This window comes from Arctopsyche grandis, chromosome 5, assembly GCF_051622035.1.
Source record: "Arctopsyche grandis isolate Sample6627 chromosome 5, ASM5162203v2, whole genome shotgun sequence".
Classification (NCBI taxonomy): domain Eukaryota; kingdom Metazoa; phylum Arthropoda; class Insecta; order Trichoptera; family Hydropsychidae; genus Arctopsyche; species Arctopsyche grandis.
The window spans coordinates 17249478-17321566 of NC_135359.1; the positions used below are offsets into that span (position 1 = coordinate 17249478).

Sequence of the window (72089 nt, forward strand, 5' to 3'; positions counted from 1 at the left end):
CTTTTTTCAAATCTGTTTAACATTTTCTCGCAATTCTTATTTAAATATATTAAGATTTTTTTTCTTTCAAAAATGGAAGAAAAAAATAATTCAATAAAATATTTACAAAATTTGCACATTTCGCGACTAGAACTTACCGAAAAAGTCGCTATAAAAGCATTAGGCTGCCTCACGCCCAATTTAATTATTTCACAGCCTGCAACTAGTAGATCTTTTAGTGACTCGCGAAAATTTAATCCAGACATTTATAAAAAATACAATTGGTTAACGGGAAGTACAGAAAAAAACGCGTTATTTTGTTATCCGTGTCTTTTGTTTGGAGGCGAGTCGCCAGGCGAAGCATCTTGGGCGAAAACAGGAGTTATCGACTTAAAACATTTAAACGATAAAATTAAAAAACCCGAGGGAAGTGTTGAACACTTAAAAAATGTATGTAATCTCACGATTTTGGGATCGGCTAACATAAAAACCCATTTAAGCGAAGCTTGTCGGCGGGAAATAGTTCGGGAAAAAAATCGGGATGTTTTATTTAAAATTATTGATTGCGTTAAATTTTGCGGTAAATTTGAAATGCCAATGAGGGGACACGATGAAACAGATAATTCAAAAATTTCATGAGTTTTTCGGGGGCTTCTAGAATATTCACAAAATTTCGACGATTCTTTAAAAAAACATTTTCAAACTTCTTCGGTTTTTAAAGGATCTCTCCGATCTTAAGTCGAAAGATAAAAAAGGGTCTCTCCCCCCGTCGTACATTCCCACTTAATTTGCGCGAGCAAAATACAACAGGAACAAGAGGAACAGGCTTTTTGACGTGGGTAATCCGCTGTGTTGGAGTACCACCCTGAATGGTCGGTACATTCGAGGGCGGTGACGTCGCGAGCAGGACGGTGGGTCGTCCGGTGGTCGTGGCGATGTGATGCTACGCCGGCGCCACTCGTCCGAGCCTCGTTCGGTTGTCGGTTGGTGGAGCGGCGGGGGCGGCAGGGGCATCGATATGGTTGATGATACTCCGAGCTGGATCGTGAGACGTTGTGGATGGTGGAGGTGTTGTGGCAACTGCTGCCCGTCCCAGCGTGACGACGGACGGGGCCTTAAGAGGGCTGTACACCCGAAATTAATTTTGTTACCGTTCCTTTCTTCGATATATATATTGAGTGTACGTATATATCGAGTGAATGCGACAATATATATCAATATATATTGATTGAATGCGACAGGTGCGCTTCGACCAGATAAAACGTATTTTAAATTGACAAAATCGAGGTTTCGTATTCTCCTATTTTCTCCTCCAAAACTGGACCAATTTTTAAAAAAATTTCATCATCGGTATGAGAGTGATACTTTCTGTGCATCTATTGGCGTATATTTTTTTAAATCGACCGTTAAATAAGCACGCTGGACTCGTTTCGTGGGTGTAAAAAAGAGGCGATTTTATAGATGTTTGGTGGCTCCTAGCTCTTATAGAAAATAATTAATCAAAAAAATAAAACGATAGATGCACCCCAATGGTGGATATCCATAGCATATTAAAAATAATTTCTCTAGTGCCATAATTGAAGAAGGGAGAAGTATAGTACGTTTGTATGGACAAGGCGCTGCTGCCCAGCCCTCTTAATGATGATGATGGTGCTGAGGTGATGTGTGTCGTGTGATGAATGTTGTGGTGCTGGATGGCCGTTCTATGTGTACTGGATTGTGCATGGAGACCGACTCGAATCATATGATTCGGGTGCCAATTAAGAAGGGTTCGGTGAATGCGCATATGAAACTGGTGGGGGTCAGTACCTCCAACAACGTTAAGAACCACTGCTCTACTAGGTATTGGAGAATTAAAAAAAATGGATATTCATGGATCGACCCGAGTCGGAAACGCTGCGACAATGACAGTAGGCATAGAAATTGCAGAGCTTGCTTACGAGGCGACGGGTGAGTAATATCAGTGATCGCGAAGCGGGTGTTGTGTTGGTGTTCTGCGTTCAATGCGACAATTCCGAGTACGAGTGCGATTGCGATTGCGATTGCGATTGCTCTGCTGCTGTCTGCTGAAGTGCTAAAGTGCTGAAGTGCTGAAGTGGTGCTCTGTCTATTTAGCACAGCTTAGATTCTTCAGGCTTCGGCACCCTTCCACCATGGATTTCAACGTGAAGAAGCTGGTGAAGGAGGCCGGCACTGCCCTTTCGCGAGTCGTCCAGGTCCATAATCGATTTCCACCTCGACTATCGGTTCAGTGTCAAAGGGCACACCCCATTACACATCGCTCCGTAAACCGGGGTCTGCACCCATCGCTCACACATTACCCCCACTCCTCTCCCTTACACTAGCCCTCTGACAGATTTCGCAATTTTTCAATGTTGCTCATATTTTCATCCGTTTCTATTTCCCGAAAGCTATAGCAAATGTTATGATTTTCGTCATCGCTTTTTGAACGTTTGCACTATGTACCTTATGCTTTAATTTACCCTTATCAGTTCTGTATAAATGCAATTGAATTATTATTTGCTTTGTACCTGCGAGGTGATAAGTATTTTTTTTATCGATGATAAATTTATGTATGTATATTGATATGTATATTTGCACCTTTTGACTAGTTTGATTTAATAATGTTTAGTGAATGAATGTTTGATATATGCACAAAGCAAAACTCTTCTATAAGAAATAATTCTTATTTTTCCCACCGAATATGTATTGTAGAACTTCTATTGTTGTAGCTCGAGGATGAAAAAGACAAAGCATCACTTTTCCACAACGATTTAACTATCCATATGTTCGATTTGGTGACTTAAATTAATTCGTAGTATCTGTTATAATCATTTGTTTTATGTTCAGTGAAATCTCGCAGTATGGGTAAAATTTTGGCTTGAATTCGAGTAATTGAATGAATTTTCTCACTGCCGGATTGTAAGTCAACGTCTGACAAGTGTTTTGGATTACTAGCACGTCTCTAGAACGAATTATGCTCATAAATTGAGGTTCCACTGGAATTCCAATAATTGAAGTTCTATCATATTCAGGATCCAATGAAAGGCTAAAGTCGCTTCACAGCATTTATTGACTGATTCAGAAGGTCCACGCGCAGGTAGCGCTCCTTCCAGAATGGTCTGATATGGCCTAAGTACCTCCTTATAAAGGGCAAGTCGCTCACTACAGTTTCCCCGCTCCGTTTGTTTCTCCATTGTCTAGGCATGTACAGTTTTAAGTGAGTCTCACGCTCTCAGAGTTCTAGGAAATCTACTGACCACTTCAGAGTCCCGCTAGGCCAATTCGGGGGTCTCCATTTTTAGCTCCCGAATGCACTTTAGGCGGTGGCTAATCCCCATAATGTCACTACGTTATCATATTATACTTTGATATTTAAACTACATGTATAAATAGATATATTCTTTATTTTTTTATTTCTATTTCAGTTGACGGAAGAAAAATTAGGTACGTCTGAAAAAACAGAGCTCGACGCTCAGTTTGAAAGCTTAGCGGAAAGATCAGACCTGACGAAGCAATGGACGGAGAGGCTAGTCAAAAACACAGAGTCGGTACTCACGCCTAATCCTGGCAACCGTGTGGAAGATTTCATCTTTGAAAAAATCGAAAAAAAGAAACCGAACCGACTCAGTAATCTCGAATATTTAGGATTGGATATGATAGAGGTGATTATTTCATTTTTTTAGAATTTTTTTCTAGAGCAATGAACGTATTCATGTCTGTTATCGTGTTGCAGGCAGGAAACGAGTTCGGACAAAGTACGCCGTACGGAAGTGCCCTGATAAAAGTCGGAGGTACCCAACAGAAACTTGGACAGTTTGAGCGCGACATGATTGGCTCGGCAGGACTCTGTTATATACAACCACTTCGCAAATTCTTGGACGGGGAAATGAAAACAGTGCTGAAAGAGAGAGGCATCCTTGAGAGTAAACGGTACAACAGACAAACGAACTGTGATTAATTGACTATTTTGCTTATTCATTACGTAACAAGTATTTCAACATTTCAGATTAGATCTCGATGCATGCAAGAATAGAGTGCGAAAGGCTCGTAGCATGATAGGACAACAATCCGTAAGTATTATTGCTATTTAATTTTAGTATGAATGTAGTTTTTGAAATAAAATTTAAATATTGATGCTTATACAATGCGGCCCAGAAGGAAGGGATCACACCAGAGTTGATGTTGGAGCAGGTAAAAATTCTCGTAGTATAATTGTTTTGTTGGTTTTTTTTTTATATATATATATTTTATGTTATCAGATTTGTATGTTTCATTTTGCATATGATTTTTATTTAAAATTTTCCATTTTCTTTTTTTTAGGCTGAACGAGATCTTCGAATAGCTCAGTCAGAATTCGACCGTCAGGCTGAAATAACAAAATTATTGTTGGAAGGAGTCGCCAGCTCCGGAGCCGCACATCTCAGACATCTTCAAGAGCTGGTGGCCACGCAAGTGCGACACTATGCGCAGTGCCATCGCGTGATGCAGGATTTGCAAAAGGAGCTCGTGGCGTAAGTGAGCACTGTTGAAAATAGTATATTATTCTTGCATACAACCTGTTATACTGAACGTTTTACAGTGAGGTTGACGCACCTCGACTCCGACTGAACAGTGAAGATTTTGATTTAGAGGGGTCCTCCCAAACTGTATTTAGTATTGATTAAATAGTGCCTTTTGAGTTGTGACACGGAGTCATTGCGTCACTTTTCAATAAAAATACATTTAGAATTGTCACCCCCTGCTCTCTCTCTCTCTCTCTCTCTATTCGATCCAATTTAAATATAATATTTTTAATACTATTCTTAGGATATTATGATTATTCTGAATTAAACGCAAATTTATTCCTTAAAATCCTTCGATTTATCTAATATGCATCTTTATATTTATAAAAATCTTTTTAACCTTTATTCATATGTATTTACAATTTACTCTACACATTTATTCACCTTTTTGAATGGTCTTTCATACGAAGCTTTTGGCAATTGTCTTTTTTTCCGATATTATTTCTCTCTTCGATTTAATCCAAACAACATAAAGATTATGCTTTTACACATTAATGCAATTATTAATCGCTGAAATTTGTTGGGGTGGTGGATCAGGTTGGGAGGCCCCTCACCGTATACGCCTGTCAATACTAACGAGGCCATGGACAGTCCACCTAGTTCACCGCAATCCCAGAAGGCTCGCATACTCTTCGATTACGATGCGAAGGATTCTACGGAGCTCAGTCTTATCGCCGATGAGGTATGTACATCATCACTCGTTTAATATATCGATTTGAATTATTTAAATGTCTTTTTGTATATATATACATATATATTTTTAGATTGTATCCGTGTGGGAGTGTATGATACCGGATGTAGATTATATGATAGGAGAAAGAGGTTTACAAAGAGGCAGAGTTCCAAAGGCATATCTTGAGATACTTCAATCATAAGCGCCCTAGTTTGTGATGGATATATATTGTATATATTTGTTGCGATAGTTTTATTCGTTTTGAATTCTCGCAGAGAATGTAATACTCATTTTAACTCGTATATAATAATGTTCGTCCATTGTTTTGGATTGCTGATTGAACAAAACTTAAAACTCTCAAATGTTTGATGTATGATTTGTGAGGTCTTGCTGTCGTCTGCAATTAACGGAATACCATTTGGAAAATTAAGTGAATGTGTGTGTATTTTTTACACAAAACCAAATACATAGGTTTCGCAATATATATATAGCAAATTGTACGACTGAAAATACGTGTATGTATTTATTTTTGTGTATGATTTAGTTTTGCCTGTTTGGTATAATTTAGTTTAATGTTAAATCTTTAAATGAACTTTATTTTTAAAAAATATCTTTTAATTTTTGTTTTATTATTATAATTTTCTAATGAACTGTATGATAAATATATCTTTACACTATTATATACATATATTGCTAATGTTGGCAAATATTAATTCCAAATGAATAAAATCATAGACTCGTTTGTTATGAAGCCACTTAGTGGAAGAATTGCATTTATATTTAGCGACACGCGTAAATGTAATCAGTCGTAAATTAAATACGATATATCCGTAGAATAGTTATGCGCTCTTCTATTTGCATTTACCATATAAAGAAATATATAAATTAGTTCCTTTTCGTACAGAAATCTAACGAAAGATTTGTTGAATTACTTTATAATTTTATTAATGTTATGCGGATCAACCCTCTGATCGTTCTCTTATGATTTTTCGTCAAAGAATTAATTAATTAATTTACATTCCCAGTCTGTGCAGCCGTTTCGAGATTATGCATGCTTTATATGTATCATTGCACTATTGATAAACTTGTTCTTCCTAACCTATCCTATTCATGTTATTAAAACTATTTTAATGAAATTGTATCGTAATTGTAAATTGTTTTTTTTTTTAATGCATATGTCCATTATCGATGCATCAGACAGCCGTCAATTATGCATATGGCAAAAAAACAATTACTAAATAAAATAGGCATATAATTAAGCTGTTAGTTAACGCTAGTGGTTTTTGAGAGAAGTTGACATAGTTTGTAGGTGTTGCACCAGAATGCCAGCCTGTTGAAATAGTCGTCGAATGTGTAACTGACTTTGAACGAAACATGTGATTATTAATTACCATTAATTGAATGATGTGATTTATCCATATATATATGAGAAAAACTGACAATAAACTGTTAGAATCATATTTGATTATTATTTACTATACTCCTTTTGTATTTATTATTGATCCTTTCACATTTTAGACTGCAATAATAAGTGCAACTCCTTTAGAAATGAACTCTGGACTGATTCTACGATCAATGTTTATAAACTACTAGTGGTTCCATCTGGCTTTGCTCACTGTTTGAAAAATAAACCGCTTAAACATGGCTAATCTAATAGCAAACATTCATTTGCTTTATTATTAAATTTAATTGCATTGAAAAAATATATATAAAGTATTTAACAACAGCCAATCAGAAATGAATTACACTCACGACAGGTCTTTGTTTTATATACATACAACATGTATGTAATATCTGTAATATACGAGACGTATTGTGATTATTTATAGATTCATAAGCTATTAACATACCTTTAAAATATTTAAAAACTAATTCTTACTATATTTTTTTTCATAGTTAATGTTTACTTCGTAAAATAAGTAAATTCGGTATGCGAATACTACTGGCTACTAACTTAGATGACTTGCAAGCAACACTATACGCAATTGTTGAAGAGCGGGGCTAACATTGAATATCAATAAAACAAAGTGGATGATATTTAGTAAGTCAACTCATAATACCAATAACTCTCTAAAAATTGACAACAATGTGGTGGAAAGAGTCAATCATTTCAGATATCTTGGGTGCTATCTGAGCGAAACGTGTTAAAGTAAGCAGGAAATTCGCGTTAGAGTGGAGAAAACAAGAGCTGCATTCTTAAAAATGAAAAATTTCCTAACCACACGTGATCTTAGCATAGCACTCCGACTTAGACTTCTACAATGATGCGTTTTCAGCATCTTTCTGTATGGGCAGAAGCATGGGCCTTGACAGATGCCATGTGTAAAAAGCTACAGGCCTTATGAGATGTGGACATACATAAGGATGTTGAGAATCTCATGGATAGTGGGTCGAATCAATGCCGAGGTGCTGGCCCTGTTGGGAAAACTTGTCGAAGTATTCAACAATGTGAAAAGGTGCAAATTGGAGTATCTTGAACATGTGATGCGGAACCAGAAATATGATATCCTGCGCTTAGTAATCATGAGAAAAATCGTAGGACAACACAGTTGGGGCAGGCGGAAAGCATTTTGGTTAAAGAATCTTTGGCAGTGGTACGGCCGTAGCACCCGAGCACTATTCTGAGCAGCCGTAGACAGAGTATGGATGGAAAGTCTAGTTGCCAACATTCTCGAAGGACAGGGCACATGAAGATGATGTATAACATATTGTATTGGTACAAACTCGACGACGAGATACACTAAAAAAGTTGAGAGATTTCAAGTCGGTGTAATGGAGTAAATTCAAGATTTAGTAGTAAAAGCTTCAATGTAACAGGCTACTTCAATGTAATAGCTTTTAGTAACCTGATTGCTAGCTTTTGATCATTTCAGCTCAAATTAACAAAAATGTACTAAATCAAAATTAATTTTTAAACATCACAATATACACATGTATTGCAGAGATTTGTATTATGTATTGAGTATATATAATTTGTATTATGTACATATATACTACATATGTATTGAGAACATTTATTAGTCAAGTCAATTATTAAGAGTTGCAACCCCTACGTTTTTGGCCGTCTCCAGATTTCAGCGAGTCGAATGCGGACTACGGGTTTGTGTTATTTCTCCAGGTGTGTAGTAAATACCCCATAAAAAATAAATAAAATTGTATATTAGAAATTCATAACTTGTATGCAGACCGTATAAAGGACTAAAGAGATCTGTGACGCATATTTCGTGTACAAAATGTCTGGCGATATCAAAAGCGAAGAATGGATACTATTTATTGATTTCTTTTTAAAACAGCCCATTCAAACATTTTTTAGATGCTGCAATATACGTAAATATAGAATTTGATGCTGATAAATTGTGTATCTACCTTATTAAAAACATTATTCCTAATATCAAATCATTCGATTTGCCTGCCAATAAGAACATTTTCACTGAATTACGAAAACTTGTGTGTGGCATTCTATTGATACCCATGAGTAATGCATATGTGGAAAAGATTGTTTCCATCACAGGAAACACATGGTCAAACCACAATTGGATGCGGATTGAGTTGGTGAAATCAGAGGTATGCACCAAACTCAATTTCGGTAAGTTGTCGAGAATTTCATGCATTTCTAAAAAAATTAGAAAATGCCGATTTAGTAAAGGCTGTGAAGTCAAACAAGAAATATAGTATATGGAAAAGTCTACATAAATAAACATGTTAATTGATGTTGGATTTTTTTTTCTTGTTTACCTTTTATTATTTTATATTACTTCGAAATGTATTTTTTTGTTTACAAGAATAATTTCTGGGTGAGACCGTGGTCTGAGGTGGCAACCCTACGATTATCTCGAATTTTTTTGGGAATCATAATTTAGTTGTATTGAAATGTTTTTTCTGGAGATTTGGTGTAATGTTTTTTTTTTAATTTCTTCATTCTGGATTAAAAGTAATTGCTCCGTGTTCTGAGTCAAAAATTGGTATAGGGATGATACATGTGCGAATGATCAAAAATTAAAATTATATAGAAAGTTTAATGGTCGACAGCAAATAATCCTCTTATCGCTTAAAATTGATTTCAGTGCAGAAAATAAGCATTCATATTTTCAAACCCTTATCGTAATCTTCCAGAACTTATCGTTCAAACTATGTACTATACATACAAATGTAGTTATAGAAGGTCACTAACATTTTTCCTGTCTATCGAACTCTTTATTGAAATCATCTGAGAAATTCTTCCTCCGACGACTGAAAACTTGCTATTAGTAATGGCTGCATTGATTCGATTGTGGATTCTTGAGCATAAAACGTTGAAACATCCCGTTTCTTATATTGTTAGGCAATATTGAAGAGTCCTTGATATTTCATAATCATTAAACAATGAGAATTAGCATTCAAACAGATAGATTTCAATAACGATGGAGCACTGCAAATTTTTTATGCTTCAGTGTCTGGTAAAATTACATTGCCCCATTAATCTGCGTTCTTTTTTTTTACTTTAAAATTCTGTTAAATTAGTGGTAAGCAGCAAACAAATATTTTTAAATGATAACAATTGTTTCATATTCAGTAATGAGGAATCGATGCTTGTCTTTAGGTGTTCATAATAGACAATGTATGCATGTTGTTTTCGAAGCTCGCTACACATGAGCGATATATCACTACAGTTTTTCAGCCAATCTGACTTCTTTGATTTGTGACGACGATTTGTCTATACATGAGCGATATTTGGTCGAATAGGCTTGAAATAGCAGTGACTTATCGTCCTTGTGTAAGGGGCTTAACTAATTCTAATCGTTTTAAAATATGTAAGTCGTTCAAGTGTGTAGAAGGAATACTGGGGGAGCGGAATAAAACAAACAAACTTGTTTTGGTCTTAATGTATTAAAAACGTATTACAATAAGCGATTACTTCTTCTTGGACACACCGACGGTTCTTCCTCGTCTGCCGGTGGTTTTGGTATGTTGACCACGTACCCTCAAGCCCCAGTAATGACGAATACCTCTGTGAGCGCGGATTTTCTTCAACCTTTCCAAATCTTCACGAAGTTTGGAATCAAGGGCTGAGGAAGTCAACTGTAAAGCAAAATGATTTTATCAACATTGTGTCTTTCATCGATTATTTGGTTAAGATAGACGGAGTAAGTTTCGTTAGTTTAAAATGTAAATGTATTATAAAAAGTTGTCGGAATTATAGTTTAGATATTGAGCATAGTCTATTGCGCCACAACCAAGCCTGAACTTGTCCCTCGGTAGGAGAGAACATTACGTATTGCTTCACATCATAGGACTGTGGCTCAATATCTGGTAACTACATATTCGCTCTGATGTGGTGCAGGCTAACCAGCCTATGCGACAATGTGAAACATCGCGAGGCCACATTCTGCACAGAATGAGTGCAAGTAATCAATCACCTGAGTGTATTTTCCATCGATGATGTCTTTCTGTCTATTCAAGAACCAATCGGGGATCTTGTAAATTCTGGGGTTTGACATGACCGTGATGATCTTCTCGACCTGCAAATGAGTTGGATTAATAAGCTGGATAGTTTATAGTGCGTCGGAATTGATCGCATAACTGAATGTGGATATGGATATGTACCTCCTCTTCCGTGCATTCACCGGCACGTTTGTCGAGGTCGACATCGGCCTTCTTGAGGACGACGTTAGCGTAACGACGACCGATACCTTTGATGGCTGTCATGGCGAACATAACTTTACGTTTGCCATCGATGTTGGTGCTGAGCACACGAAGAATGTGTTGAAACTTTTCAGGTATTACCAGCGACTGGAAACAATAATTTCATTGGTTAGAATACGGTTTGACATGTGGTTTCTATAACAATAACATAACATAGGAAGCAGTGGTTGAATGAATACGTATGGGAATCTGACGATAGGTAAGGTTATGTGTCAAAAGTCGTCAGAAAGGGCGGGTGTCAGGGAAGGGCGGGTGTCGGGGCGGAGGGCGCAGCCCCGTCGAGCGAGCGTACGCCCCCGACTCATTTTGGGGCGCAGCCCTGCCCCGATGCACTTCGATGAAGTTAAACTCACCATGTTGCTGCGTTCACCCGGCGCACCAGTTAAAGAAGAACACTGCCACAGAGCGATTCAAGCACCTCGATATTACGACCATAAACATCATGCTCATTTTGCTCTTTTTTTTTCTCAATATTCTCTGATACACGCATGAACTATGCTTTCAGTTTAGTTTGCTTTTTGGAAGTGTCATTTTGTCATGAATCCATAATTTAAAAATTATATAGGCGTATTTCGTTCTTTAGCTGGATTAGTATTTCAATTTGTCCCAAAATAGCAGGCGTAGAGAAGTTGCAGAGATTTATGTATTTATCTATTGAGATTTTATAAGATCCTTTTCATTTGGGGTTGTCAGAGTTCCCATTAAACGAGATTGTCACTGTTTTTTTAAACTAGACCTCTTGATGTTATACTTTTTGGACACTCAGTTGTCCTGGTTTGTTATATTTTGGATTATTATGAACGTTTAGTTCAGAAATTAAAAATGCGTAAACATGAATATTTATAGGTAATTGGATTATTAGTCACATTGCGATCGCCCAAAAGATAATTTTTGCAATGAAAATCACGAATACGGAATATTTGGCACTTAAGTTCTTGTTAGTATGCTGGACTTTTCGGCTGCCAGATGTTCCGTTATAGATATTTTAGTGACTTTTGGGCAAGCGCTTTGTGACCAATAATCACCGAACCATATTTATAAAATAAGCTGTTGATTTCTGGTACAAAGTGTAATAGTATTTAACGATAAACTTTTATCTGTCTCTTATACTTTTTTTTGGATAAATGTGTGTAGAAAAAAGACAAAAAGGGTGAATTAGGCATTGATTTATTCAACATCTCATTCTTTCGTACATGAAGGGAAACTGGTGTACAGTATAATCAGTACAAACATTTTAAAATGTGAATCACATTGAAAGGTAATAATTTTTTGTAAATGTTATTTACAGAATAGGTGAGAAGAGAAAATACTGCGTACATCTAATAATGGAAAATGTTGTAATCTACGTTATTAAAATGTGGTTTTTTGCATTTTGGAGAAAATAGCTAACTAAGCGAATTAAAAAGCTTGTGAAGTCACGGGCGTGTAGTTAAGTTGCTTTGGACCAAATTTGGAAGAATACGCAGCTGTCAATGCTGACGTTCCTAAATTTTTTTCTTTATTTTCAGTAAGAGTAGAGAGAAAAGTTCCCGTTGAAAATCGTATGAACGCGTTTTCGTGTTATTTTTCAAATGACTTACGTCAACATGAGTGGAATTCTTAAAGGCGTGGATGATGACATTCACAAGAATTTAGAAGACGATGAAGTGAAAGAGGTGCTGAGGACTGGTACGGATTTGAGGGAATATGCACGTCAGATCGATTCCGAACTGAAGCTCGCTGAACAAAAATCGATTGAAGACTATTTAAAGGAGAGCGAAAATATTGCATCTTTACATTCCCAAATTGAAGACTGTGATAGTATTTTAGAACGTATGGAAAACATGCTTTTATCATTCCAGGTTTTTTTTATTTACATTTACTTTTTATTTCTTATCAACACCATAAACCGATTGTAATAATTTTAACTTTGGATGTTATAGAATGATTTAGGAAGTATTAGTACGGAAATTATGACTCTTCAAAAAAAGTCTGTAAATATGTCGATTCAGCTTGCAAATCGGCAATCATTAAAAGGACCTTTGACGTCTTTTATAGAAGACATGGCTGTTTCTGAAGCATTAATTATGTGAGTATATATACACATACATATGTATATACAGTGTTTTCGTCTCATGGAAGCGTTTTCACAAATTCTATTTGGTGGACTTAAAGTGTATAAGTAAGAAATATGTATTGAAATTGTATTAGAGACCGAAAACAAAATACACACTTTTTACTAGTGTTAACTGTAAGATAAAATACAATTGTGAAATAAAACACTGTACATATAATATATGCAATATAAAATGTAAAACTTATTTTTAAATATATACATATATTGTAAACAAATTTATTTGCAGTGGAATTATGGATATTCCTGTCACCGATAAAGAATTCACTGTTCAACTGATGACACTTAATCAAAAAATAAACTTCGTTAAAGAGCAAAGTTCTAAAGAGAGTAGATCTTCAAATGATGTTAAAGAAATTTTAGAAAAGTTAAAAATTAAAGCGATGGCTAAAATACGGGCATATTTACTGGAACAGGTTTATAAATTTCGAAAGCCCATGACAAATTTTCAAGTGCCACAAAATGCCATGTTAAAGTATAAGTTTTTCTTCGAGTTCATTCTCGCCAATGAAAGGAATGTAGCACAGGAAATATGCAACGAATACATCGATACGATCAGTAAAGTTTATTTTTCGTATTTCAAGACGTATTCGACACGATTAAATAAGTTACAATACGAAGAAGCTGCTACAAAAGATGACTTGATGGGTATCGAAGAAACGGGAATGAAAGGATTCTTTCATAAAGCTACATTGAAAAATAAAAGTACAGTTTTTACAATTGGAAATCGTGGAGACGTGTTAGCACAGCAACTTGAAGCACCTATTATTGTTCCACATGCCCAAATGAAAAATAAGGTAAATATTAAATCCAAGAATGCCAATTATTTTTTATATCAGATGTTTGTAAATTTATTCACATTGTTTCAGTATTCGTACGAGTCATTATTCAGAAGCCTTCAATATGCCCTGGTTGATAACGGCTGTAGAGAATACCTATTTATAGCCGAGCTCTTTCATGTTAAAGCAGCACAAGCTCAAGAACTTTTTGATCGTGTTCTCGGTAAAACGCTTTCAATGTTAATTGTAAGTACATGTTTTATATTATATGTATATCGGAAAAGTTATTTTTCTAATAATAATGACATACTTTTAATAAAATATTTTTTTTAGAAATCAATGGAAACATATGTTGAAGAATGTTATGATAGTATTGCATTGTTTTTATGCATCCAACTCATATTACGATATCAACTGATGTGTCATAAGCGAGCTGTACCAGCTCTTGATCGGTATTGGGATTCATTGCAGAGAATTATTTGGCCAAGGCTCGAATATGTATTCAAATTGAATATTCAGAGTGTTAGAGATTGTGATCCGACTAAATTTGTAAACAAAGAAATGGGTCCACATTATGTACGATATATAATTTAAAAAAATAATTTCGTATATAACGAAATAATGATTGTTAATTTAATAATGTAATAATTTTCAGATAACTAGGCGATATGCTGAATTTTCAGCTGCATTAGTAGGTTTGAGTGAGCAATTTCCATCGGAGATTCTTAGTTCATTGCTGTTAGCTTTACAAGACGAGGTTCATTGCTTCATATTGCGGATGGCTGCAATATTCCCATTGAGAGCGTCTCAACTGATATTTCTTATAAACAATTACGATATGGTGCTTGGTGTTCTCATGGAACGGACGAGAGATAATTCTAAAGAAGCTGAAAGTTTCCGAGAGCAATTACAGGCACGTAGCAATGAATACGTTGAAGAAATTTTAAGTCCACACTTTGGTGGGATGATTCAGTTTGTGAAGGAAGGTGAACAGATGATAGAGAGAGGACAAGTCGAACAGTTAAAAGCGCAAGAAAGAAAAAGCTTAGCGATCGTCGCTTCTTTTTCTGCAGAGTGGAAAAAAAGACTAGAAGTGATAAATAGAGACGTATTACAATCGTTTCCAAATTTAGTAACCGGATCGGGTTTACTTCAGTTGGCCTTAACGTCTTTAGTTCAATACTATCATAGATTCCATAAATTGTTAACGCCGAATGCGAGAACTCAATTGGTGAACATACATGTTATAATGGTAGAATTAAAAAAATACAAAACTAATTATTAATTTTATGAAATTTTATTTCTTTTACGGAACAAATTTAAACTGGATAGAACGGGCTGTATAGTTTTGTAAATAGGTCATATTGAACCATGATTTTTGCAATTTTTGATTAAATATAAATACATAAACACATTGCACAAAATCTTTTGGTTTCACTGAGGTTGTATTTGACATATGAGATAAATACAAATCAGTATACGGGGGAAAGTTAATGTATATTAACGCGATGTTTAAGAGTAGCATTCCAAATTTCTGATATTTCTGATAAAAACCATACAATTTTAGTAATAAAAGAATATAAAATACATATGTTTGGTTTCACATTTTATAAAATGTTACGAATTATCGATTTAAAAATATACAATATTTACACAAAAATAGTTATATAAATATAAATACAATCACTTAAGTCTATTTGTACCATTATATTATTTAATAATAATTTTCAGATTATTAATATAACACAGAATTTTTATTTTTCAACCAAAAGTTCGTATATTTTTGCCTTATCAAATATTTTAAAATTTCTAATGTTTCTTGGGAAATTTGCTCTGCAGGATGCCATTTAATTATTTCTTGAACGATGCTATCAAAACTTTGTCTTGCAAAGCAACACAAACTGCATATAATGGCTTCGTCGAGTGTTTGTGAGACTGAAAAAAAATTACAAGTTAATAATTACACTTGATAATTTTATCAAAATACAAAAAGTCATATTAATATTTATCTACCTTGCTTTTTTAAAACATTTGTTAGTTTCTTAGTAATAATTTCACGCTGAATCGCCATAGTTTGTGGAAAAGGTCGAACAAGAGGTCCTATTAGTTTGGCGACGAAAGCTCTACTTTCGTGATTTGCTTGATCGTCATCCAAAATAGGAAGTAATTCTTTAGTGATTAATCTTTTATAACACCAGTCAGGACCACACCGTTTACTAAACAGGACAAAGGCCATCGTCAGCGATGTTTTTGATGAAAACTTCTCAATATCTAAAAAAAATTGCAGAGGATCGGTTAATAAATTTAAATATAAATAAATATACATTTTAAGATTATAGTATTCTGTACTTTTGACGATCGCCATCAACATATTTAAGATTTCATCATCGTTATATTCGCTGCCTGTATACCCATAGTTTTTAAAGATAAATCTTTTCAAATTTTCTTTTTTAAATTCATCTCTATCACTGATTGTAATTAGAAGATGCATTATCACGATGACTAGAGGATCTCGCGCTGTAAAAGTATTTATTATTGAGTTTAAACATTACAAAGACATTGCACATACATATTTACGAGATAAATTGTTTGTAACTACCTTGTTTGTAAGCCTCCTTTGGAAACAAGTGAGGCCAGATTTGCAATACAGAGTACACTACAGATATTGCTGTGAATGATAGACAATACAAGGCATCCATGCAAAAAGTTCTCAATTTGTCTTTCTGTTTAGCAGCGAAGCAAAGTATCGCATAGAATGAGGACATATATCTTATGGTTTGAGCAGACGGCGTTTTGTTTAATTTGAACATGTTGAATTCTATGTCGTTCATGACCAGGTTGTAAATGTCTTGTTTGAAATGTATAGTTGAGTCCTTGCGTAATTTTTGCATGAGACACAGTGCAGTTTGATGGTTATAGCACATAACAGGCATTCCAGGTAAAAGTACGGGATTGAAACTATTCTCGGTTTCTTCTGATATGAATAGTACTATAGCGTGAGCTATGATTGTGCCTTTATGGGGTTTCAAATGTTGAATAAGATCGTTTAACGTGTCTATTGATATAGTTGAATTTAAACTATTTTTCATTTTGTTGACTAGTTGACGACATATATTTTCTGAAGATTCTAAATTCACTTTCTTTTGGCCTTTATTTATATAGTCTAATATAATAGGAGAAAGAATATTCTTACTAGGTATGCTAAGTATTTCATTACTATCGACATCATCATATGTGACAATATTTCTGTCGGTAAATAGAGAATCATCAAGTTTTGTAACGTCTTGATTTGCAATTTCATGTTCTTTTTCTTCAATGACTAGTCTGTTTTTAATATCGATTGGTGGCAATTCAGAATCGCTTTCTTCAATAATTTTTATGGATTTTTCTGGTAAAACAGTTCGTTTGTTATTCCTAAGACTAGATTTCGTTTTTCTAATAGTATGGTTTGATAATAGCTTCGGTTTTTCTTTTTTTGCCATATTTTCATTCAACTCGGCTAATACCATTTTGGCTTTTTCTATTTTATCAATACTATTCAGCATTATATAATTTTCGGAAACTTGTTTGCCATTTTTATTTTCTAGTATTAAATTATCAGCTCTTTTTGTGATATGGGAAATACGCTTTATTATTTTATTTTCAACAATACTGTCAACAATATCCACTTTATTTTCTTCTTTGTCTGATATATCTACTTTACTCTTCTTCAAATTGGTTGGTATGGAAGATCTACTACTTTTTCTTTTTAGGCTCTTACTATATTCGAAAAGTTCGTTCTCATCATCTTCTCCAAACAATATTTTTGATCTATTCCTCAAGTTTCTTGTGTTTTCAGGCATAACTTTATTTGTCATCCTGGGGTGGATTTCTTTTGATGGATTCTTTATTTTGATATTATTTGAAGGATCAATAGTATTAGTATTGTCTACAACATTCGTAATACGAGTAGCATCTACAAGATCTGGCGATTTATCTTTTACCGAAGAATCATCAAATAAGTGTATTTCATCCGGTGTTTGAGACGTTGATTTGTTTTTGTCAAAAATTTTGTCATCACTCTGATTACTGAAAATAGTATCCCCATGATTTATAATTTGATTTTCTATATTAATTTCTGATGTTTTTTCTTGAATACTTTTAGTTTCACAATTAACATCGAGAGTATTAACTATATTTGACACAATACTCTTTGCTATTTCATATGCATTATCTAAGGGATCAATAGTATTAGTGTTGTCTAAAACACTGGATATACAAGTAGTATCAACAAGATCTGGCGATTTATCTTTTACCGAAGAATCATCAAATAAGTGTATTTCATCCGGTGTTTGAGACGTTGATTTGTTTTTGTCAAAAATTTTGTCATCACTCTGATTACTGAAAATAGTATCCCCATGATTTATAATTTGATTTTCTATATTAATTTCTGATGTTTTTTCTTGAATACTTTTAGTTTCACAATTAACATCGAGAGTATTAACTATATTTGACACAATACTCTTTGCTATTTCATATGCATTATCTAAGGGATCAATAGTATTAGTGTTGTCTAAAACACTGGATATACAAGTAGTATCAACAAGATCTTGCGATTTATCTTTTACCGAAGAATCATCAAATAAGTTTATTTCATCTGGTATTTGACATGTTGATTTGTTTGATTCAAAAACTTTGTCATCATTACATACCTCCTTTGCATTTTTTTGATTACTTAAAATACCATTTCCATGATTTATATTTGGATTTTCTATATTATGCGTATTAGTTTTGACATTTTCTTCTTGAATACAATTAGCATTGAGAGTATTTACTATAATAGACTCAATATTTTCTGTTGTTTCAATGACTTTTTCACTACAACTATTGTTTAATACATTATTTTCCAAAATGTCTTTGTCAATGTTTATGTTAATATTTGGAATGACATTATTATCATTTTCAGTTGCTTTATTAGGTTCGTTTGGTAAATTACATTGTTTACTTGTATTTTCATTCTGAATTTTCCCCATCTGATTTTCCAATGCAACTAATTTTTTCGATAAACACTTATTTCTAATTCTCATTTCATTTCTGATTGAAGCTATATATTTTAAATACCTTTGACTTCGAATATTTTTTTGTTTAATTAAACGTTTTAGTTGCTGTGTTTTTGAAATCTTTCGTTTTTTGATGAATAATTTTCGATTTTCTGATTCTTTTCCAATACTATTATCTTCACTGAAATGTACGTTTTTAATTGAGGCAATTGGAGACACAGGTGATACCAAATATGTCATTTTGCTTAAAATTTCTGATACATATTTATCTGATATAGTATCATTATGTTCTGCATTGAGCAGTTTTTCATTAACATATGCGGAAGAATTGACAAAATGTTTTTCCTCGATGCTATTGGTTTTGGATGTTTGGTTTTCAAGATTTAAAAGATTATTTGTATTATTCGAGTTGAATTCAACATTTTTCTTACTAATTGGAATAGGACTAGTCGCTGAAGATTTTACCTTTATACGTATTGGACTTGTTGATTGGTTTAAATAAACTTTTGATTGTTTGTCAGTGACGGCTTTATGATCACAGTGACACACATTCTTATCTGTCACTTTAGAAAACTCTGCATTCAATGAGGTATTTGAAGCATGGATATCTTCCATAACAGTATCATATTTTAAATCATCTATTGAATTTGAAGATACTCCAGAATCAGTTGAAATGCAACTGGGTGGCCCAGTGTATAATCCAATTTTATAATTGTCTGTATACGAACTAATCGAATCGTTTATTAATTCATCATCAGTATCTGAAAATAGTTTCTTATCGAGAATTTCTTTTTTGAATTTATTCAATTGTTTTATTTCATTGGTTGATAGTATACCATTAGCTTTTGCCTTTTCACCATATAAAATTATATGGTGATAGAGATAACTGATTTTAGTTTGTGAATTGATAGAATTCTTTTTTGATATTTTTGAGCAATTTTTAGATTTCAAATCATTCAATGAGGATTCTATAACTTTAGCTTCCAAATTTTTCACATGTTCCTTAAAAATATATCACAATATATATGTAATTATAAAGTTCAGAAAGAATTATACTTAAAAGTAATATAGTAAAAATATACCTTTAATTGGGTGATGTATGATTCTGAGGCCTTTTGTTTTATTTGAACAGAATCAAACAGCTTTTCCAGGGATTTTAATTTATTTTTATCATTCTGAGTATTCTGAAAGGAGAAAGTGATCAATTTAAAAAGTTCATATTAATGAAGTCGATTTTTTATAAAGCGTAAACTCTCAAATAGGATATTTGTCAAATCAACTCAATGAAAACTATCTTTTTGAATTTTATTTAAATTTAAATTACGTATATAAATAAAAACGGCAGAAAGTACTTACATTGTTTAAAATTACATGTTTTTGTAACAATTCTTCATATTTTTTAGTGACAGATGCATGTTGACTTTTATAATTTATTATTTCTTTCTCTTGTTCCTCATTCTTCTTTTTACACATGTCATATGATTCTATGAGGGAGCTGAAAACAAAATAGTACATTAGAACAAATCATCCAAAGTAGTATATATGAGAATATTACAAATTTATTTACTCGGTAAGAATAATTTTTTGCTTCAGCGTCATGAAATCGGATTTATTCTTTGCAATGTCCATAGTTAAAGGTGTAACATTATTCTCAAACAAGCATTCTGGTCCTATTACAAACGATTCTTGTGAAACTGGAGTGTTTTGACTTAAAAACATACAATCCGTTGTCATTTTTATTCACTATTCTAATAATCTGAAAAAAAAAATAAAGGTCAATGTTGCTATGTGGACAAATTAAAGTTTGCAACAAAACTTAGTAAATAATAGTTACAATAACAGTTGAAAGTTATAATAGTAGGACCATTAAATTTGTGCAAATCTTAAACGATAAGTGAAAAATTCAAATTGATCATAGATCCTCAGTTATAAATCAATTACATTTTTTAGCATTATCTGAAAATTAAACAATTTGACAAAAAAACATCAAAAAATGACGACGCAAGGAGACAAAATGGTAAGGTATTACGCAGCAGCCATCTTTCATTTCATTACAAAGATTAAGTAAAAAAAATAACTAGCGTTGAGTGAAAACGATTAGTGACGTTATCAGAATTGAATCGATAAGATACGATCAGCAGTGATATGAAATGTACTTTTACAAGAAAAGAAAGTGGGGTACGAGTTATAAATAGAACAAACAAACGGTAGGCATTTGACAATAAGTAGTGACAGTAACAAAGCTAACCTTAAAGAGTAGGGAAGTGGTGCGCAGCGCACGAGGGCGGGAGGGGCGTGCGGCCGGCAACAGAGTTCGCAGACGAGTGTGAAAGGGGATCGGAGCCCTAAGGCGGCGCCTGCGCTCTTCTAATACTGATGACAGCCGAAAACGCGACCTGGCCTGACATAACCTCACAACCGGCGAACGTCGCAATTGCGCGTTTGGCTCTCACACTCATATTATCGACCACAACTACTTTCACGATATTCTACGTACGCATGCAAAAGCCAAATACTACACACTAGAGCTGGCCAAAAATGGAGATTTTGAACGAACGGGAAAAATTGGAAACTTTTTTTTTACAAAAAACTGTATTTTTTTAATTGAGATTGACCAAAATAATACAAAATATTTCAGTACATAGGTAATAATTAAAGAAAGGTCAAATATAAAGGTCTGTTCATACCTAGTCAGCACGTACCGACTTCAGCAGGTATCCGGCCGTACGAAAAGTATTATTTGGTACATTTTGTATGGGTATATTCATACCAACCGTCACGTTTACGCCACTGCAGGCTTACAGCAGTACCCGACATTTCCTGTTCATACATTACAGCAACATCCGTCAACGTATCGTATCCGTTTTTTTGGCCATCGTGGAAATATACACGCGAATTACGTGCCATGAGTCTGACGCTTTGCTGTTTTGGACCAATTATCGATAGTGACAGTTGACAGCTGTTCAATCTTTCGACATGGTTTTGGCGCAAATATTTAAAAAACTTTTAAATTTTTTACAGAAATATTTAAAAAATTTTTGTCCATCATCCACAAGCTCCTTATACAGTGTCCAAAACTCTCCTTCGGTTTTTCTATTTTTTAACATGGGATGCACATCAAAACGCTTCCGTGCTTTTTTATTGCCTTCTTGAGCTTCTTCTTTCAACAACAACGCGATTATACATAATTTTTCGTTCGATAAACGCCGAAACATTTTTACTGACTTGTATTCTGACGCGTAGCTACGAATGCACGTGTATGCATTCATATTGTAAGTACTCGACAATACGACGTAAGCAATATTGCGCCGTATCGTCATGGCCTGTAATGTATAAGTAAGCCGATTTTGCCTTGCACTCGGCCAAAGTGCTGTAAGCGTGACGTGACCGCGACGTGTAGGTAAATATGAATAGAAATGTAATAAAATGACATATTTGAAACGGAGTCGTGCAGTGCTGAAGCCGTGCAGTGCTGTTAAGTATGAACAGACCTTCAACATTGAACATTTTATGTATTTATATTTCAATAATAGATAAAGGACATTATGATGCATATATTGCTTTAGCAAATGCTCTATCCAGTTGATGACATTCAGAACTAATAATATTGTTACGTACGCCGCGGATTGAGCGAATTGCACTTGGACCAACGGATATCTGTTATCGGTTAACTAAGTGCATGCACTTACTTCCAAGGATTATATCTGGACTCTAAGTGCATTTAGGCTAAACAATGACCGTTATTAGTTATTTCTCAGAATCGGTACGGGGAGACCCAATGTCGTGGAAATACATATCCGAATACGTGACTATACAACAGGTAAACAGATTAGGCGTCCTGAGAGATCTACCCTTTATAAGGCGGTACGTAGGCGATATCATGTCATTCTGGACTGAGCAGGGACAGTGCGTGTAACTCCTTAATCATCAATAAATGCTGTGAAACGACTGTTGGCCTTTTACTTGGATCCTCCACCCACCCGTACGCAACAATATTGTCAAAATATGATTCTATTCGCCTACGTCTCATGCTAGGTAAACGTGCAGAAGATGCAAGGCATGAAGATTCAGAAGTAGTGGGCTGATCTATTACATCTACACAAGTCAAAATATCGGTATCCATTAAAATTGATGTCTCAACTACATGATTTTTTCTCTATTTTTTTGATATTAAACGCACGTAGATATATGATTTGTTATTTTTTTAACTTTTGGAAAGTTATATTTCGTTTCCCAATATCTATGTACATACAGCTGCAAATTTCTTACTTGTTTCGGATTCTTGTTCAATTTTTTTAAAGTGATTCTAAACTGTTGATTTTAGTCGTTCCATTTTCTAGTGGGATGAAAATATGAATAAATAATAGAATTATATTTTTGAATGAATGATTTATATTTTGGTATTGAAAAGAATTTATTTTAATTCATAAATTTTCATACACCAGGGAGATTTACCAGATGCAACTATTTATTCCACATAAAAAATTATGCCACTAGCTATAACAAAAATTCAACGCTACCCCGACTTCATAAACTGGGAAACGAATTTAGCCAATTTGATTTTTTTAATATTAGTAAACATAATTTTAAACAATTGTTGCATCATCATTTTTCTGATTTATACAAATGCTAAATGCATTTTATTTTATTGTTTTAATTCATTCATTTATTTATTCAATTACTTTTAAAATTTTCTTTTCTTATATTAATATTGTGTTTTTTTTTTGTTTTATTGTTCTATTTATAATATTATTGTTCAATGGTCCTTGCGGCCGTATAGTAAAGTAAATAATAAATTACCTTGGATGAAAACTTTTTATATCCAAGATTTCAAATTCCGAGACGTAGTATTGCCACTTGCAAACCGCGTATTTCGAACAAGCGATAATAATTAATAGGTTATTTACGTAAAGCATCCGACTCAAACACAAACTGGAAAATTACAGTACTGCCACTATATGAAAACGCTTAGATTCATTAAAATGTTGCATTTGTCAATGGCATTGACTGAACGCGAGTATATAAAAATGTGTCGATTTGTAAATCTGATTGTTATACATTTTTTTCAATTTTCCCAAAATTTCCGTCGTCCCATTTTCCTAGGGAAAAAAACTCGGTTTATTCCCGGGAATAAACCGGGTTTTTTCCCGCCGGCACATCTCTACTACACACAGAGGCGGTTTATCATACATTGAAAATAAACGTGCGCTTGGGGGCGCCGAAATGGTCCTTTGACAACCACATAGAATTTATTATCATTGTCCACAATACGTTTGTAACCCAAGAATAAATAAAATTAATAACTATTTGATATAGTATTTTAAAATTGTACCTATTTTATTCCCAAAACTTCTAGTTCTTCAATTATGTACATGTACTGTATGGTTCCTTTAATTTAAATTAAAGGCTTTGAAACTATGTACGTATTTATTTAATAACAAAATATTCATTTATCATCGATAAGCGTTAAATGTATTGTTTTAATTCAAATGGGCAGCAACAATCTCGTGACCGATGCTACAAACACCACCCCAATAGGGTTATGCTATTAATCTGTACTGACTAGATTTGATTATATGATAAGATGCAGATGCAGCTATAATAATAAATAGTAAATCCTCTAAAATTATTAATAATTAATTAAATTTACATACGGTACAGAAACAATCAACGAAATAAGTGAAATACATAATAAGAAAAAGAGAAAAAAGGGAATAATAAAAAAAATTAATTAATAAAAATTTGGTTATTTTATTTACATAATACCTAACTCTTAAAATTTAACGAATTATTTTTTTATGGATACATACATATGTACATACATATGTATTTAAAAATATTACCAATCAACGACAATATTATGCCATGATGTAGTGATTATTATTTTTTTATTCACATAATAAGACTGTTCTAAAATACATGTTAAATTAAGTTTGATAATATGTATTTATTTACAAGCTTAAAACTAATTTTATTCATATGTACTATTTACAAAAATACTTCTACATGTATAGAAACAAAATGGCTTATGTTTTATTTGAAAAAATATCTTATAAAAACATTTAATCATTGAAATGATTACAAATTCAACAAAAACTATTCAACTTAGATTAATTTACGTATATATAAGTTTAAATAAATAAATTGATTTTATGTAATTTTCATAAAGTGAGAGGAATTAATTGATTTGAATGTTCATAACACATGTTTTACATACAAAAACTGTTTAAATAATAATTTAAGCGCTTCAGCGCTAGCAACATGTATGTAAATGAAGTTATCCAATGAAATGCTTATGCATCATTAAAAATAGGTAGTACGGAAACCAAATAGAAATTATTTAATAATGGCATGTACATATTTTTTCATATGATTTTTATATGTATACGAGTATGTTTGTTTATCGGAAAATCCATTTTATAAAATAGTTGTTAACACTTTATTGTGAATTGATGTTGTTATTTGTAGGTCTATTGATTTTTTCAAAATTTAAATTTAAATTGTATCTCATATTTCAGCTTCATTGAAGCCAGGTAACTCGTTTTATACAATAAAATCGAAATCGATCTCATCATAGCAAAGTATCAACAGCGTGGATGACACCATTCGTTGCAGGTATGTTGTGAGTGATTACGTGCCCAGAATTGACTTTGATTCGACCTGAAATGAATTAAATCAGAATTGATTTAAAATATATGTGAAAATTGTAAAAAAAAAAATAGATCAGCACATACCGGCATTTTTTTGTAAGGTAATAGGTTTACCCTCTTCCATGCTGTCACGCACTTGATAATATCTCATTCCAGCGCTGAACAGTGTACCAGGAGTTACGTGTCTCGTCACTAGTTCTTTGGCTTTCTCCTTGTCCGACACGACCTTAGATAATTCTTCTGATGTCAAGAAAGAGAATGCCCTGTCGGTCGGAGCAAATACCGTGTATGTTCTTGAATCTGAAAAATACATTTTTAAAAGTTTAATTAGCTATTCAGCATGAAGTTAATTCACTAATGGAATTATAAACTCACAAACAATATAACTAAAGAATTATTTTTTATTATTTTATTTTATTTTACATGGATATATACCAGGAAGGCCTAACAGGTAGACCCAAATGCGCCTTCCAAAGACAATTAATTTATTACATAAATCGCTGTATTTTGAGAGACTGAAGAACACGAAATTAAAAATTAATTAATCTATAGAGACATCTATGGATTTAGACCTGTACATATTTTTTTACATATCTACATATATATAAAAATCAATGTTTGTCTGTCACGTATGCGTTCCTATACCATTAAACCGATTGCGATGAAACTTACAAGAGTTATTGTGTGCATGTCCGCGATGGTTTCTATAAAGAAATCCCCCAAAAACGGGAACGATCGGGAAACGGAAAAAACAGGAATGAGTGGCATTGCATGGCAAATAATTTCAAATCAGTTCGTAACCTACGTTGTTAGGGTAAAATAAACAAACGCCTTCCATTGTTTTTTAGTCAAGTCATATCACGTTCCCCGCCTGCGTTTTTCCGATAAATGGGAACGGGAATTGCATGTATTATTGTGGCATTGCAACGCATACCGGGTTCAGCTAGTTGTACATAAATCAAATTTAGATATTTGTGACATAGCGGGTAGGCTGATTTTTGTCAATTTCATGAAGGAACCGTTTCAACAATGAAATCAGATAAATTGGCAAACTCTGATAAGAAAAGATCGACTTGGAGTCACAAATATCCAAGTTTGAGCAGCAGTATTAAAGATCGGAATCAAACCCAGTAACCTCTCGGTGCTAAACATAAACGCAACCACTAAATCATACTGCTGGCTATAAATGGAAAACACATTTTTCTTAGGATTTCATCTTCATATAAGAAAAGGAATATGTATATATGTACGTATGTATATAAATACATACATATATTGGTTTTGGAATAGGTCTTTAAAACGTGTAAATTAAAAATAACTACATACCTGATAAAGTTTCTGTCATGCCACTGGCAAATAGAGCTTTCAAAAAGTTGGTAAATCTTCTTTCTCGATCAGCTTGAAGAGTCTGAACGATGTCTCCCACCGGAAGTGGGAACATAACTCTATCAATCGCGTGAGCTATTCCTTGAGGAATTGCTATATCTTGCTTATCAGATATCACCCTGCCTCCATTTATCGTAGTTACCTGAAAGTAAAAACCAATTAATTTTTACTTTCTTGTTATAAATAACTTCAGCCGAATGAAATTTTATTCAATTGATGTTTTAATGTACATATATAACAATATACATATATAAATACCTTGATTTCATTCCATTCCACATCGTGCATGTCGTACTGATTTACACGCAATTGCGTTCCGGCTAATGAAACACCAGTCATTTCGTCTTGTAGAGAAGAAATCTCAAATGCTCCCGGTATCACGTGGTGTAACAATAACTACGATTAAAAGGTAATTATTAGATATCAGAAAAAATAGCATACGGAAATTACGGAGTTTAATGTACACAAGCCTACCCCACTTAAAAGTCTTGGATTTTCCTTAAATTTCTCTTCGGCTTTGTCGGGTCCTCCGAGTTGTATCAAAAGTGTTCGGAATGCTTTGTCGGTGGGAGCAAAGATAGTATAAGGTCCGGTCTCGTTCAATATTGTATCCAAACCTGATTGTCTCAAGTATTTGGCCGTTGCAAAAAGTCCATTTTCTTTTAGGATCTCGACCAAACCTGGACTGGAGCTAGATGGGTCGAATTGAGCTCTCGCTTCGTCGTTTGGTCTTGGTGTGGTTGATCTAGCTACCACGTTAGTGGTTGGATAGTATGTGCTGGAGCTTGGAATAATTGATATGGTATCAGTGGAATAGCTGGCGACAGTTGAAGGCACGGCATTTGTAGTTTGAGCGAATTGAATATCTTGGAGTTGGGTTGTTTTGGAAGGTGTGGTGTACACACTGGTGGAATACATTTGGTGACCGTTCACCGTTGTTGTAGGTGTTTTGGTATATGATGTTGATCCTGAAACTTGTTTATTCGACGTCGTATAGTACGTCTGGGATGAAGGGGTAGTTTGGTCGTAGATCGTTGATGCTGCTGTAGGACTTCCGTTATGATTGATTGAGAGAGATGATGGTGAAGCCGAATTGTAATATTTTGGTGCAGAAGTTACTGGTCTGTTTATTTTAGTCGCTTCAAAATCGTCATAAATGCTGGCTGCATCACTAGACGGTGTTGGTTGAGCGAAGGTCGGCTGTCTTGCGAACGTTGTTGCTTTTATATCTTCGACAATGTATGGAGCTTTTGTCGATGTCACTTTAGTTTTTCTAGGTGATGGTGGTAGGTTCAACTCTCCGTTCTTTATCTTATTTAAGATGCCGTCGACATCTTGGCTTGACTCTTTGGCCTCGTGGTCGTTGCCACGAACTCCTTTCACTTTATAGGATCCATCACCTTGTTCTTCTATGAAAACGAATGTAACTTTCTTTTGGTTCGTCAAATCTGGAGGTAGCTTACCAACTTCTTCTAAGCGTCCATCAGATTGTTTGATAACTTGAAAATCAGCGCCAGGCGGTAAAACGCCTTTTGTTATTTCTTCAAACGACATCTTCGGCTGATTTAATGTTCTAATTTGATTCGGCGATGATATTATTTGAGAGAGTGAAGAACTGTCGGCTGATAAAGGTGTTGCTCCGGCTATGAGATTTGGGTCGGAAGTTCTTATCACCTCTACCTTTTGGCCGTTCGGTAAAGAAATTTCTCGGGATGAGAAGTTCTTTCCAGCGAGGTCAGCAGAATTTTCAGCTATGGCGAGTTTTAATTGTTTCAGTAGATCTTGTCTTTGAAGAAATTGTAATTTCGAGGGATTCACAGTTTGACTAGAATCTATGGTTTCATGTTGACCTTCTTCATCATTCTGTAATATAGTTTTGAGTTCTTTGTATATTTTTTGTTTATTTGATTGTACGAATGCATCCTGGTTTTCAGCCTCCGAGCGAGACTTCGCCCTTTGACGAGTTCTGGTTTTGGGTTTTGGCGTAGTTGTGGTTGATGTAGTTGTTGTGATGATCGAAGTTGTTGGATGGAGTTCATCATATTGTTTAACGGCTTTTTGGAATAAGCTAAGCTCGTGTGGTAAAATTTCTCGTGGTCTTGATTGAGTATTGAGAACATATTCAGGCTCAGGTTTTGCTGTCGCATAAATCTCTTCCTGTTTCTTTTTTTGTTTTAATACAAATTCTTCATGTAATTTTTGTACCTTTGCTTTTTGTTTTTGTTGTTGCCTGTCAAGGAATTGCTTATGTTTCTGAATGATATTTTGCCTTTCTTGTAGTTCTTTGAGCCTCTCAAGGTCTTGTTTTCTTTGTTCATCCAATAATGATTGGACTTGAGAGTTTTGATTAGCTGAAAATAAAGGATTGGATCCAAGGGAGGGTTGGAAAGGAACTTCAGCTTCACTTTGCCTTAACACGTTTGTCGGCGATTGTGAAGATAATGGTTTAAATTTAGGCGTATCCTGTGCTGGAATTGTGGGTAAGAAGGAATGCTGTGTTGGGACGGGTCTATTTGGAAAATTCGATGGTACTTGCTGTTGGTGTCCGTTAATTTGTTGGGACTGCTGGAAGAATGATTGTGTTTGTTGCAAATTTGGAAGATTTTGATGTAGCAAGTGTGGTTGTACGATTTGTTGGTTTTGTGCAGATACAGGCAAGAACGGCTGGTCGTTTAAGGATTGTTGTAAGAGCAACTGCTGTTGGGGGGAGGGTTGGACTTGCTGAGGAGCAATTTGCTGCTGGAAAGCAGTTGGTGGTTGCACGAAAAATTGTTGTCCTTGAGTGAATGCCACCGGCTGGTTCAACGGAACTATCGGTTGTCTCGCAAATGCATTTTGGGTTTGAGCCGGAACCAAAGTGTCTTGAACATTCTGGATTCCAAACCTGTGCTGATGCTGTTGTACATCGCTCAAGATCTGACCCTGCTGGGCAAATGTTATTGAGTGAAGGGGATCAGCAGTCTGTAAGAAACAAGAATTTCGAGTGTGAGACAATATTGTACATTATATGTATGACATTTACAATTTTTTTTATAAAAGTTAGTGGACCGAATTCGTTATGCAATGTAAATGAAGTCACGTGTTCTCTGGACCATGAAAGTCCACCAGACACGAAGAGATTTGGTTCCAAAAACTACATTGTTTTCTTTTTTTTGCGGAAATCTTTTTTGAATTACAACACGATTACACTATTGATTAATTATCTCAAAATTATGTAAGAATTCGAACTTCTACAAATATAACGTGCACATATGTATTTAGTAATGTAAATCTAGCTTACATTTTTTTCACTTTTAAAATAAAATCTATACTACAATATTATAATTTACTCAAAACACACTACATTTGGTAAAAGTTGGTAGCAGCAGTGTACAGTTGGTAGCACTGCACTGTTGTTATATATGTTGAAGGCAAAGTGTATTTTCAGTTGTAATATATTCCAATTGGCGTTTTAGGTCATTCATATTCGAATAAAATTCAACCAGTAAATTATATCTCTACAAAGGCAAATACACTTTCAACAATGTGCGCCAGTTGTAATATAACAGTTGAGTTTTGGTAGCTCTGATTTTTTTTCGAATGCGTTAATATTTGCTATATATTACTAATAAAGGTAAAGACTATGTATTACGATAACTGTAAGAATGTATTCAAAGCAAAAATGTGACTTTTCAACTCAATTTATTAGTTAAGGAACGCTTTTACGAAAACTTAACCTCTCCAAATTACCTGGTACCAAACTTATAGTTGAACTGTATTTTCAGTTGCAATAAATTATGACCAGTTGGAATGTAATTCGCCATATGAATCAACTTACGTGGGTTAGACGGAATATTTTCCAATTAGTCAAAATATATTACAAGTGAAAATATACTCCAAATTCATATAACGGTAGTTGGTACCAGGTTAGATGGAATATATTCCAAATAGTAAAATTATTTTACAAGTGGAAGATACACTTGAACTGTAACATATACATTGTATGATACTTAATTTCGATTTAATATTATTCGAATAAGAAGCACGAATTCGCTTGAAAAATTATGAATAGATATGTGTACGTACGTGTGCATGTACAATTTTAGCTTCAAATGCATTTTGACATGAATTATTTCCGATTATTTACGCACATACATATATATACATACGTATACGTTTCATTATTGTAAAGAAAAACAGCAAAGTTAGCATTCATATGTCATTGTTGGAACAATAGCTTCACACGTAGCGGTTCAAGAGCACGAGACCAAATTCACTTTTCAAGATGAAAGCAAAACCGAAAGTGTTCATTGTTTTGATGTCGTGCGTGCATCGTTCTTCTTTTATTTTATTATTGCTTTTTGCACACTTTTACACATTGAAAAACAATGTATTGAGACGAGATTCCGAACAATTGAAAATTAATTAGCGTGCAAAAGTGTCGACTTACACACATATGTACATAGGTCTTTAAACCGTAAGCGCAATAGTTGTGGGATACTATTGCTTGATCTGTAACAGCAATTAAATCGTTTTTGATTGATATAATTGAAATAGTGTTGAAAGCAACACGACTATGTTTTATGTTCAAGATAAAGGCGCATGTTACGAGATGTGCAATTATAAATGTGTGCGAAGAAATAAAACCCATGAATGCAGAGATACATATGTATATGCATAGAGAAATATTAAAGAGGAAATTATTTTAATGTCTTTCATGTCGCATGCAATTTTGCTATAATGGATTCAAAACAACATGTCATTTCAATATAAGGTTTCTCAATGCAATTTTTATGAATCGTTGCTAAAAAAACTCACGTAAGTATGTACATTGCGAGTGACATATTTTCTTATGGTTTTATTTCAGTATCTCTTACGAAACAGATAAGGTAATTTATACACAAGAGATTGAGGACGCGTTGCACACGTTCCGATCGCAAATTACAACGAAATTGCACTGTCGAAAAGATTCACTAAGTGTCGTCCGCGATTTTCGACAATCAGTTCATTCAAATGTTTACGCATCATGAATGCAAAATTGCGGAATTACCATTAAGAGCGCGAAAATGGTTGATTTAATTCACGTATAACATCTGATATACATAATAGTTGTGTAGAGTGAAGTGAACCGGTTGCGCGATTCAATGTGTCAAATTTGCCATAGCGTAATCGGAGCTGTGTTAATCGCCAATAAGATTTATTTGTTAAATTTTGTATGCGGACAATACACTCAGCGACATTAAGTTGCAATATCAATTTAATATATCTGTGATCGTTCTTTCGTTTGAAAATCTTGGGACATTTGACTTATGGTAAGGACTAGTGGCGTAACTATTATGACGCGGGGGTATGCGGTACATGCAGTGCCCCCGAGATAATTTCAAGAAATCAATTCACAATAACTGAAAACAGTCTCAAGTACATATGTATGTATGTATTCAAAATATGATTGTATGAAAAACGAATTCTTTCAAGTGGATGTACATATGTAGTATACAATTTTAGTTGTTATTTTTCAATTTGCTAGTTACTGTCGCTAGTATAAAATGTACGAAGTAGCAAATTAAAATGAATAAAAGACTATAGAAGAAATTTGATCGGTCAATCCAGACTTAGTTAACTTGCAATAAAAAAAATTTTTAAACAAGACGCTCAGAAAATGTCTTTAAAATATGCGATTACAGAATTTGTAAATTTGAAAGCGAGGAAAGATATTTTAAAATTTTATTACATTACATTTATTTCATACATTAGTAAAAATAGGGCCAAATTTTTCTTGTTACGCAGGCCCCGGTCCAGCTTTTTCGTACCCCTGCTACCCTTCAATTATTGTTGCCGCCATTTATATATTATAATTAGAGCGCGGATAGAGACCGTGCTTTTTCCAGGAATCGGGGCGGTTTGGCTCTATTTACAAAGCTAGAGTCCAAAAAAAAAGGTTCGGCGAACCTTTAACAATGCATTTACAACAATTGAACAATGAGAGGCGCGCTCTGGGTCCGCTCTTTAATCATGATTTTAAAACATGATTTTTTGACAGGGAATTAATGTAAGTAATTTTAAAAAGTAAAAGTCTTATTTAAAAAATAAAACGTATTATATGTATATACATATACATTCATATATGCTCAACCTATTTTTATTAATAATTTGACTGTAACTGCGATTCTAATTAAAATTTGACAGCATTACTTTTCTTTTAAAGCAATTTGAAGATCTATTGTTTATCAATTATATTATTTATTGATAATCGACTTAGCCGAAATTATGTCACCGAAGGGTCGCCTAACTTATTAATTACCTGCGGTGTGTTGAAAATGTTTATGTTTCATAATTTTGTTTTTTATTTACAACAATTTTTGCCGCCCCCCAAATTTGCCGCTCCGGACAAATTTGCTCGGCTTGCACACTCCTGGATCTGGGCCTGTAGTTACGCTATTGGTAAGGACTAGAGGTAGGATAGTCACAGTGCTATCCATTGTTCGGCAAACCTTTAACAATGCATTTACAACCTTTGAACAATACACGGTCCCCTCAGGCTCCGGTGACTAGTAAGGACACAATCATAGGTACACACATAAGTGCAGCACGGGACACGTATGTGGACTCCAGCGGTGAGAGGCGATCTTCACACCGCAGGGGTTGCACATACCGAGGTCGCACGTGCACATGCAATTCATGCGAGCTTATTATTTTGACCTACGTTTTCTCCTACACTGCTTCAAATATGGGACACTCATTCATTCACGATCTCAATAACATGAAAAGGTGGAATTTTGATTCTATGCCACAATTTTAGCTACATATGTACTTATGGATATGATAAATACACGATCTTACATTTTAATGTTTTCAAACAAATATCTTATAATTTGAATTCATCACATTGATTCACGTAATCGATGTTGATCAATTACGATACATTGGTCAATGTGTTACGATAGTGGTTTGAATTCGCTATACATATGTACGCGATAACGATGATCGGTGAAAATTTTCGTAAAAAATATGGTAATATGTTTGAAATCGCGGTCAATGTGAACGATGACAAGTTTTTTTCTGCATAATTTTTAAAATGCACATGGAATATACGTGAATCTCCGTTAAAACCGGTCGGATGGTTTATTTGCATAGCCCGAATAACAACCGTACGAGAAAATCGAGTCTACGTTTATAGGAAATTTGGTGAAACCGGCGTTTACAATTTCAGATTAATTAGCATGTTAATTTAGCGCTGATTTAGCACAGAAAATTTCACACGGTAATTTGTACGGTAAATTTCCTCGTCTTTCATTAAGCATGCATGCTTATCAGACATTGGTTTTATTGTCTATATCTTAAATTTGTGACAGTTACATATACATATGTATGTACATACATATGTCATCACGTAATTTAAACAACAACAAAAAATGAAGACTTATTAAATTGGCTGCTATAATGAGAATAGTTAAACAATATGTCAATTATAAAAAGTCAATTATCCAGCTATTGATGTCTTAGGGCCAAAAAAGAGTTTCATGCCAAAAATTCTGTCATTTGTCCATAAAACAATCACATTTTTGCAAAACAATTAATGTGCCAACGAGAGCGACGAGCGATGTAAATTAGTAGAAATCATCAGAATTCGATTAATATAATTTGTTTAAATTTATGGAGAAAGTATGTAAAAATACCTGTTTAAAGTTTGACATTGTCCTTGTAAACGATTCACGGTCTTTATTTTAAACAAGAGCCATAAAATTTTGAAACAAACTATTGGAAATGTATCCGTTATGAAAATTGGGTCACCAAGGAATTTCCGATTTTAAAACTGCACAGTTTGTACCAAAATACAAAAAAAAAATGATTTTCATTATATTATATTATACCTAGATAGTAAATTTTTGATTCAGCAACGCTTAAAAAATACATAATTTAATCTTATTAAAAAAACTAATTAATACCAATACACATATGAAGAGTCTTGAATAAGATGTCTATATCTATGTACATATATAGTGACGTAAAACTATGGGCGAGATCACACAGCGCGGTATGTGGGATGTGATATGTGGGACGTTTTTTTTACATAGATAGTTTTAAACATACAGAAAAAATATGGTGTACGCGGGTCACATACGCCGTATCATGTGGTATACATATACATGGTACCGTCCATTCATTCGAGCGGTTTCGTTGAAATTCTATAGTAATTCCTTGCTTGACAGTGATATATACCAAAACGACCATCTGGACCATTTTCGGTAAAAGTTTATCCTTGCTTGACAGTGATCGATAACGGTGTATCCCATATTTGAAAAAATATAGCAGAACTTGTCGAATTTCGATTTCGCCGTATAATGCGGGGGTATGCGGTGCATGCGAACCCTTGGAGCCGGGAGGACTCCAAATATTAATACATATATTTAAAAATAAAGTTATAAATAAGAAAATATAGGAAAATCAATTCACACTCACTGAAAATAGTCAAAAGTATGTATAAAAAAATTCTGGCTTGGCGAACATGCAATATTAACATGAAGAAGTTCAGAAAATGTTTTTAAAATATGTGATTGCAAATTTTTTAAATATACATATGTATGTACATATATGCTAGGTATATATGTACATTGAATATTTACATGTATATATGTACATATGTGTATACATTGAAAAAAAATGGGAGGCCCTTTGGTAACTTTTGGATGCAGGCTAAATTTTTTTAGCTACGCCACTGTTATATAAAACATAGTTTACTTTAGATCATCGATTTAAAATTTTTATAGTTAAAAATAATATATACATATATGTATGTATGAAATGTATTGTGAACACTTATAAGAATAGGTTTTAGGGTTTTTTTTTATCAAACACTAACATTAAGATAATATTATAAAGACTAACAAGAAAAATAATCTGTAAAATAGATAATGATCACTGAGTCAGTGGTTATTTAGTGTATTGTGAACAAAATAAATGAAAAATAAAAAGCTTTTAAAATTCAAACGCTAATGCACGCTTTTATTTAAAAAATATGAATTAACTGCCAAATAAATTATTTTGATTTAAAAAAAATTATATTAAAATAATTTTCAAATTAACTCACTCGAAATCCGGTGATAGCTCCTGTAAGATTTGCGAATCCCGATAAGCACACCAAAATCACAACAAAGTTATTGCACCACATTTTACGCGCCATTTTCAGCCAGTGCGCTATGAACGAAAACTGAAAACTGTTCTTTTGTTTATGTTTAAGAAAACTTTTTTTTTTAATTTTCGAATTTCCGATTATATCTCAGAGGAGGGTTCCATGTCAGGGTTCCTCATCGTCGTGAGGGTCGCGCAGCACTGGCTCGTGCTAGTGATGCGATTGCCTCTTGGTGAACGTCCCGGTGACCACCACCTCTCACCTCGAACGCTCACTCTCTCCTCATCTGATTACACTCACATAGAATTACTATAGTGAATGTTGTCTACACACACACGGCTCAGGATGATACCGCCCCATCGCGTATGGTGACCACCCGTCACCATGAAGACGATACCACAGTCGAAGACTGCAACTCTAAAGATACACGGAGTGGTACGCGGCATGTGTTTTTTAGTCTTATGATAAATAGTCTTGACTAGTAGCGGCTCGTCTTTAAAGGCAACCGGGGTACTACCCAACACACTTTTCTCCTAACTAAAAAAAAAAAAGTATATTGTTGGTGTCTCGCCAAGAGTCAATTTGTGTTTGTTTATCCTGCTCACCATACGGTGAGCAGAGTCGGTTTGGTCCATGCGGTGGTTAGTTCGGGGCAGTCGCTTATCTGCCGTGGTCCTGTGGTCGCCAGCTTCAGTTTACCTTCTACTCTGGCACTTTCGAGTGGTACTGTGTGTAGATAGTCAGCCGAAGTAGAGAAAAAAGATCCATATTACCCTATACAGAAGGTCGCTTCTAGTTAGCTGCGTAATATGGCGGAATACGCCAGCCCTTGTCGTCTACATATACACGACACCGCCAACATTTTTCGACATTTCAATTTCGTAATGTATGCTTTAATTGTAAATCACAATATGACAATTTTATCATTAAATGTGTTTTATTAATATTTTTTTTGCTTTTTCCCTTTAGTCAATTTCCTTGTATATCAATATGTGGGGGCGGGGGTGGGGGCTTCAGCCTCCTGGTGCCCCACCTGTTTTTAAAGTCACAATCTGCCCCTGATTTTGATTGTCTTGCATATGTAACAAGCTAAGAAGAGGTTATTAAAAATGGTGGCATGCCTAGTCTATACCATCGCAATCCTTCCCAAAACTCACCCTCTGGTGGGTTTTCGGTGATATTTTTTCATTATATTGATATAGATTAGACAGTGATCGATAACGGTGAATCACATATTTTTAGAAATGTGGGACAAATTTACAAACTTTTAGAAATGTAGGACAATATACGTGCGATCACCCAAACATTAATTCTGCACGTGCACAGCGGGAAGCCAAGGACACATGACGTCCCATACCACTGAGTGTGTTTTCGCCCATATGGGCTAAGGGTACTGCGTTTTTTTCGCATTTTTAACCCTTTGAATGCTGAACAACGCTGATCGGTTAAGTGGATGAACCTGAAATACGCCGATAGGCGTTGTTTTTTGAGTATGTAAAAAATAAACAAGAATACTACTCGCTAAGCCTTTCCAGGTAGCATTGAAAAAAAAATGCATTGAACATGGGTTGTGTAATTCGTATCAATGTTTATAAAGACTGGTTGACAACGGAATTTCTGAATTTATAGCCATAGCAGAATTACCCGTTGGAAATCCCTAGCTGCCGAGTATTTTAGATTATGGCTTGGCATTTAGATTGTGAGCATTACATTTTAACAACATTGAAGAATATGGATCTAGTTTTGGAAGCATACATTCATAATAGATTTCTTTTATATTGTTGCAAGATATATTAGAGAGTGGACAATCTTCATATTGTTATGGTCGCTCCCCACCTGATATATTATAAATGTATAAACAGAGGGCTACCGACGGTGCACTGCGTTCATTTAATATATTAGTATCAGTTAAACATTCAATAGGTGATGTGCCAATCACCAAACACCAGCCGGCAGTCCCTCTTCTTTTTCTTGAAATAAAGGAAAGTAAAACCGCCAAGAAAGGAGTCATTATTACTGCAATTACACATTTTTCCAGAGAGTCTAATCACACCTTTACAAAACTCGAAGTCCTCGGCGGTAGCTATTTACGGTAGTGATCTAGGGTTTGTTTGGATTATCTATAATTTTCACACCTGTTTTCTATTGGATTTCTAAATAATTCTAGTTGGAAATGTTGGCGAAATTTTCAGCATGGCGGGCTTTCAACAGAATAGACGTCAGCACTCAAAGGGCTAAAATAAAAGTACATAAAAAAAAAAACATGTGCCACGTCCCATTCTCATTAACATACCAAATGTTGACAGCGACGAAATAAATAAATCTTGACAAACAGCAAGTCTGCTATTTTCATTTCAGATCACACATATTATATTTTAATTAATCATTTAACTTTTGGTTGCATGCAGTGTTACATTCAAAAGTAGCATTGAACCAGGCCCAATCAGACTCGTATGTTCAAATTAGAGCGTATGTTCACCCCACTGCGAGAAAGTGAGATCCACACACGCTGATGAGCTCAGCCTCTGTTCGTATAGCGCTTTTTCTTCACTACGCTATTGTCGCTTTGTAGTAACGACTTCGATTATATGATCAATACTGTTTTTAATTTAGTATTAATTAATATTAGTCTCATAGCCGTACACGTGTATAAAAATAATATGCGTCTATCATTTTTTCGTTAGCAATTTAACGGTGAAAGGAACTCGAGAGCGTTCGAGCAGCTATTTGATTGTATGTTAGTTCTCAAGTAGGGAAGTGAGTGTGTCGAACGAATGAACTGGCCACTTTTATCAGGGGTAATTAACCATTGTCGATCGATAGGTGAAGATTGTCGTTAAAGTAATGCCAATATATGCCTCCCTATTGTATATTACATATCTGTTACTAATAAAATGATACACTTGAATGCGTACTATGATATATTTAGTCCTAACTTCAGATTTAGCTAACAAATTTTATTTTTTACACGTACGTAAAGTTCTCCCTTTGATTCGTTAATTTATTTATTTGGGGCAAAAGGTCAACATTAAGTAAATATTAAAATTGAATCGTTCAATGATAATATCTACACTTAATTAAACAGCATCAGTCATTTGATTTTCTTTTACAAACTTTCGTAACGTTTGTAAAATAACATTGTTTTTGAATGGACATATATTATTTCAATTTTGTTAGAAAAAGGGTGAAATATTACGGTAGACCTACACTGGACAATATTGCAAAGTACTTTTCGCAAAACAAAGTGAAAAAGCATTTTTTTGATTGGATAAACGTTCTGGTGACTTTGAGTTACTTACATACATTCTCACATATCTCACGAAGGCGGAATTTATATCATGATTCGCACTAGTAAAAAATGTATATTTCAATCTCTTGAAAAAAGTTTCTATAAATGCTCTCAATATACAGCTCAAATCATACGGATTTGTTTCCTGTACGTTTATAACATGCCCAATAGAAATTTTAAAACACGCATTCATGAGGTAAAAACGCAATACATACATATGTATGTATCTACGACTCGTTCAGTAACTCTAGTAACGGATTATGAAATATGTACATATATTACAGTCCAAGTGTTCACTCCGGTTCGTTCATGAACATATTAGTTTTTTCATACACAAACTATCGGTTTTAGTTAGTGCTAACAGTCAAAGGCCATCTTCAAATACTCACCAGGTGTCGCATGAAACTTTTAGCTGTCAATACTTTTGAGCTGTTAAAACGCCAAGGACTTAAAGAGGAAATCTTATGGAAATCATGCTACAACGTTGCTATAATTCCCGATTCCGCTGATTTTTAAAATATCGCAACTCAGGATAAGCATACTCCAGTTGAAACTCAGTCTGTCTTAGATTAGTTATTATTTTGTTATTAGTTAGATTATTTTGTTTCTTGTCTTTTCTGTTATATTTTTGACCATTGTGGCGCATTAGGAATTCCTGTAATGCTACAACGGTCCAAACTTAAATAAATAAATTAGTCTTAGAGTCATTACCACTTGTGATTTAAAATAAACAAATCATTAAAAATCGTTTTCTGTATGATATAACTGTCTCAATGCCAAGGTTTTGGTAAAAAATTATAAAACCTCTATTAAACCTAAACTTGAATTTGTATATTCCATTTGGAACCCTTATTTTTAAAAAGATATTGTGCGTTTATAAAGGGTTCAACGCAGAATTACAAAAATGCCTTCCGAACTTAAACCACTTTGATATTATATGAGATTAAAAAGAATGAATCTTTACACTTTGGAGACGAGATGAATGAGATATGATCTAATTGAAGTCTATAAAATTATAAATAACCATTACAATTGTCCTATGATAAACCTCCTTACTTTTAACTGTAACACTCATCTGAGAATATATATTTACTTCAAAATAATGTGAGAATCCTTCTATTCAAATAGAGTGGCTAAAATTCGGAATAGTCTATCCAATGAATTAGTAACTTCTAGTAACTTACCTATTAACCTATTTAAAAATAAACCTAATGATTTCCTCAAAATAACCAGGTTTTTGTAGTTCTTCCTTTTTTAAGCTAAGATTATCTTTTGTATTTTCTCTTGTTCATTTTGTCTATTTTGAGTTGTTAATTTTGTTGCGTAGGGGTGGGTGGAGGATCCAAGTAAAAGGCCAAAGTCGTTTCACAGCATTTATTGGTGATTAAGGAGATACACACACTGGCTGTGCTCAGTCCAGAATGTCTTGATATCGCCTAAGTACCGCCTTATAAGGGGTAGATCTCTCAGGACATCTTCGACGTCTAATTTGTTTACCTATTGTTGTGGTCACGTACTCGGATATATATTCCCACAACATTCGGTCCCACGGTACCAAGGTATCGGTCACTTCTGAGAACTCCACGGGAATGCGACCGAGTACCGCTACTACGCCATTGTTTAACTTACTTGCACTTAGTTTGCAGATAATCCTCGAAACCAATTATAACGGTCGCACGGTGTCAGGGATGCGCCTCGGCTTAATTGATTGCACTTAACCGGCGGCTCTTTACTGACCTCTTATTTTAGTATACGTAACAATATTTTCGATATTTTTTGTTATTTTATTTGATATTTGTATTTCTGTAGTACTGTATGTATTATTAGAACCCTTGGGTCCATCGGCTCTTTTGAGAAAAATTATTGTGAAAAAATCTTCGCCTAATAGTTAGTGTATGAACAAATTAGTTTGTCAATTTGTTATATTTTGTGTGCACGATAACTGGCCAGATTGGTTCATGTATGAACAAACTAGTATGTTCATGAACGAACGAAATGTACATACATATAATTTAGTTTTTTAACTTTGAAGTAGTGTCCGATCATAAATTATTTGAACCACAGCCTCTTTAGCTAAGCCCTTGAATTTGAGAATGATTTTAAATCGATTAATTATGTAAAATTATTATGCTTTTACGTTCTCTGCGTCCGTTATGCGGACGTAGTTCGCTGTGACGCGTGAAATAAAAAGCGTTTGACAAATATTGACTTGCCTGTTGTAACGAGTGTTTATTTTTAATGCATTCGAGACACACTTTCGTAACACACTGTAGGCATTCGAATCCGCAATTACCGGATTCGGTTTGCGGATTGATCTATCGGTCGGTCGGAAGCGATCTAAACAGTTAGAAACGCTCCGTTTTTCGTTCTCATTATGCGCGGATTCGCAATAGAGCACATTTGCGAAAGGTTTCAAGGAAAAACGAAAGCGTCCCCAACAAAATTAATTGCATTTTAAAGTGATCAAACGTTTGTAAAAAGCGCTGAAACATTTGAGCGACTTATAATCCTACTCATTAATCCTTACTCTCACTTGTATTGTTTACTGTAAGGTGTGGAAAGATTATATTCAGTTTTGTCGTAAATTTTCATCGCTTTTCAGCTATGTTGACTATGTAGGTTATTCGAGTGTAATTAAAATCGCATTTTCCATTTATACTCTCGTGTTTTTCGCCTTTGCGCATCTTCAATGGTGTAAATAAGTAGCGTGCGCCGACAAACACGCGATAAAAGTCTTTCGAATGCTTCTCTTCTTATTACTTTCTTTCTTTCGTTTTTGATCAAAGCGCCTGATTCATTACACATGTTGTCGAATAAAATTATCATCACGTCATTTTACGATGTTCCATGTTATAAAAATACATACAAATGTACTTGTAGTAGTTTCTGAAGTGTAATATGTGTGTATGGAATGCGGAACATCTATCCGTATGCGAAGATAACAATTTTTCAACAATAGAATTGTATAGTATTTTACATTTAAAGTTGGAATTCAACATAGTGTAATTAATTGTATCAATTTGGAATAGCGTGCTTTTAAAGTGAGTTAAAATATAATGGATATACGGCATTGATAGTCGAAATAATTTCATTTAAATCGGAAGAAGTAATGTTGGTAAGAAATAAAATAAAAATTTCCTACACTTAATGCTATGCACAATCAGTACTTTCTAATGGATTTAAGCATGTCATGGAAAATCTAGATTTTTCCACACAAGCTATGAGATTATATCAGTTATTTATATTCCTCTTTGAAACGTTGAAAATAATGAAAAATTTCATACAGAAATTTTAATATTGAAATATTATAATAACCTATGGTTTCTCTGTTTTGTGAATGGAAGCCAATTAAAGTATAAATAAATAAACACATCATTATATCAAAACACCATTACATATTGTCTTTTGGTTAAAAAGTCATAGAAAGTATAGCTTTTCTTTTACTTATTTTGTATGTTTGTTGAAAATTAATTACCAAATATACATACATCATTATATGTACAATACATCATTATAGCACACTAAAATAAAGTTTGGTGGAAAATTAGAGCTTTCATTTTTGATACTAGATTTTTTTAATATATTTTATTCAAAATAACATATGAATATTCATAATTGTTCACAAGAATTTGTTTAAAATTCAATTGTTGGAATTACACATGTATATTCATTTAAATTAAGTGATAATTTTGCACCGTAGTGGCTAATAATTTCATCCAATTGTGTGCCCATGCATATCTAAAAACATCGAAAGTTAAATAGAAACAGGAATTTTGATGTGTTTATTGTGCGCAATACGTATGCATATGATTTGGTAAAATTTATAACAACATCGGCAATAAATATCGATAGAAAATAAACAATATAAAAAGATTCTTTTAAAAACTGATAGCCATCAAAGTTGTATGACTTCAATTGCGTAGTGACCGCAACTGATCAATTTGTGGGCATGACCTGAAATGAATTTGAACGCAACTGTACACTATTGCATAATCGTTATGATTTTTTTCCGATTGATTATAATTCAATTTTAAGTAACAATGCTATCATAAATGGCTTAAATGATGAAAGGAAAAGCTACTCGTATTATCCATATAACGGTAATTTACAATTGGACGTACATATTTAGCCAATAATTGTATTTTACTACTATCATTGAATATAAACGCTGTCGATTTAGAAACTGAAGACACTTCCTAGTTATCACGCTTCACTTTATGTACGTTTGTTACACAACGCTGGACATGTCTCATTTTTCAAAAATAAAAGTAAGCGACGAAAAATTGCACCCGCCTTTGTAAAACAGTCAAAATGCTGTCCGCCAAGTGGAGTGTGAAAATTGCCGTCTTGAATGAAATAAAATGAAGCAGAAAAAATGAATTTATTGTCAAGGAATATTGCCGTTTATGAAATAAGTATTTTTTTGTTATTGAAAACACTAAGTGTTGTTTAATTGCGTTCAATTCGATGAGGCGCCAAATAAAATATTTGAAATTCAGCGCGCGCGCGATTGCAAACTTAATGTTGCCATGATAAGTTTTGGTTGAGCAGTAGTGATATTAAATTACATCGTTTTGCTTTTTTTCGTACAAATTTAATCTATTAGTAGACACGCAATGCTAAAATTTATCCAATAGCTCTTTCTAACCTATTATCAGAGGTGTAGTCGGGCCAGGTCGCCACCCTGGCACTTTGATTGATATTAAAATTGTTTTTATAGTACAATTAAAAAATACTTTTACTAAAATTTCAATGAAATTTATTGGCTTTTTTTTTATCTAAAACCACCCATAAAACCTCGAAAGAAAACGTTCTTTGAACTATTTACCATACGCACTTGAGGATAGATAAAATTAGGGAACTCAGCTTAAGGGGGTATTCTAGTCTAGAAATTTGAAAATATCGATTTTTTTTTTGTTTCATATTTTCAAAGTTGAAACTTTTAAAAATATGTCCTTAAGAGGATTTTTCAAAATTCCAATTAATTTCGTAGATATAGCTGTTTTAGTGACGTGGTATCCAACCGGCGCGTAACGTTACCCGAAACTTTAAACGCGTTTTTCTCGAAACTACTTTTTTCAACGAGTTTGACATGATATCTCAAGTTCTAATGGACCAATTAACTTAAAATTTGGTGTGGTTCTTTTTTATATATCCCTCTATGGTCCGTACCAGAATTATGTAAAAATATTGTTTTTTAATATTTTTAAAAAATTCAAAACTTTGAAAAAAAAGGCCAAAAAATGACTTTTTTTTTTCAAACAGTTGCCATTTCGCGAAAATTTTTTTTAAATATTTTTCCGAGGTACGGACCATAGTGACACTCTTATTAATTAAGAATCTTTTTTTTTTTTTTTTTCGGATGACTAGAAGGGTTGGAATCGTGTCAAGATGGAGGCACCCTTTTTTTTACCTCCCCCACTTTACCAGCCTGTAATTTTTTCAATTTTTTATGTTTTTTTTTCATTTTTGTTATTTATTATTGAAATATTAATAATCATATAATAAAAAAATGCATATCGAAAAATGTTGTCAGTTTTTGTTTTATTGAATTTAAAAAAACGCCCAAAATTTGTCCCTCTAGACTAGAATACCCCCTTAAACGAATAGTCATCTCTAAATTCACATGTTAAATTTGATAGTTTTTTGACATATGTATGTATACATATGTACATGGTATTAGAATTGCTAAAAGTAAATGTTGCTGTTGACACAGAAACACGGCTTTGCAAAATCAAACATGTTGAAGAGGATGCATTATGGCAGTTTTTATAAAATATAAAAAATACATCATAATTTCAACAAGTAATAATATTTGTTAATTATTATTTGATTTTTTTAAATAAATATTTCAACTACCTATATTAGGATACAACTTTTTTTTAGTAAGGAAAAAAGCGGGGGAGGGGGGGTCGTAAAAATTAAACACTGACCTGGTTCTTTGTTATTTAGCACTACACCACTGCCTATTGCGTATTTTAATATAATACATACATATGTACATCAGTTTTGAATTCACAGTATTAAATGAAGCTTTCGTCAAATACCGATGGGACTAATTACTCATTAGCATAATGAAAAGTGACATGTGTAATAGTGATTATTTTAAATGAGTCTGTGAGTGACGGCGTCGTGAATCAACATTATATAAAAACCTGCGGATTTTCTCCATTTCGTAACAGATCCGGTAGGAATTGCATTCGCAGATTAAATCATGACTGCGACTCGTTGCGAAATTGTCTTCTCGCCTGTATTGACATTTCTAAAAATAGATAAATGATGATTTTCTTTAGAGATATCTACTGATGGACCGTGGTATATTTTTCAAAATAATAAATGAAAAGACTACGTGAAAATTGAGGGTGCACGTGCGATATGCACTTGCTCGGTAGGTTAGCTGGCTTTGGTATGCGGAAACGGAAACTGCTTCTGTGCGAGATGATACCTGTTCAGTAACTTTGAGATACTACGTAGACCGAACGAACGAGAGTAATTTGCGCACACGCGATGATGATCAACTTTCGATTCGAGTGTCTTCTTTTTATTATTATGTATGTACAAGTGTAGAAAAATAATCAAAATTTTTATGAATATAAATTATAGGAATAAAAATTTAGACAACATTGAATTTTTATAACAAAACAGATATATTTTTTTTGTTATAAAAAACGGAATATATTTTTGAAAAAGTTTTAGGGGTTTTTGATTGCTTTTAAGATCGCCTTAATTTAAATAGCTCTTTGAAAATCAATAGACATATTTGCTAGTATTTTATATTCGAAAACAGAACTGATGTCGACTGATGCATTGGTATCAACTCATTAAATAAACTGTCCGTTTTGATAAAAGTTCACTCAGAGGTCAAGACAATCTCCAATAGGACAAATATTTTAAAACTATTTCGTTTTTGTCCAAAAAATTAATATATACATTTTAAAATTCTTAACCAACTTAAAATATAATATTGTCATTTTAATAAGTTATCAAATTATATCAAATTGTATACACGTGTACCTTCAAGAACACTATGCTCGGCATAACGAGGAGAGATAGGAAACGAAATATGCGTGTGGGAAGTATGACAAGGGAAGTGGATACGGAGGGGAGAGAGAAGAGATTGAAATGGCTGGTCACGTAGTAAAGGTGGACAAAATAAGTGCTGGAATGGTACCCGAGAGAATGTAAAAGGGTGAAAGAAAAATGGGTAGACGAACTTAGAAAAATATAAGGGGCGAAATGGAGGAGAGTTGTGCGAAACAGAACGTGTTGGATAGGCCTTCATCGAAGAGTGGACTAGATGATGAAAATATAAACTTAAAACGAATGCACATTTTTAAATCCATTTAAAAACAAGCAAACTATATTTTAAAGTTTAAGAATCGTTGTATTTTTAGTCATTTTAATAAATTATGGAAGATTGTCATTTTAAGCATGTGAGTCGAGCTATAAAAATCGAGTATTAAAATGAAGTGAGTAAAATTATTAAAAAAACATATTTATTTATAAAATATTCACAAAATGGGTACATTTTTATCTATATATTTTCTTATATTTGAAATGAAATTGAAAATAACGACTTAATACGTTCACATTGCCAGGTTGTTTGTGTTAATATACATATTAGTACTCGTATTCTGGGTGAGAGCGAAGCAATGTCAGCAAAATATACAAAATTCAGTCATTACCATACTCAATGAAGCTTATGAATTGACAACAGTCAAAACTTTTGATGGAAGCCCACCCAAACAATTACGCTACGAGTATGGTTATATCTTTTATCGAGTGGACAATGATACATTTGGACTTAGAAAAGATAGTAATACGAAACATTTATTGAATAACAAAATTACATTTGATACACGAAAGTCGTATATAGATGATATGGGCAATAGGATTTTCACTGTAGACAAATCAATGTATATGACTGAAATAAATTCTGAAAAAAAATTAAGAATAATACCTGAAAATGGCTATAAAATTGATCAACTCAACGTCGACATGGTTAAGAGTAGAGTCTTTTTTATTGGGTATCCCATAAACTTGTCAAAAACTACCCCTACAACTGGACGACTTTATGCATTTGACACAAAAAATCCCAACAAAGTGGGAAGAAGAATAGATGTTAGTGATATAAAACAATTAGGAGATAAAGTGGCATCTATTAAGGTTGATAAAACATCAGGAAAATCTATTATTGCCGTCGAGATATCCCCTACTAAATGGACACTGTATAAACTAGAAAATATAGATTCTTTATCGTGTAAACTAGCACCTAAACAAGGAAATTCTAAAAATGCACTCGAAGTATCAATAGAACATGCGGGAGAACAAATTTTAAAAATGTACAATGAAGCAACACTTGGCAATGAAAATTCTGAAATTTTGGAGAGAAGCAAAGCAGTTTTATTTCCATGCGGAGGACCATCAAAACAGTATTTCGGAAGTCAAAAAAATACTGCCTATAATCCATCAGCGGCAGATAGTTTTGATGCGTGTGGTAGTAAATTTGATTCAATGTCAAAAGAAATTAACAAATTGGAAGTTGAATTGAAAGAAAAAAATGAACTATATGACAAATTATATTCAATTGTGTTCACACCTAAGATTGTGAGAGGTTTGGATGAATTTAATTGGCGTTTTGCAGTTTATGCTCCTTTGAAAACAGTACAAATGAAAGACGTGCCGGGTCCAAATTCAAATAAGTTTGTTTGTGCTGTTGAAGACGAATTGCAATCAAAAGTTAAAGATTTAACTGATGCTGCTTCACATCTATCACGTGTTAGAGAATTCCTTAAATCAATTACTGATGCACTGAACAGCGATAGCTCAAACAACGATAATAAAAATAATGGAATGCTTGTAACACCACCTGGTACATAAAGTATGTGTATGTACAATGATAATTTATTTAATGTACATCAATATTATGTTTTAAATAAATAAAATATGAAATGTACCTTAAAAATCTCATTATTTTGAATATTATAATAATTATCACCATCTATAAATGTTGAATTGGGATTCAGATTGATAAATTTGTTACGTTTTTTAATAAATAACGAATTGCTTAGCTACAGTCATACCACAGTTTGTTTGTTATTCAATTCTTTAATTTTCATAGCTATTTATTTTTTCAATTTTATATTAAGTATTTTTGTTCTTTTATTTTTAAATTTACAGTATTCAAATGTAATTGCAGTGTGCTCTAATACTATGAGTGGAGAATTGAATCACCCAAGTAAATATCATCATCATTTACAGCCATTCACAAGCCACTGCTGGATGAAGGCTTCTCCAACAACTTGCGTAACTCTCATCCATCTCACGCTATACATTTTTACTAATTTCGTCTACCAATCTTCCTTGCGGCCTTCTTCCTTACCTTTCGTCCATTTTTCTAACTACCCACTCATTGCCATTTCAATATCTTCACTTTCTCAACTACATACATACATATATCCACTACCTTTGTCATACTTCTCACCCACGTATTTCATTTCCTATCTCTCATCGTTATGCCGAGCATACAGAGTTTCATACATCTTTGAGTGCATTGGACTTTTTGTAACATTTTGGCGTTCAATGTTCAAGTATCACTGACTATCAATTATGTATTAATTTCTGCATAATTAATTAATTTTGTTTTTTTATGTTACATTTTTGACCATTTTCGCGCATTAGGAATTCTTGTAATGCCACAATGGTCTAAGCTTTAAATAAATTATATAATAAAATCCAGGATCATTTTCTTCAGACTTTAGGTAAAGCGTTCATACGTCCAAATGTACTCCATCCTAATTTCATACGTCTCTGTATGTCTTCTTCTTCATGTAAATATAAATATCCATAATTCTCTGTTTATTGAGTCTACATATCTCGGTGATTATCAACCTTTTGTTACGACGGAATTACCTGCTTTCACCGGAAGATAAAGGTCAATTGTTCTGGTTTTTTTAATGCAATATACAGTAAAGGGCGATTTAATACTTTCGAAATAATTATTGAAACGAATTATTCATTATTTTCATGTACGTATACTGAAAACAAACGAAAGTGAATAAAAGACAAAATTACTTAATTATAAAAAAAATTTTGAAGTCTATTTTTCTCATGATTATAGATACATCATATACATGTATATAAGTATATACTTACATATGTACATATGTATATGGAAAAATGTGATTCACTATAACAATTTTTATTAATGGAATCAAGCTTTTGAAAAATCTGTAAGAGGGGTAGATACATACATACATACAGTGGCGGACTGGGACTGAAATCAGTACATGCCAGGAGTCAAAGGGGGCCCACCCAGGGTTAAAAAAATTTGTCCTCCCCCCCCCATATAACAAAATTTTCTTCTTTCCATCACGCTAAAAATCAAGTATAAAAAAAAATTCAAAAATGGGAATAAACAAATTTAAGTACAAGAAAAATGGCAAAAGCAAAATAGATCCATACATTACATTGTATATTTCGTTTTAACCCTTGTACTAGGTAAATAGAATGCAAAATAAAAGAATGCGTCATAAAAGCGACTTTTACTTTCGGTAGAAAACAATCGGGGACGTCATTTCAGCTTTTTCTTGGGAGGGGCAGGCAAAGATTGGTCAAATTGAAAAATTTTCAATAAATCTTGTTTATATCGGAATAAAAATGGAAAATATTCTTTGCATACACCTTATTGAGTTTTAAAATATGAAAAAAATAAGCTTATTTTTGAAAAAATAATTATAAAAAAATATTATCTAAAAAGCGAAAAAAGCGCCGCAGGCGAAAATTTTTTCTATATACATACATATGTACGTAATAACAATAGAAAAAGTTTTGAGATCATGCAAAAATTCGAACTCATAATCGATCGCTGATCACGTTTACATAATATAGAAAAATGTGTATGGCTCTGTGTGACTTATTATTATTTATATTAAATAACTAAAACTTGTTTTGGACCGAATTCGTTACATATGAAGTTTAAATCCATTTTATTCGTTGTTTTGTGAGAGAATGGACGTCTGCAAATAAAATAAAATAGGAGAAATAAAATCATTTGTGATTTAACCGATTCAGCAAAATATTAATTTAAAACCTTTCTTGAAAACAAAAAATATACGAACTTTCGGAAAAATAAACGTTACACATCTGCTTTTGAGACAAAATAAAGTAAAGGGGACCTTTCTAACGATTCGCTCCATAGGATGAACAATTTCTAAGAATTTTACCCAAGGCATACCACTTAAAAACCAAAATATACTTGTTTCGAAATAATAAAATCTTTTTTTTTCAAAGCACATAGCAGCGATTTATTTTATTAGATACCCAAAAGTAACATACAGTAGCATTCATAGATCCATAGTATCTCATTAATCGTTAAATTCATAATATTTTCTAAATTCACACTATTCCTTAATTAAGGGAGGCGAGCGCCCCCCTATTACGTCCCTGAAAAAAATGCATAATATTTTCAGTTAATGTTAATCGAAAATCGGGATTTTGGGGAGGGGGCCCCTATCCTTTATTTCTGTATACATGGTTGTGTCTAGATTAGGAATAGATTTTATATTCCGAAACTGTTTAAAATTGTGTATTTAAATCTTACTATATCGTCGAAGTATAATTAAATGTTATTATGAAGTAAATTTAAATCGCTTGTTGATGATGAATCGTCCTATCAAAATTGTTTTAAGCAATTCAGTTTATATTATTCACAGAAATTTGTTTATTCCCATTTTTATTTCAGTATGTAGTTGTTACATAGGTATTAGTATATACATATATGTACATAATCTTAAGGTTGGAAATGGGCCCGGCAAAAGGGCCCACGCAAATGTTGAAACTTACATTTCGAGCCTAATAAAAAAAAGTTAACCGATCCTTGGGCTGTTAAAGCAGGTATTAATTGTTTGTGTATATCGTAAGAAATTCGTTTTGTTAAAATACCCAAAGTGCAATATCCTATAAATTTTTACACACGTGAAATAGTTAAAAAGTTATTTAATTTTACTGAGGGCCCATATTTTCTAACAGATAGTGGGGCCCACATGCCATCGGGCATGTTCGCTTGTATGGCCAGTCCGCCACTGCCAGTGGCGGACTGGGACTGAAATTAGTACATGCCATGAGTCAAAGGGGGCCCCCACCCAGGGTTAAAAGAAATTGTCCCCCCCCCCCATATAAAAAAAATTTCTTCTTTCCATCACGCTAAATATCAAGGGTACAAGAAAAATGGCAAAAACAATATAGATCCATAAATTACATTGTATATTTCTTTTTAACCCTTGTCCTAGGTAAATAGAATGCATCATAAAAGAATGCGGTATAAAAGCGGCTTTTACTTTCGGTAGAAAACAATCAGGGACGTTCATCAGGGGGGGGGGGGCAGGCAAAGATTGGTCAAATTGAATTTTTTTTCAAAAAATCTGTTTTATATCGGAATAAAAATGGAAAATATTCTTTGCATACACCTTATTGAGTTATAAAATATAATAAGATAAGCTTATTTTTGATAAAATAATTATAAAAAAATATTATGTAAAAAACGAAAAAAGCGCCGCAGGCGAAAATTTTTTTTCAAAAATCTTCACATAGTCAACAAAAATCGACCATCAAACTGAGTCACTAAAAAAAAAAGTCAATTAACTTAATTTCTACCGACTGTCTTTTCACTTTATAAAGATAAAGATAAAGTTTTGTGATCATTCGAAAATTCGAACTCGGAATCGATCACTGATCACGTTTACATAATATAGAAAAATGTGTGCGGCTCTGTGTGTCTGAGTGTGTGTTTCTGTGTGTCTTTTTATTATTTTATATATGTACATATATGTATATAAAATTATTTTTATCTCAACCAGAAGTAGTACTTTTACCCTATAAGATCGAGGTATTTTTATTTTTTTCTCGGAAACTTTTCGACGTATTGAACTGACATTTCATATCTATAATTATAAACCTAATGCCAAGTTATATACATATATAAAATTTCGTGAACACCGGCTAACCGAAAGTGACAGTTTACTCCTGTTGGCAGTTTACCGGATTTTTCTTCCACTATTTTGATCGACACTTTAAATATGTCTGCTCTTCACGATTTTATGTATAATTCCTTGTATCAATATGACGAAAATATAATAACAAAAAAATCATCAAATTTAATTAACCAGAAGGGGGGTTTTTTCCTCTTAAAAAATTAAAAAAAAAATTAACCACACCCCTGAACGTATCAAGCTGAAAAATTATATTTGTCTTCTTTATGTACTAAATTTGATAAGGTTTTGGTCAGAAAGCAATTTTATTAAATAACTAAAACTTTTTTTGAACCGAATCGTTACACATGAAGTTTAAATCCATCTCATTCGTTGTTTTGTGAGAGAATGGACGTCTGCAAATACAAAAAATAAAAAAAAATACGAGAAATAAAATCATTTGTGATTGAACCGATTCAGTAAAATATTTATATAAAATTTTTCTTGAAAACAAAAAATATACGAACTTTCGGAATAATAAACGTTAACAATTTCTAAGAATTTTACCCAAGGCTTACCACTTAAAAACCAAAATATACTAGCTTTGAAATAATCATTTTTTTTTCATAGCACATAGCAGCGATTATTTTATTAGTTACCCAAAAGTAACATACATAAGAAATAAATGTAGCATTCATAGATCCGTAGTATCTCATTAATCATTAAATTCATAATATTTTCTAAATCACGCTATTCCTTAATTTAGGGGGGCGAGTACTTCCCCTATCCCCCCCCCAATTACGTCCCTGAAAACAATGCATAATATTTTCAATTAATGTTAATCGGGATTTTGGGGAGGGGGCCCCTATCCTATATTTCTATATACATGGATGTGTCTAGATTACGAATAGATTTTATATTCGGAAACTGTTTAAAATTGTGTATTTAAATCTTACTATATCGTCGAAGTATAATCAAATGTTATTTTGAAAGTATGAAGTAAATTTAAATCGCTGGTTGATGATGAATCGTCCTATCAAAATTATTTTAAGCAATTCAGTTTATATTATTCACGGAAATTTGTTTACTCCCATTTTTATTTCAGTAGGTAGTTACATAGGTATTGATATATACATAATATTGAGGTTAGAAATGGGCCCAGCAAAAGGGCCCACGCAAATGTTGAAACTTACATTTCGAGCCTAATAAAAAAAGTTAACCGATCCTTGGGCTGTTAAAGCAAGGATCGGTTCATTAGTTGTTTGTGTATATCGTAAGAAATTTGTTTTGTTGAAATACCCAAACTTTAGGTCCCAAAGTGCAATATCCTATAAATGTTTACACACGTGAAATAGTTAAAAAGTTATTTAATTTTACTGAGGGCCCATATTTTCTAACAGATAGTGGGGCCCACATGCCATCGGGCATGTTCGCTTGTATGGCCAGTCCGCCACTGCATACATACATATGTATGTCTTTGACTTGATTGTGCACATACATATGTACATCATATAATACATAGTACATACATAAAGTATTACAATACCAATACAAAAAGTCGATCTTCTATACTACCGGTAGTACATAATAGAGTTCTGGTTGTACCGATATATAATCATTTCAATTATATGTTAGTTGAATTGTTTTGAATTTAGAAGTTTGTACGGATTAGTCAAAAAATAAGTCGGAATTCGACATCCTTTTTGACTTGCTGTTCAAAAGAGCCGCTAAGTGTAAGAAGAATTTTAAACTAAAGATAAATTATGCCGAAAATATCGTACTCACACCTGAGACTCCGAACACATGTTTATTGATTTATAACTGACTAAACAATGAGAATTCTTTTTTTTTTGACTTGAAAACTATTTGAATACATACTATATGTATAATATTTTAAAGCTAAAATCATCCCTTTCACATAAAAATTCTTCAGAGCAAGGAGCACGTAAAAAAATATTTTCTTTCTTTGTCACTCACTGGTCGTTAATTCGCGCGGTGTAGAAAGACTCGCCGTATTATTTTGTAATTAAGTAGTTAATTAAAATTGATTGAAGTAATTGATTAGGATAATTAATTATTAACCTACAATTAATTAAATGATTGATAATAAATTAAATTTCATTGCACCAACTTGGTAAATAAATCAATTCCGGTAGATACAGATTCCACCGGTAGTGACGAATCGGTATTTTTGGAATCCCAAAATTAAATACACATAAGAACCGTTATATTTGAAAGTGGCGAGAGTCCAATTTTCAGTTCCAAAAATACTATTTCTGTTTTTCTCAATTCAAAAATTGTTATCACTTATTTTAATTCGATATGTCCAGAATCAAGTAAAAGTAGAATCGACGTATTACAGACCACCAGTATTTTTAAATATTGTTAAACGCAAAGCATTTTATTTAATGTTTTGCGATATATTTCTCGAAATGAAGAAAAGTGGACTTTCAATTACATATAACGGCTCATATGTATGTTATTTTTGACACTTTATTTGTGAAAATTTCAATGTTTTACATCGTACTAGCTGAAATGCCTTAAAACAATAGCTAAATATTCATTCACCAGATAGGAGAGCATTCTGCAATGCGTCAGTCAACTTTGCACGATTCCGTATAAGAACTTCCTATTACAGGTAAGACACAAAAAAGTGACCGTTAAGTACACGTTACGGCTTTGATTTCGCACTGATTTATGTTTTGGTCGTTTGTTTTAGAGATTTCTCACGTCGATTGTTTCTTGGCGTAAAAAATTGAACTGATTTAACTGATTTGGATGCATTTATTCGTTTGTGTCTATTGCTTCGTCCGCTGTTCGATCGACCGTAGCCGCAAATCGCTTCTTGTATGCAAATGTGACGCGGTGTAGAAACATTTCGCAGCCATCTCAACCCGTCTATTTTATTCGGATTTTCCTGACAAACAGAGCGTGAAGATGCAAACAAATTGAAAATCCCTTATGTTTTGATTGGAACTTTGATTGGAGCAGATCAAGGACCAGGTTCGCAAGTGTGTCGAATGTGACGGTAAATGACCGTTTATGATTACGTGTAATTGCGTAAACTCGACATCTAAATCAGATCGATAGAAGACAAACTGGTCTAGCTGATCTAAATGAAGGTGTCGCGGTCGTCTCGACACCGGGAGGGTTTTGCCCTCTTGTAAGACAACTTTCAAAATTACCTATCGACCGACGTACACCTGTTGCTTGCGGTACTCGTTGTTTTTTCAGCTTCGTATATGATGATGTGTCCCACATTTTAAAACCAGTCGTTGAAACTTTGAAGTAAAATATATACTATTTAATACATACGCATATATTTAAATCCGTACATTTTAGAAAATATTTCTGAATCTTTGAATACTTGTTTGATGTATTAATAGCGAAAGTGTTTGTGAAAGTGCTTAAAACATTATACAAAGTGTTGCTTAAATATTGATTCGTAATTCCATTGAAAAATCGTTCGTTTGCAAAAAGTTCGTATAAAAACTTCTACATATAATGGATCGAACGGTTGGCTAGCCTAAATTTTTTGCGGTAAAATTTAAATGCAACGGTTAATTGTGTTCATATGTAATTAATATATAACTGTTATATATAGCTTATTGATGACTTTTACTGTAAATAGATTCTACCAGTATTTTTTTGCGCACGATAAGTGTAAGAAAAAATTTTAAAATCCAATCAAGCGAATATGCATCTGACGAACGCAAGTTTTGATAAAAATCATATCTGTTTTTTATTGTAATGAAATTTTGTCATCTTCTTGTATTGTATTTCAGAATAACTATAGATTACTAGAATTTTTGTGTAGAAATTTCTCAATATTTTGAAACTGGCAAAAAGTTCATAATGGCGTTGACGCAGGCCGTTTCTCGAATATGCAAATCGACTTTGCGGTTTTTGTTTTTTGATATTGTAAAAAATTAAATGGGTGTATGTTACGTACAGTTATATTGGTGACTCGGTCTGGAAAAAATTAAGGTTATTTGAAAAAAGTTCACTCAGTTTTTGTTTATATCTAAGATGTTTTCATGTAAGTGCATATGTACATACATTTGTAGTTTTTTTGCGTTTTTTAATTTAATCTACATAATTTCACTTCTTGAAGTTATTAACATTTTTTCATATGAGTACTGTTCTGAATGACAAAAAAGTTAATATAAACATAAATAATGTGGGTTTGGAGAAAAAGTCTCAAGAGCTGATTTATATCCGTAAACAATTGAGGAACGGGGTCATTTTCGGCATAATCTAAAACTCTTCGAATGTGTAACTCGCAGAGAAAACAAAACTGTGACGACGACTGTGATGCATAATATAAAATAATAGTGTTTTTACCGGGCTTCACTCGGTATTTGTAATATAAACCGCTTAAACATAGGCAATCTAATAGTAAACATTTTATTAAATTTATTTGAATAGTTTGATTTTATTTAAATTTATTTGAATATTCAAACAAACAAATATACATATAAAGTCTCTTTCGATATTATATATTAGATATATGATGTACCTATATATGTATTATATATTTATTTATTTATTTTTACAATATTGCCAAAGTGACATTACAGGGTACTTCCATGTCACCACTATGGATAAACAAAAAAAATAAAAAAAATAGCCACAATAATAACAAAATAAATATAAAATATGAAACAAATAAATTTAGATCAAACAAATCCAATAAGAGAACACGCTTACGATCTCTAATTACACAATCCCTTAACCAGATCAGCGTATTTTAGATAAAAAAATCCAAGTTAAGTGAAATCTGATTGAGGAGCTTGATGCCCTTTGCAACAGGTGACGAAACCACGTGTCACAGGAGAAGAGAACAAACTGTGGCATCTAATATAATACAATCCGTATATGTTACAGTGACATTATAACAGCAGTGAAATCATAATTACAATGACGTTTCAGTGAATTCATATCCAATTACACATTCACTAGGTAGAGTTGTATTTTTACTACAGAAATTACATATTCACTGGACTATTATTGGTGAAATTATAATTTTTGACAGTTTAATGTTAGTGAAATATCAACTTAATATTATTTTATAGAATGCTTTACGATTCAATAATCAATTGATATTACGTACTATGAAAATAAAGTTTCTGATTACGACGACGCGAATGACGCTTTTAAATTCACCCCAAACTGAATGAAACACATACATACAATATGTATGTATATTATCGTCGAAATTTTTTTCATTCAACATTTTCATTTGACGTATTTAAATTTTTTTTAAAAACTAGTTTTAATAATCATTTAAGATTAATTTATTAAAACATTCTAATTTTTTCAATTTATTGAATTATAATTATTATAATTTCGTAATAATTTGTAACTTTATTGTCACATCCGTACTCACTGCTTGAGTAACAATTTTTGATATCAATTTCACTGTAACATATATGTACATAATTGTATATATCAACAAGTGGTTGAATATTAACAAGAAATTGACTCATTTTGGAGAGGTTACAAAATAGAAGAGAATCAAGTTTGAAATGGTAAGAAAAATGTAAAGCTACAACGTTGTTGTCACAGAAATGACGAAATGTTGACTATAAAATGACAAAAAATTAAGTGATAATATGAAACGATTACATTTATTGAACATCCATGAAATTATTTAAACAGTAAGCAACATTACGCAATTAAAAGAAAGGAAAACTCATTAAAACTGAATGGTCATCAGTGTTTGTTTAAGCACTTTTATGCGACACGTTCGTTTTGTGAAATTGTTTAAATCTTTTGTGAGCAGCGTTGCATTTTCAAAAACGTAAACTCAATAGGTATGTAACAAACACTTCAAAGTAAATTTTGTAACGAGTCGTTGTCCGACATGAGAGAGGGTATTTCATATTTTTCCTTCTGAAAGAAAAGTGGGTAACAACTTTGAACTTATTACGCCACGATTCCTTTACAAAAAATTTAAGCCAAAGCCGTCTTAGGAAAAAAGAAATATGATTATCTGGTATTTCGGACGACAATTTCTCTTTACTTGGGAAAATTCACATATTTTCCGCCAATTTGACGGGATGATACGGTGATTGAGTGTGAAGGTTGCGAGACGAGCGTGGGTGAGCTCTCCGCAAGGTGAATGTCATCGTCGTCGTGGAAACACCATTCACTTTCAGTGTCAACAATATATTAAATTGGAAAAGTTCACCGGCATTTCGAAAGCTCACATTCTCACGAAGTCGTCCAAAAACGATCAAAAAGCGCTAACTATTACAGAAAAAAATCGAAACAAGTTCAAAACATTGACTGTTCGCACATGCATATTGTGATTGTAAACTTCTTAATGGAACCATTCGTATAATAGGTTGTATTATGTGGAATGACTACGCAAATGTATCCGAAACAATTGTAAAATACTCACTGTATATGAAACGTTTGGGAAACGATAGAAATCGGCTTATGAAGACGTTGTTCGCACGTTCATATTAGCATTATTAACCCAATTTAGATCACTTCTAAATTCGTGTATGTATTTTACTTCCTACTATTGTTAACTACTGCAACGCTTTCGTTTTGAGTTATTAAAATCACCGCTTTTCGTTCATTGTTTCAATTATTAGACTTTTGATATAATAAGCCATTGAGTAATCAGCATCGCATTAGCCTCTTAAGAAGTTCTTCGTACTAATAATCGCATTCAGTTATATAATATATATTATATTTGAACGTTCGCATAACTTGTTTTAGTAAGAACAAGTCAAAAGTGTCAACTTAAAAAAAGAAGCATCAAAGAGTGTTAAGTTTTCACTCGTTGCTTTTCAAATGAATTGTACAATTTGTGGTACAAAGGCTTATGCATGTGATGAATAGAGTTCGCTAAATCGCTAATCACCAGTACGGCAGCTATTAACACATTGACGTCCGTTCAGATTCACTTTCTACGTCGAAGAGAGCGATTAACCTTAATACTGCGTGTTCACATATATTCGGCAATTAGTTTGCATAATTGAACCGGTCTTCCGAAGCACTTCGGTGATCTATTCAACGATTGAGATGGGTCGATGGACAGTAGTGCGTGCGAGCACTTTCACTCTAATTGAAAAAAATTCTAATCTATGTAACTGAATACTCACTTGAAAAATTGTGTAATGGAATTACTCCAGGCAGTGACTAAGTCACAAGTTTAGAGATCTTATCGGAATTTTAAACATAGTATTCATTTTCTATGTTGATTGCTGTTGCGAATGAAGAATGTACAGCAATTTCATGGTTCTTTCTAGAGGTTGAGGCAGAGGCGTACGTAGCGAAATATTACCGGTTCACACGCAGTGAAAGTGACCCGAAGGAGAGAGTGAATCTCTGGCAGATGCCCCCTAGACATTCTTCATAATTTTACGTACGATAATTTTATGACACTTCTGAGCGTTCAAGTGTACATACATATATAACATAATAATAATATATGGGTAAGTTTCGAATTTGTGCAATATATTGCGAAATGATCGGTCTAATACATACAAATATATGCTACGGTTGAAATATATCTTCTAGTTGTAATATATTTTGACTAGTGTACCAACTAATCTTATAGTTGAAATGTATTTTCAGATGTAATATATTTTCACTAGTTGGAATATGTTCCGTTTAACCCACGTAAGTTGATTCATATGGCGAATTAAATTCCAACTGGTCAAAATATATTTTAACTGAAAATGCAGTTCGACTATAAGTTGGTACCAGGTTAGATGGAGAGGTTAGATAATTTCGTGGAAACGTCACTCAACTAGTAAATTGAGTTGGAAAGTCACATTTTTGTTTGGAACACATTATTAGAGCTATCGTAATACGGTACTCATTACTTTTATTCGTTATACCTAGCAAATATTAACGCATTATTGAATTTTATATCATTCGTAAAACATCAGAGCTGTCAAAACTCAACTGTTATATTACAGCTGGCGCACATTGTTGAAAGTGTATTTACGCTTGTAGAGATATAATTTACTAGCTGAATTGTTTCGAATATGAATGATCTAAAGCGCCAGTTGGAATATATTACAACTGAAAAAACACTTCGACTGTAACATATATGTACATATACAACTGTAATAGTAGATGAGTCATCTGAGTAGGTGGTAATATGACGGTATTGTACTATACATGGAAAATATCGTCATCAAAGAAAGTTATACTGAAATATTTTGTAGGTGTTTCAAATGTTTAAAATGAAAACCAGTTGTTATTAAGTTTCCAAAAACGAAACCAATACACATCAAGTTTTCAAAGAAAATACATATATGCATAGGATAGATATAATGATTTCAAATCAGGTTTGATTCTGCAGAGTTGAACTCTGCACGATTGTACCTTGATTTGCATACAACAGACTCGACCTCTAATATCGCTTTCTCTCGTTCGATACAAATAAACAAAATAGTTTATGCTTAAGCATGTACATTTGTTGTAAAATAATATGCTCATAGAAATGATCAAATGTGTATTTTAAATAAAAAAAAAAACAAATGAATTTAAATCGACTCGTTAGTGATTATTGTAAATAAATGAAAAGAGTGTCGAAAATGAGCATGTTGTAAAGCTGATGTGAATGAAAGCGTTTTATACAGGTTTTAATAAACATAAACGGATGGGATTGAATATTATGATGATGGTATGAATAGAGTTGATCGTGCGTCGTTCGTTTGGTGTGTTTCGTAAAAATTGTAGTTGATGTGATAATCAAAAAGAGTCGTATATTCGAGCATTCGTACGAATGTCAGAAAAATACAACGTCTCGGTTTTCGCAACGACGAAAAAGCACAAGTTATAATGTAACGCAAATCTAATAACAATTTTGCGGTTGTTGCATACAATTTTTCAATAAAAACAATTTTACTGGGGCGTATCTTGCGCAACGCTTACTTCACTGTTGTTTGGATAAGAAAAAAAGAAGAGAACACGCGGAAGAAAGTATTGACGGAAAATGCGTGAAAGTATAGGAAAAATCCGCGCGAAAAGTTGTAATGTCGATTTTGATCATTAAAAATCTCTCTTTCGACTTTTTTGATATGTTCGTAGAGGTGAACTTTGTTTCCTTTCAATTGTTAGGTTTCTCTCGCATGTATTATTACTGCTAAAAAAAATAAATAAAGACGAGTGAAAGTGCGTGGTATGCAGTTGACGAATTTTCTTCATGAAAACGCACAAAAACGCGCATGTTAATTTCAAGCAATTTGACATACTTCACATCGAGCTTTTTATGGGCATGAGCTAACAGTATTTTTAACACAATGATTTGTTGTTTGAATAAACTTAAAAGGGTCGGAGTTGAACTATCTAAACATATCGACAGTAGAAATACATTAGAAACTGAAGTTTACGTGTAAACATGCAATAATATCACCCGGCTTGTCTATTTTGAGGTTTTCCGGCACTGTTTCCGGTTTTGCTATTGTGAATCGGACGTAATGTGTGAAATTTTCGGTATTTTGTATGTAATACGATTTCGCTGCTAGAATAGGGTTGCCATACGTTCCGGTAGATTGGTACATGACCCTGTTTACTGCTCTGTGTCCTCGTGTCTTGGTTAATGAGTCATTTGTCCCGGTTTTCTATCAAGCATTCAGCTGGTCAGACAAAAACAACTTAGATAAATAGGTAAATGACCCGACTTGCAATTACTGAATCGTATACACAGATCCGTGCGAAGAGAGCGACGGTCTGGGCGTAAAAATTTGGTCATCACACATTTGCTCATCCATCCATCTCACTTCTCACATTTCTACAATTTTATCCACCCATCTTCCTTTAACCTTTTTACATTTTTTCGGGTACCGTTCCAGTAGTCCTACAAAAAGTGCTCTCATAGTGTAGTCTAATTAGCTGGCGAGCTAAGAATATAAAAATAAAAATTATAAAAAGTTTCTTTAAAAAGATTGTAGTGGAAATCATGAGCTTTTTAATTCTACCTTCAATCATTCGATTTCCAAACATCCCGGTCGGCATATCGACCATAGAAGCCATTTTGGATTTTCATTCCTGATGGTTATTGCAACCTGGCAATTAAAATGATACAGCGTAGCTCACTGATTAAATCACCGTATACCAGTAGAGAAGGTCGTGGGTTCAAATACCAGCTGGAATTGAGTAACCCTTTGATTATATACGATGTTGGCGAGATTTGGGTAGTTATTCAAACCCAGATCGCCCGTCTCCTGCTATAATTTTCCGATTTATCTACCTTGGGTTGGAACGGGTCTAACAAATTTGGCATCCTCCAAAAAATAACGGCAGAAGCAGAGCTGTTATTCTTTCCAAGGTAGATATCATTCTTACGCTGACCGTTGAGCCCGGCACGTACTGAATTCCCCTTCTATCGCATTTGTGAGGCACGTGTACAACGGGTTTCCCGCGAAAATAATCATTTCTGTTGATATTTATCAATGTTTTTATTTCGTAATGACATTATTCGGATCATAGAGTATATAAAATATGAAGACCCTGCATTCAGTATATCTGGAGATATGAAATAAAATATAAGTCCCGGTCACACGCTATTCATCAAAGTGTAGCAAGTGTAAAAATGTGTTAGGATTTGGTTATCAGGAGACCTAGAAGCTGGAGTAAAATGAGACTCGATGAGTGGATTGAAACAATGTCTATTAATTGGAGTGCCACAACGAACTAATTCGTTTGCCGCGTCACATGATGCAAGATGAAAACTTAACCATTCTTAAACTTATGCATGCCATCATTCATACGGACTATTAAATTAAATCCTACAGTATTTCGCACTAAAATTTAATCATAGTCGCCGTGGGGCAACCGGTCATGACACATATGTATGGTAGAAATTTATCATATGATATCGCTATTATGTGTATCTGTGTAAGATAACGCTCGCCGTACTATAATAGTCGTTTCGATTCGACATACATATGTACATCACGGCTAAGCCACTGCGAACAAAACGTACGAATATAATATCGAAAGAAAAAAACTTCTATATACATATACTATTTGCTTCCAATGTTTCCTCTAGGTAAATAGACGGCTCTAAGTCTCTGAGCATTTACCACCACCTACTGAAAATTTATTTAATTAATTAATTCATTTTTCTATTGGTGTTTTATATTGTTTATATGTACATAGGTAGGTAGCTAGTTTTTGCCTATTTTTTTATATTAAATTAAATATATTTAAAAGGTATATGAAAAAAATACAACCACGTGTGGATCTTTATATACACATATTTTTATATTTCTTTAAATTTTAATTTTATTTAAGAGGGCTGGACACCAGCGCCCTGTCCATACAAACGTATTACACCTCTCCCTTCCTCAATTATGGCACTAAAGAAATTCTTTTCTAATATGGTATGGATATCCACCATTGGGATGCATCTATCGTTTTATTTTTTTGATTAGCTATTTTTTATAAGAGCTAGGAGCCGCCAAACATCAATAAAATCGCCTCTTTTTTACACCCACGAAAAGAGTCCAGCCTGCTTATTTAACGGTCGATTTAAAAAAAATATATGCACATACATAGTTGCACAGAAAATTTCTTTCTCATACCGATGAAGGTTTTTTTTTTTAAATTGGTCCAGTTTCGGAGGAGAAAATAGGAGAATACGGAACCTCGATTTTGTCAATTTAAAATACGTTTTATCTGGTCGAAGCGCAACTGTCGCATTCGCTCAATATATATATTGATATATATTGTCGCATTCACTTAATATATATGTACATTCACTCAATATATATATCGAAGAAAGGAACGGCAACAACATTAAGGTTTCGGGTGTACAGCCCTCTTAATAACTTAATATGCCATAACCCATGCGATGATATTTCATCGGGTACAACACTAGTGTATAATGATAATAAATAAATAAATATGCAGGAATGAATGTCAATCAGTGGCGGACGGTGGGTGTTAATACCGGGTGTGCTGTGTATGCCGTAGGGCGTAGGGTATAAAATTAGCAATTAAAAAAAAATACTCGTTTTGCATTACAAAAATGTTTAATTTATTAGTTATTTATACATAAGTTCAATGCGACGTTTCTGAGACATAAACTTTTCAATCACGTCTGCATAGAATGTGTCTTTCTGTTTTAATTCCACCAATAACTTTTTTTCTATTGAAATTAAGCTAAGCCCACATAATCTATCTTGACCTTGCGTACCTCTATAGCAAGTTTTTATTCTTTTCAGCGCCGAAAAAGACCGTTCTGCTGAAGCTGTACTGCTTGATATCGTTAATGTTAATTCTCCCAGCTTAAACACCTCTTTAAAACCAGATTCGAGGCTATTTTTTGTCATGAATTGTATTAATTCATGAACAGGTTTCTCTGAAAATTCAGAGCTGGAATATAGCACAATGAGTTCGTTTTTCAATCGAATATAATCAAACAGTGATCCATAAAAATCTTTTAATTTATTAATTAAAACATTTGGAAAATTTTCTTTATATTCGTCATATTTATCATTACAAAGAAGGTGGAAATATTCTAATTTGGAAAGTGAAGAATATCTACATTCGACTTGTGCGATTATGCTATCAACTATTTTGAAATATAATTGACGAAATGAAGTTTTATCTTCTACTTCTGAATAATTTTTTAATCTTTGTGGCCTACGATCATGATCATCATTTTTTTCATTTAAATAATTATTCCATAACATTTCAAAATTATTATACCTTTCGTATTTCAGTTGCTGCAAAACATCATTAATTTTTTTACAACAATATAAAACGTCCGAAGATTTAGATTGAAGAATGTTATACAAAACATCAGTTATTCCAAACAGTTTTGAAAAAAATTGAAGAAGTTTAATTGTTTGAAAATCCTCTAAAAAGCCTAAAAACCCTCGTGCTTTTATAACAGTATCTGTGTCCCATAATTCACAATTTTCTATAACATGTCGAAAAAAAATATGTAAATTGACTTCTGTATTGTTGTACTGTGCTACTTAAACGAGATGTAAAATTCCACCTTGTGGGTGCTACAGAGGGAAGTCTTTTTGTCACAAATTCCTGTAAAGCGAATACTCTTTTGGAAGATTTTGAAAAGTATGTAGACAATCCATTTAAAGTTTGAAAAAATGATTTACTTTCTTTAATATCAGAAAGACCTTGCTGCAATACTAAATTCAATACATGAGCATAACAGTGTGTAAAAAGAGCAAAAGGATAAGCATTGAGGACTTTGGATTGCAAACCATTTACGTGTCCACTCATTACACTTGCTCCATCATAAGTCTGTCCAACCAATTTGTCTTGAATTTTAAATTCTTCAACTATGTTCACCATTAGAATAGACCATTAGATGTTTTATCAGCACTAACGTCTGTAAAACTAATAAACCGTTCATGTACATTGCCTTTACATACAAAACGTAAAACTGTTGAGAGCTGTGATTTTGTCATTATATCTGAAGTTTCATCGAGAATAATAGCAACAAAACTTGCTGACTCTACTTCATTTTTTATATGAACTTTAATAACATGAGAGATTGCTTCGATTATGTCATTTTGTATACTTGGAGAAGTACCACGAAAGGTAGTAGCAGTATTTAAATGAGTATCTAAAACAGAATCATATTCTCGAAGAGCATTTAGATATTCAATGTAATTGCCTTTGTTTACGGAATTACATGACTCGTCGTGACCTCGCAGGGACAGTTCTTGTTTTCCTAGATAGATTATTGCGTTAATAATTCGTTTTAAAACATCTCTATTTTTATTTACTTGTTCATTATGTCGACTTATTTCGGCTTTACGTTGACTGTCAATTAATACGTCGATTCGTTGTTTGCCAAACATTTGTATGGAAAGAAATGATTGAACGTGTGCCTGCGATCCTTCGTGTTTCTTCAGTGCTGCTGTCAAATGGTTGAGATCAGCAAATCCTTCTTTGTTCCACACATTAATATCTTTGGAGAACAATAAACATGGCCAGCAGAAAAGTTTGGATCGAATTTCACAGCCTGTAATCCATTCGAATTTTTTATAATTTGAAACGCAAAAATGTCTAGTGTAAACTTTTGTTTTTTCTTTATGCAAACTGGATAAATTTGGAAGAGACGGACACGGTTTCCCATCTTTAAATATTTTTACTTTTATCTCAAAACTTCTATTTGAAAACGGAATAGTTAAAATGTCTTGAACACTGTTAGCCATTATTAGTTATTAGAGGTAATAATATGACCATAAAAATACGAATGTGCGAAAAAGTACGAGACCACGTGCCGCATCGCATTCGGTCAATTGCCGAGTGGTGCGGTGCGGTGCGGTGCGATGCGGTGCGCGGTGCTCTGAAGTCGTAGCACACCGTACGTCTTAATATCGCGAACAAACCTATACAAGCGAATATCCGCCTGCACACTCCAACCAAACCCACCAATTTGCTGCACGGCATAGGTATTCTCTCGTCGCGGCGCACAAACTACATCTAACATCACACAACACGCTGCAGACTGCACACCACACCATACACCATACATTTAGCGCACGCGGTAAATACACCATACACATCAATGCCTGCTTATACAACAACACATTATTTTGTATTAAAATACTACTTTATGTGGTCTTTGGTTTTCACGGGTGTGCGCCGCACACCTAGCACACACCCAATATACGCCACTGATGTCAATGTGTGATTACAATATTGCGAGGGATCGTTTTGTGTGAATTCAATGATGAAATTATATTTACATATGATTCAAAAGTTTTTCCCGATGATAGTGTGCGTCACACATGACTGTATTTACTCGAGCCTCACCTAAAATATGGTAGAATAATTAAACTGAAATTTTTATGTTACAACAAAGCGGCTTGATAATAACCGATGCAGTCCATTAAGTTTTATCATTCGGCGGAAATACCATAATTCATATCGTCTTACTAAAAAAAAAAAAAAAAGAAAACAGTCCAAATTGAAGATCTCTTCGCTGTTTCACCGAAGACTACACTCGATGTTCTCACGAGTTTCGTAACTGAGTCGGTATTATGAAACCGGCTCTCACGGTTCACTCGTTCGGTCAGTAAAATCCGACGATCTGGTCATCTTACGCAGGTATTGAACTTTCATATTGAAATTTATGGCAAACGAAGAATCATCGGATCGGCCGATTGCGTCAGACGTCGTGCAATCACCGCCGTATTAATTTATATGGTCGAAACTTTAATCAGGAGTCTCTAAATTAAATAATGATAAAAAACGAGTCAATTTTGTAACACACTTATCCACATTTGAGTAATTATTATAGATCGATTGCATCAGTGCAAGTGCAGCGATTAGTTCAGGTGAATGCTGGCCTCGTGAACATGTCTCTTTTGATAGTAATGCACGTATGTATAATATTTAGTAATAACTGTAAGAGTGTGTAGCATATTTGATGGCTCTAACATTTAAATGGTATAAAAGTAGATATCAACATTTTAGAAAGTTGATCTGGGATTATTGACATTAACTGTTACTTATCCTTAATACACATGTTTCTTAAATATAAAAATACTATGATATCATTTATGTAATTCAGCTCTTGTACGCTAAGTTTCACACTACATATAATATTCGTGGTGATGTTTGACTCCTATCAATATATGCATGTACATATACATACTTACTTACGAAATTGAAGAAATCGTGATAATATGGTATGAAAGTATACATAGTTGTGTTAATTAAAATATTCATTAATGTTATAAACAAAAAGTGTACGCATGTAAAAATAAATATTTGTGAAAGCAGTGAAAGTTTGTAAGGATGTTCATTAATGAAATAATATAATAATTATCTTATCACAGATTTTCTATTTTTATTGAGCAACTTTTAAGTAGTACGTGTTGATTTTATTAATATTGCATGCAATATAATAGACGTATTATGATTGTCTTTACATACGTATTATTGAAATAATTGTAAAGATTTTCCCAAGAAATTATCGTGGAAAATAATGTACATGTACATATGTATATATGCGTACAATTGTATGCGACTAGGTACAGGAAAGCGCCGAAAATATGTTGATTTTTACGTTGCATGTGAAAATGATGATAATTATACAGTATACATATATGTATGTATGTATTTACACACATGTTGATTTATCATCACAATTCTATAAGGAAGTAATAGAAAATTTTAACGGACACGTTTATGATGATAGATTTTTTAAATTTTGTTTTGATTAAATTTAAATAAAATAATAGTTATATTTGAGTTTAATAAACAATATGTCTTTCATAATATGCTTTACAATATTACAGGGCTTTCCAAAAGGACTTTTGGATGTTATTTTTACAAGGCTCTTTATTAGCTTCACTTCGCAATCGATTCAGTATCTATTGTATTCCTACAGTCTTCCGAACGTTTTGAAACTTTGCCATTTTGCGCGGTTTGGTCAACGATGGAAATTTTTTGTACTAAAAAATCATTTATTTGAAATACATATAAACATAGTTTAAATGAAAGTATCACCGAACACAATTAAACTTTCTTAGTAATTTCAAAATAAGCACTTTAAATAACCTTCTTAAGAGGGCTGTACATCCGAAACCTTAATTTTGTTGCCGTTCTTCGATATATATATATATATATATATATATATATATATATATATATATATATATATATATATATATACATATATATATATATATAGAGTGAATGCGACAATATATATCAATATATACTATATTGAGTGAATGCTTCGCTTCGAAAATTCGCTTCGACCAGATAATATGTATTTTAAATCGACAAAATCGAGGTTTCGTATTCTCTTATTTTCTCCTCCAAAACTGGACCAATTTTAAAAAAAAAATTCATCATCGGTATGAGAAAGATATTTTCTGATATAAAAAAATAAGATATAAAAAATAACTAATCAAAAAAATAAAACGATAGATGCATCCTAATGGTGGATATCCATAGCATATTAAAAAATAATTTCTCTAGTGCCACAATTGAGGAAGGGAGAATAATACGTTTGTATGGACATGGCGCTGGTGTCCAGCCCTCTTAACAAATTTAAAAATAATATTGCTTTCTAGTCTTTTGGAAATATTTTTTCCTATTTTGTTAGGATGTACATAATTATTGTCTGTGATCTTGGTTTATAGTAAGCCGTGCAACGATGCTTGAAGAGTTGCGTGACGGATATTTTGTGGAGATTCAATGATATCGGATGCTCCGCGATTAACAATTTTCCTCCAAAATGTCAAACAACAAATTGTTTATTAAACACACTAGTTTCCTGTCCCTGACGTTATGATTATTCGAAGATAGCTTATCAACGGATTATAATAATTATTATAGACAACTGCAGTAACGTTGATTAAAACAAATTACAACCAGAATGCAAAATGTGTAGGTTTGGCTTGATTAAAAAAAATCAGCGCGGAAATTTCTCGAATACTTTTACTTGTATCCGGAATGGTGCGGTGCAGTCATTGTTTCAAATGCATCGCGCACTGTGATGCAACTGCGTTTTCACCAGCATCAAAGGGAAGCTTTTATACACCAGATGAATTGTGTAATTTTCAACGCGTCATTTTGTGTTCTCATTACGCACTGCTGTTGCATCACATCGCAATACTAAGCAATTTTGACTTGTCTCCCGTTGTGCAAGCTAATTTTTTCTCAATATATAGAATATTATTTATAAGAATCAAGTACACATGTATATAAATATATACATATACGCAGTGGTGTCATCCTAATGGTTTTCACGGGTTCCCGGAAACCCGTTGTTAAAAATCAAAAGTTTCCGGAAACCGTTATTTAATCTAAAAATTCATATAATTTTTGTCAAAAATTATACAAATCTTGAAAATTGAATGAACTTTTATGTAATAGTGCCTTAGACGAAAAAAAAATATATGTACATATTTATATATTTTCAAAATAAATACATGGAAACCCGTTGTTCCAAAATTGGGGTGACACCACTGCCTATAAGAAAAATCTAATTTGTCTTGACGAAGAAATATATTAAATTAATTATATCTCATTAATTCGTTTTGTTCTCCAGCTTCGATGTGGCAATACGTAATGCGCATTCTTGCTGGAACAGTTAGGACTTTTAAAACTTTTAGTTCCCATTAATTATGTATCTGCGAGGTGGAACTCATAATTTTATGGTTGTAGTTCCTGCCCCCACAGCTCATCATTGGATGGCTCCTGTTCGTCTGGTAGCCTGCGCTTATCATTATTCTCATAATTGGATGTGATGTATGAGTGAATTTTGATCTTCTCTTTTCCATTTGGGCCTCACAGTGAGGTTGATAAATTTATATATCATCATCATCATTTATAGCCATTTATCATCCACTGCTGGATGAAGGCCTCTCCAACACGCTTCCACTCGTCTCTGTTTTGCGCAACACTCATCCATCTCATTCCGCACATTTTCCTAATTTCGTTCACCCATCTTCCTTGCGGTCTTCCTTTTACTCTTTTGCCTTCTCTCGGGTACCATTCAAGCACTTCTTTTGTCCACCTTTCGTCCATCCTCCTAGCTACGTGACCCGCCCATTGCCATTTCAATCTCTTCACTCTATCCACTATGTCCACTACCCTTGTCATATTTCTCACCCACGTGTTCCGCTTCCTGTCTTTCCTCGTTATGCCAAGCATACAGCGTTCCAAACTTCTTTGAGTGCATTGGATTTTATTTTGCATCTTGGCGTTCAGTGTCCAAGTTTCACATCCATACGTCATCACTGGCAAAACGCATTGATCAAAGATCCTTTTCTTCAGACAGAGTGGCATTTTTGATTTAAAAACAGCATTCATCCGTCCAAATGTACTCCACCCTAATTTCATACGTCTCTTTATCTCTTCATTTTTACTACCAGACATGTCAATTATTTGACCTAAATATAAATAATTATTTACTACTTCTACTGGTTTATCATCTAAGGGGATGCTATCAGGCATGCAATAACTATTGAACATTAGTTTAGTCTTATCTACGTTAATTTTTAATCCTACTTTTCTACTTTCCCTGTCCAGCTGTGTTAGTCTGATGAGTAGGTCAGCTGAATCACGAGCAACTAGAACTATATCGTCTGCGAACCGAAGGTGACTCAAAAAGCGACCATTGATGCTTACTCCGGCTGTATCCCAATCCAATTTCCTGAAAACTCCCTCAAGCACCGCATTGAATAACTTGGGCGAGATTTTATCTCCTTGTCTTACTCCTTTTCCTATGCTAAATCTATCTGTATCTGAAAAAATTTTAACCGAAGCTGTGGCATTCTTATATATTGCAGCTAACAGTCCCACATAGGGTTCCGGCACTCCCTGTGTTTTTAGAGCGTTAAGTACTGCATTATGACTAACTGTATCGAAGGCTTTCTCATAATCGACGAAACCTAGGCACAATGGCCGTTGATATTCGTTGGCGCGCTCGATTAGTTCGCCAACTACTTGGAGGTGGTCCATTGTACTGAAATTTGCCCTAAACCCTGCCTGCTCTATAGGTTGGTTCTCGTCGAGGATATTCTTCAGCCTTTCTGTAATTACCTTCGTGAAGAGCTTGTAGACCGCTGAAAGTAGACTAATGGGTCGGTAGTTCTTGATATCGCTTTTGTCGCCTTTTTTGTGTATTAAAATGATAGTTGCGTTATTCCATCCTTCTGGTATAGCTTGGTTCTGGATGCATTTGCTGAAAAGCCTAGCTAAGATATTAATTAGGGGGGGGGGCCGCCACATTTTAGTAAGTCAATGGGAATATTATCTTCCCCTGGGGTTTTACCGTTCTTTGCAGTTTTTAGCGCGGCCTCTACTTCGCTAGGCAATACTGCAGGAACCCTTTGGCCGTGTGTCGATTCCAGAGCGGGGAATTGGCCGTTGTCGTTC

At 33.4% G+C, this 72089-nt stretch overlaps 6 protein-coding genes across 12 annotated transcripts; 3 read left to right on the forward strand and 3 right to left on the reverse strand.

The window, feature by feature from the left end:
• The first annotated feature begins 1927 nt into the window (after positions 1–1927).
• EndoB (SH3 domain containing GRB2 like, endophilin-B) lies at positions 1928–6696 on the forward strand. Of its 6 annotated transcripts, none has more exons than XR_013260589.1 (8): positions 1928–2195; positions 3408–3644; positions 3716–3912; positions 3989–4052; positions 4138–4173; positions 4303–4493; positions 4562–5226; positions 5309–6676. XR_013260589.1 is itself a non-coding variant. In XM_077430859.1 (8 exons), exons 1-8 carry the CDS (start codon positions 2133–2135, stop codon positions 5417–5419), a joined length of 1044 nt encoding a protein of 347 aa, XP_077286985.1. In that variant the 5' UTR covers positions 1928–2132; the 3' UTR covers positions 5420–6676. The 6 variants fall into 6 exon arrangements, 3 of the variants coding, with proteins under 3 accessions (XP_077286985.1, XP_077286986.1, XP_077286987.1); XR_013260590.1 differs by having other exon boundaries at positions 4141–4173; positions 5309–5818; XM_077430859.1 differs by having other exon boundaries at positions 5082–5226.
• Positions 6697–10064: 3368 nt separating this feature from the next.
• On the reverse strand, positions 10065–11341 carry RpS18 (ribosomal protein S18). The gene is made up of 4 exons (XM_077431536.1): positions 11253–11341; positions 10801–10986; positions 10614–10715; positions 10065–10275 (listed from the first exon to the last, which is right to left on the reverse strand). Exons 1-4 carry the CDS (start codon positions 11253–11255, stop codon positions 10108–10110), a joined length of 459 nt encoding a protein of 152 aa, XP_077287662.1. The 5' UTR covers positions 11256–11341; the 3' UTR covers positions 10065–10107.
• Positions 11342–12330: 989 nt separating this feature from the next.
• On the forward strand, positions 12331–15476 carry Vps52 (vacuolar protein sorting 52). The gene is made up of 6 exons (XM_077430465.1): positions 12331–12740; positions 12822–12967; positions 13242–13809; positions 13882–14037; positions 14125–14367; positions 14447–15476. Exons 1-6 carry the CDS (start codon positions 12471–12473, stop codon positions 15074–15076), a joined length of 2013 nt encoding a protein of 670 aa, XP_077286591.1. The 5' UTR covers positions 12331–12470; the 3' UTR covers positions 15077–15476.
• On the reverse strand, positions 15069–21283 carry LOC143911546 (uncharacterized). 2 transcript variants are annotated; one of them, XM_077430464.1, is made up of 9 exons: positions 21079–21283; positions 20398–20586; positions 20187–20325; positions 19913–20014; positions 19667–19832; positions 16391–19591; positions 16141–16308; positions 15805–16062; positions 15069–15726 (listed from the first exon to the last, which is right to left on the reverse strand). In XM_077430464.1, the coding sequence occupies exons 2-9, from the start codon at positions 20562–20564 to the stop codon at positions 15527–15529; spliced, it is 4401 nt and encodes a 1466-aa protein (XP_077286590.1). In that variant the 5' UTR covers positions 20565–20586; positions 21079–21283; the 3' UTR covers positions 15069–15526. The 2 variants fall into 2 exon arrangements, with proteins under 2 accessions (XP_077286590.1, XP_077286589.1); XM_077430463.1 differs by having other exon boundaries at positions 16391–19832.
• A 4049-nt stretch (positions 21284–25332) lies between these two features.
• LOC143911648 (uncharacterized) lies at positions 25333–36259 on the reverse strand. Its single transcript, XM_077430627.1, has 6 exons — positions 35934–36259; positions 27341–29827; positions 27125–27262; positions 26807–27008; positions 25565–25780; positions 25333–25490 (listed from the first exon to the last, which is right to left on the reverse strand). Exons 1-6 carry the CDS (start codon positions 36024–36026, stop codon positions 25402–25404), a joined length of 3225 nt encoding a protein of 1074 aa, XP_077286753.1. The 5' UTR covers positions 36027–36259; the 3' UTR covers positions 25333–25401.
• Positions 36260–46651: 10392 nt separating this feature from the next.
• Positions 46652–48224, forward strand: LOC143911548 (uncharacterized). The gene is made up of 2 exons (XM_077430467.1): positions 46652–46733; positions 46863–48224. Exons 1-2 carry the CDS (start codon positions 46729–46731, stop codon positions 48142–48144), a joined length of 1287 nt encoding a protein of 428 aa, XP_077286593.1. The 5' UTR covers positions 46652–46728; the 3' UTR covers positions 48145–48224.
• The last annotated feature ends 23865 nt before the right edge of the window (positions 48225–72089 follow it).

Bases quoted from the DNA above. Each gene is read 5' to 3' on its own strand.
- LOC143911546 (XM_077430463.1), bottom strand. From the start codon at position 20,564: ATGACAACGGATTGTATGTTTTTAAGTCAAAACACTCCAGTTTCACAA. The intron at 19,833-19,912 runs GTATATTTTTAC...TATATTTTTAAG, and splicing joins CATACATCACCCAATTAAAG to GAACATGTGAAAAATTTGGA. The intron at 16,309-16,390 runs GTAGTTACAAAC...ATACTTTTACAG, and splicing joins AAAGGAGGCTTACAAACAAG to CGCGAGATCCTCTAGTCATC.
- EndoB (XM_077430859.1), top strand. From the start codon at position 2,133: ATGGATTTCAACGTGAAGAAGCTGGTGAAGGAGGCCGGCACTGCCCTT. The intron at 2,196-3,407 runs GTCCATAATCGA...TTTCTATTTCAG, and splicing joins CCCTTTCGCGAGTCGTCCAG to TTGACGGAAGAAAAATTAGG. The intron at 4,053-4,137 runs GTAAGTATTATT...AATGCGGCCCAG, and splicing joins GCATGATAGGACAACAATCC to AAGGAAGGGATCACACCAGA.
- RpS18 (XM_077431536.1), bottom strand. The intron at 10,716-10,800 runs GTACATATCCAT...ACTCATTTGCAG, and splicing joins GTGAATGCACGGAAGAGGAG to GTCGAGAAGATCATCACGGT. The intron at 10,276-10,613 runs GTGATTGATTAC...TTTGCTTTACAG, and splicing joins TCGATGGAAAATACACTCAG to TTGACTTCCTCAGCCCTTGA.
- Vps52 (XM_077430465.1), top strand. From the start codon at position 12,471: ATGACTTACGTCAACATGAGTGGAATTCTTAAAGGCGTGGATGATGAC. The intron at 12,968-13,241 runs GTGAGTATATAT...ATTTATTTGCAG, and splicing joins GTTTCTGAAGCATTAATTAT to TGGAATTATGGATATTCCTG. The intron at 14,368-14,446 runs GTACGATATATA...AATAATTTTCAG, and splicing joins AAGAAATGGGTCCACATTAT to ATAACTAGGCGATATGCTGA.
- LOC143911648 (XM_077430627.1), bottom strand. From the start codon at position 36,026: ATGGCGCGTAAAATGTGGTGCAATAACTTTGTTGTGATTTTGGTGTGC. The intron at 29,828-35,933 runs GTGAGTTAATTT...TGTTTCTTACAG, and splicing joins GAGCTATCACCGGATTTCGA to ACTGCTGATCCCCTTCACTC. The intron at 25,781-26,806 runs GTATGTAGTTAT...TGTATTTTTCAG, and splicing joins CATGACAGAAACTTTATCAG to ATTCAAGAACATACACGGTA.